This window comes from Medicago truncatula, chromosome 4 (genome assembly GCF_003473485.1).
Source record: "Medicago truncatula cultivar Jemalong A17 chromosome 4, MtrunA17r5.0-ANR, whole genome shotgun sequence".
In the NCBI taxonomy this organism is placed as follows: Eukaryota; Viridiplantae; Streptophyta; class Magnoliopsida; order Fabales; family Fabaceae; genus Medicago; species Medicago truncatula.
Genome location: NC_053045.1, coordinates 3,150,845 through 3,222,933, shown reverse-complemented (window position 1 = coordinate 3,222,933; position 72,089 = coordinate 3,150,845). Strand labels below are relative to the sequence as shown.

Below are 72,089 nucleotides of genomic sequence, written 5' to 3'. Positions count from 1 at the left end.
CATCTTGACTTGCCGGGTATTTTTTTATTTTATTTTTTAATACCCCTCTACTTGGAGTAGAGTGGTATGGTAAGGACAATTTTTTTTTGAAGGATTGGGATACGTATGCATGCATAACTAATAATAATAATAATAATAATAATCAATTACAATTATTATAAATGCCCTGCTGTCCCACACCCTCGTCTTCGACGATGTCTTCCGCGATTTACTTGAGGGTCATGTTGGTCTTCGTCATTGTTATCTGTAGTCGATTGTATTTGACTACCATAACCCAACGACAACGACACATCGTGTTCCCTTGTTGGCCATCCCATATCCAGAAATTGTTCATTGGAGTCCAACGAAGCCGGAGAGTAGTGAGATAGTAGGTTTTTTCGTGTTGGTGGGTGGTTGTAGTTTTGGTTGGTGTACATTGGATATTGTGGGTTGTTGTAGGGGGATAATTGGTGTTGGACGGTCCAGCTTGGTTTGGGTCATTATAGGAGAAGTAGTTGTTGTTGGATGTGCTAACTTGGTTTGGGTCATTGTAACCATAGCTTGGCATTGAATTTTGTTGGTAAGTTGACTGATAATGGGGCTCATATGCATTTCTCGGGGTGGTATATGGTGGTGGTTGGATGATATTTTGTTGGGGGGTGTCGAGAAATTCATACATTACAGAACCATGTATGTTTTGTGTTGTATGTGGTTGGGATTCATGATCTTGTAGTTGAGAAAAAATGTCTTGATCCCAAAAATCATCATGAATTGGTGTTTGGTTGGTGTGAATTTCAGGTTCATGTTCCGGTTCTTCTTCTTCGTCTGGATCTGAATCTGTTTGGTTGGTTGCCAATTTCATATTTATTGTATTTCGTAAGTTTTTTATTTTATAAATATTATGATTATTATTATAATTACTTTTTTATTAATGCCTAAATTAATATTATTAATATAAGTTGAAATGGTGTGATAAATTGAAAAATGAAATGAAGTATTTATAGTAGATGAAATAATACATGTTTCATAATAATTGTTGATTTTATTGTATTTTATTTGTTGTATAATTTTAATTAGTTTTTTTAAATTAAATTATTATTATTTATGCATGCATACGTATCCCAATCCTTCAAAAAAAAAATTCCTTATAATACCACTCTACTCCAAGTAGAGGGGTATTTAAAAATAACAAAAAAAAAAAAAAAAATACCCCGCAAGTCAAGATGGAGGGGTATTTAAAAAAAAATTAAAAAAAATGGGAAAATACCCCCCAACTCCAAGTGGAGGGGTATAATAAGGACAAAATTTTCACCAACTTTTAGGGTACCCCACAACTCCAAGTGGAGTGGTACTAGAGACCCCTGAAAAAATAGGGCATTTCTGCAATTTTTCGAAAAAATAGGGTATTTTTGTGTTTTTTGGCAAAAACTAGGGCAGAAAAAAAATTCCTTAAAAGGTTTTTGTTTCCCCTTTATTTTAATCTATTTTTAACTTAATATAAAAAAAACAAATACTCCCTTCGTCTTAAATTGTATGTCGCTTTGGAAAAAAATATTTATCCCAAATTATATGTTGCTTTACAATACCAATGAAACATTAATGTTACTTTTCCCATTATATCCTTAACTATTTATTACTCTCTCTTATTTCAATTCTTTAATTTATCTTTCTCATATAATTTATTAAGGACAATTTTGTAAAACAACTCATAATATCTATTTCCCACACAAAATTAATTATATTTCTTAATACGTGTGAAATGCCTAAAACGTCATACAATTTGGGAAGGAGGGAGTAGTACCCATATTGTCTATAAACCATTTGTATTACTCCCTCCGGTCCTATTTACAAGAGACAATTTATTTTTTAGATACATTAAATAATTTATGTATTTGGTTTATGTTATTGACTAAATACATACATTATTCAATGTTCTAAAAAGTTATTTTTCTCTTGTAAATAGGACCCGAGGGATTATAATGCAGGTTGATTTAGTTAGGGTTTTTCTATCATGTGCAAATTTGCACATTTTAAGAAGTTTAAAATAGCTCTAAAAAAAAAAGTTTAAAATAGAAATTTTGTATTGGAACTTGTACATTTAATATTAAATACTACATCTGTCCCTAAATATAGGAGCCTTTTGTCAAAATTGCGGAGATTAAGAAAGTTTGTTGTAGTATTAAATTTGTATATAATTACTATTGTTTTTACAATTTTATCCTTGAGAGAGAGTAAATTTATGTTTTTAATATAATATTTATTGTTGATTGAAGAAAAAATGCAAAATAAATAAGGGTATGTTGGTAAAGAAATAATTAATGTACTTGGAAACACTAAAGAGTCTTATAAAAATGGACAAATTATTTTTTTCAAAAGGATCTTATAATTAGGGACGGAGGTAGTATAAAACTTTTGAATATATAATTGTTATTTTTCAAGAAAAAATTACTACTATTAATTGTTTTAACATGTGCAATGTTGCACATGTTAGACAAACCCATTTAGTTATTATGGAATTAACTCATATATGTCTCAAAAATGGTTCCTCTCAATAAGAACCTCAATTAATGATATCCGAATCTTAAAGTTTGTTCTAATTTTGATGAATCTTTTTTTTTTTTGTTACTTCTTTGATGAATCTCTAATGATTCAAATCACTTGAACTTTCTTATTCATATGATAAAATCAATATGCATGTATTAATAATTTTATTACATAAATACGTGTTTTAACTTTTTCTTAATCTAATTGATCAATTTTTCATTGTAATAAGTCTTGCGATTATTTTATTTTATTTATGGTAAAAGCCATAGTGCCATACTATTATTTTATTTGAATTAAATAAATAGTCAAAATTAGACTATATCAAGTACGAGCCAACGGTTAATCCATATATTTTAACTATTTATTACTATATTATATTATTACATATATAATAATAAAAGTAACTAATTTGATTGGCGGTCCAACTATTTAGAATATTAAAAAACTTGGTAGAATTTAGGAATTAGATGTGATTGAAAAGTTTCCATATTATTCAAAAAAAGCTAGCTTGTTCTTCAAAAGAATGATGTCTAATTATAAAGTCAATCCATGTTTCGTCCAAATTGTAAGGAAAAAACAAACTATACGTAGTTCATAAAAACTAATTAATTTTCAAGGTCTAAATTAGCACAAGGATGACTGGACCTAAAATTAGCACAAGGATGAGAGACCTTTATTTATTCAACAATAAACTATATATATGTTGCTTGCTCGTACAAGAATCTGTGTTTATGCTTACGACATAACAAAATTGTGGGGTACTCATCTTCTGTAGGATAATTTTTTTGACAATTCTCTTATTTTCTCTTCTTTTGGGATAAAAGAATAGAGAGGGAGAGAGAGGCACAATGAAAATATATGAAAGTGTTGTCTTAAAATTGTTATATAAATATCATTTTCCTATTAAGTAAGTATTAACATGGTGCAAGAAGATCCAGAAGTCCTAGCTCAACTGGCAAAATGCCGAAATTGTTAGGTCGGATGCCATGATCGGGGTTCGAATCCCGATACCTCCACTTGTGTGTGTGAGTTTATAATAACTTTGCTATTTTGTCTATCTCCCAAAACATGGTGCAAGAAGCTGGGGTGAGTGGTTAATTGTAGGCATGCTAATACTCGTGCAAGCACATGCTCATTTCAACTAGTGTCCTTTTTTTTTGCCTTTAATATTTTGTCAAAAAAAATAAATAAATAACATAACATAGCATGCATGTATTATTAGTATTAATTATATCATTATTCTAGAAGCTCAGCAATTTGTAATCTTAAAAAAATATAAAAAAGGACCACAATGTTCTTCCATAGGGTGACAACAGCAAGTGCTATGTAACATATGTTTGCACAGCTCGATGAGCATATAAATTATCAGTTGATACATCAATTTTTTGGTCATGTCTCTCTTTATTTGTGTAACAACCTGTTTTATACACTACATTTGGGAGATTCCTCCTCCAATCTAATCGGTGATTTGTCTCATAATATAATAATGATGAAGGAATTTGGAAATTTTGCCGTTAGAAACAAAAAAGTTGCTATATACACTATTTTTTTTAATTCACTTTTCTTATAAGATTCACATCGAAGAGTTCGCTTTAAATTACTTTTTATAATGATGGAGGTTCCCAGAGAGAGATGGTGGCACCTACTATATAATTAAAAATATAAGTGACAATTATATTATTCATCAACAAAAAGTGACTAAAGTTATCCATTATAAGTTGGACATTGATCAAAATTATTCATTTCTCTTCAATTATTTATATTCTATCTATTAGCAAAAAAATAAAGAGGCAATCACGTGCATATCTTTCCACCTTTTTATTACACTAATGTGTATAAATTATAAATGATATTTTATATGAAAATTTTAATTTTGATTAAAATATAAGTACAAATATTTGTGACTTTCAAATTATAACAATCTAAAAAACCGTGTTTATCTTTTTAATGACAATATTAATTTAACAAATATAATATAATTTTTTTATCTTTTTCATATCACAACAATATAACATTGATATATAAAATTTTGCTTAAGGGTATAATTGAAATTATAAAAAATTCTTTCCAAAATCTCTATCTCTTTCGTATATAATATTGTTGATATTGTAGTAGGATATTTTCAATATTAATGATATTTAATTGAATGGTAAAATAGTTTAAATAAATGGTAAAATAGATAATAAAAAGGTCAGTTCAAACTCGTGTATTTTAAGCCTATGTTTTTATATATATAATATAACAATAGAAGATAAATAAATAACATTGATTGATGTTTTTTGAAAGAAAATAATATTGATTGATGTTAACCAAAATGAAATAACTATGTCCATCTTTTATTTTTATTGATGAGTAAATAAAAAAATAACACTACATGTCATATCCTCCAACCTAAACTCCATGTGTCGATACGTTTGAGCTCCATCTCTCTCAAACATGTCCAATTCTCTCCATGACTCCATCCATCCATCTAGTATCTACAATTGCAAAATAGATACTAGATGCAGATTTAATTGTTTATGTTATACTTGCAAAATTGAAATTTTTCTTGTAGGGGTTTTTATTGCAAATTTGTAACATAAATTGAAATTAATTTATTTTTTGTGAAGGAAAATTGAAATATATTTATGATTTGTAACTTATAATATAGAATGAGATACATTTTTGTCCTGCAAATTTACAATTATTTTTAGTCCCAAAATTTTGTTTTTAGTACAAAGTTTTTTTTAGATAAAACCAATGATATAGTCCTTGAAAACTCAAGAGCCGGAGTTTAAAATTCAGTCGCGATGTTCAAACGTAACATTTTATATTTGACATTTTTATAAGTTAAAGTAAGATTTATGAACAATTTTTTTTTCATCATAGTAACTATACTTCTTTTTGTTTTTATTTCTTCTTTTAGTCCTTAAAAAGATCAAATTGGAGTTTATCTCTTAAATAAGTAGAATATTTAATTTTAATCTCGTCAACTAAGACCGTATAAGATCAAATTAGACTAATCTAACATGAATAAATTATACTGAGACTAAAACAAACAACAATGATCATCAACTATAAAAATGTATTGGTAAGGATTTTTTTTGTTTACAAGGCTAATAAAAAAATAAAACAAAAAAGAGAAAAACAGGCAAAATAAAGAGCAATTCTCTGATGAAGAAAGTTTTTGATGCGTCAATCTTGAGGATGTTTAGAAGATCATTCGGATGAGAAGTATGTATGAGGAGACTATATTCAATAAAACTTCAAGCTTGACCATAAAATCTGCACATTGATTCTTTTCTTTAAGAGTGTGGTAAATAATGATATTACTTTGCTTAATCAAATTTTTATTCTTGAAACAAAACAATGTAAACATGGAACTTCATTGATGTACCTTTTATGAGATTAATATAATGTAAGGAAATAGAGTAGCAAACGAGCTCACTCATGTCCGTCTCTTTGGTTGGCAATAGTCCCTGATAAATAGCAAGTTACTCAGCTTGAAGAATATCAAAAGAATTATTAATATAATCATAAAAACCTAATCAATAAAAACCAACATTATTTCTTAAGACAAGACCAAAGCAAGCTCTAATAGGGGCGCCTAGGTAACTTCCATCAACATTAAGGATAACGCTATAGTGATTGCTTTTATTCCAGTTTATGAGTCTATCAGGTGAAGCACCATTGGAGAGTGGGGGGAAGCAAGCTTTGAAAGTTTCAACCATTTTCTTAATGTTTAATGATAGATGATTTATCGACCAAATTTTATTATTGAAGCACATCTTGTTTCGGTGGCGACATGCCCACCAAATTGTAGCCGCGAAAAATAAAGGATTAGGAATGTTATCGAAAAACCTAAAGTCAGACAAAGTTAAACCAAAGTTAGTTAAATCATTTGCACATTGGTTATCTTTCCTATAAATATGTGTAACCATGAAGTTCATGTTCTTAGTAACAATTAGAGCATTACTCCATATGTTTCTCAGACTACAAGGACTCATATAATCTTTCTTGAAAGTTGACACCAATAATTGGGAATCTATTTCAATCCATAAGTTGTTTCAATGTCTTTCTTTTGCTATTTCTATGGCTCTTAATGCACCAACCACTTCAGCATGGAATGGGTTTCCATCAAGTAACTTCTCGGCAAAGCAACCAATGAAGTTTGCATTATAACCTCTAAACATTCCATGGGCTCCAATGGCTGAACCATCTGAATTGAACTTAATCCAACCAGGCATGGGAGGACTCAGAGGACTTCTCTGATTATTGAAGCCTTAGGAGGCCTAACTAAGCAATTAAAATTCTTTAGGATTGTAAAATCATGTATTGAGTTTTTTCAAGGTCTTGCTCCCAGAAAGATTGACTTTGGAGGAAATGTCTGTTGAAGAATCTAGCATGATTTCTAGCATGCCAAATGGCGGTGAAAGATGATAGCTACTTTGCGTTGGGGGATCATCATTTATGACACAAATTCCATATATCTTCCAAACTGCTAAATTGTTATTCAAGCTCAGTCTTTAGTTAGATATTTTTTTTTAAAGGGTTGACTTTTTTTTATCATTTTTCTGACCAAATGGTTTAAAGACATAAGCACATATCATTTGTGTCATATCATATTTAAATTTAATCTATATAAAAATGACACGAGCTTCGGTAAAGGAAGAATCATATAAAATCTGAGAGTTTGAATTTGGGAAATGAAACAATCTTTTGATCAAACTTTACTTATCTTGATCGAATGATAAATTGTCAAAGTCCATTTATTAATTTGTCTAAGAAGCATATGGTTTAAATGTTTGCTAAAAAAAAATGTATGTAAAAATGTAGGTTTTTTCCAACTTATCTTTGGCTTAAGATTTTTCTATCTTCAGCCGTGACACCATTTTTTAACTCTAAATTTTTGTCATCTAAAAAGATTTAGTTTAACATTCCTTCAATTCTTCTAATAGTTTTTGTAGGAATATCTAATATAAACCTAGCCTAGTATTTTTTTTTTTTTTTGAGGAAAAACCTAGCCTAGTATTGGATCTTACTCTTTCTTGTAAATTTAACAAAATACGACATCTATATCCTACTTTTTTATTATTATTATTATTTTTATAAATATAATCTGTATTAAAAATGGTAAATGTCATTATAAATAAAAGGTAAATGTCCACTTAGTTGAGTATTTTTTAAAATCTAAGAGAATTGGGTTAAATGGTATCATTGAAATGGAAGTTTTGCGACTTATTGCGATTATATTTAATTCGATAAGGCTAATCTTTGTAGATATGCAAAGAGTATATCTTATTAAAAAAAAATAAAAATTATAAGTTAATATTAAACAACTAATTTGGATTGGTTTGATGATGTTGGCTTGAGACCTTGAGAGTATAACCTTAGAGTGGATTCCTTTCAACCTTAGAGTGTGCTCCTCTCAAGATTTGAGGTTCAACTCCATTCGATATCAATTTCAATCGACTAGTTCATACATAACTTTTCTCCGACTTTAAATAAGATATACAAGTGGACGGTGGAAGTGAAACCCTTAGATTAGTCAATCCTTAAATTAGATGACAAGTTTTTATTAAAAAGTTTAATACTCCGTTCGGTCCTCTTTATAAGAGATTTTTTTGGTCAACAAAAATTGATGTACTTTATTCAAAATTTAGACAAAATACATCAATTTTTATTGATAAAAATATCTTTTATAAATAAGACCGGAGTGAATATAAAGTTACAAACCATTCCCGTTCTTTTATAAGATTTTAAAATTTTAGTTTCAATACTGTAGTATCATTTAACACTCTACACATTCCGCCTATGAACTTTATGAATATTGACAAATTCGATCATAAATCACTGTAGAAATTGAATTTTTTTTTTTTTTTTTTTTATCATACATATATAGAAGTGTCTCTTTGACTAATCTAAATTTATATCTTATCAAAAACCAACCAAGTCAAGGGAACGAGCAAATTATTTGATTCATACATCTATATCCGTATATATTTTGAGGATAATACGACTTTTTTTTATTATAATAGTAAACAATAACTAATTTGATTTGCGGTCCAATTAATTTGATATTAAACAAACTTGAAAACTTTTCCATATTCAAAAAGCTTGAACTTTTCTTTTTTTTTTCATCACATAAAAAGCCTGAACTTCTAAAGAATTTATTTATATATTATAATAAAGTCAATGCATGTTTATTCAATCATGACAAACTGTATAAAGAAGGAAGAAAAAAAAAAACTTATTTACTCTCATGGTCTAATCTAATTGCACAAGTATGACTGGGACCTAAAATTATTCAGAAGCTTCTATAGGATGAGAGACATTTTTTTTATGAGAAATGATATTTGTACAATCATTTTGTAACAACTTTTGTGACAACTTTCTCTCTCATACTCACATATGTTTTTACTCTATCTCTCTATTGCTTTGATTTTCGTGCCAAAACCTACTTTTCCTTTGTAAATTTATGGTTGTCAAATAAGTTGTCTATCAAATGATTGTTCAAATAAGACACCTCTTTCTTTATTCAACGTTTTTTGATACAAGAATTGTTTATCATGAACAGTAAACAATATGCTGCTTGCTTGTACAAGAACAAGAATCAAGGGATACATGTGTGTTTATGCTTACGACATAACAAAATTGTGGGGTACTCATCTTGTAATTATTTCTTAAAAACTATTATCAATTGTGTGCAATCCACGAATTAAGTTTATTTTATTTTTTTTGAAAGGAGAATGAAGTTTGTGTTGTGATAATGTGATGCAATATTAGATGTATATAAAAATAGGCAATAATATTTTACAATAGAATTGATGCTTCAAGATAAAAAAATTACAATAGAATTGAAAAATATGATAGAATAATTTTGTTATAATTGAAACCTTTTATTTCGAACCCAACAAAATTTGTCAACCAAATGAAGGAATACACTTTCACTTTCTGTTAGCCAGTATTTTTAAAGCTATCATTTAATACGGTCAAAGGAGGTTGACCTAGTAGAACTAGAGACTTGATCTTGTATCTCTATCGAAATTGTGTTCTTTGAAGATGATCGAAGGCGCACGCCTCCATTCGACGGGTGAAAGGATTTCGAAAAGTGGTTATCTTCTGGATAAGGTCAAGTGCCAACGGATATGTTTGATGTACGTTTGAAATTCAAATCATATGACTAAGATTAGTTAGTTTTCTACGGTTATAGTTTTTCAAATCTAGGCAGTTATTCCTATTTGTATAAATAGTAGTTTTTCTTAGAAAAAAAAGGTCACAATTCAATCATACAAAAACTTAAGCTCAAATTATCCGTATGGAAGCAAGAAACGAGCCACAAGTTGTAATGTATGAATCTGTGTACCAACTTACATTCAATCAATGCAATTTAAGTTCATTTCTTTAAATGTCTTTGCAATTTACTTGTTTCTTTTAAGTGATTCATTTACTTTTAATTGCATCATACTTCGATTGGATTCAACTGGGTTGAATTCGATTGCCTTTTATTTATTCTTATTTTTATCAAGTTCTTCAAGAACGAACATCACAATTTTCGGAAGATAAATAAGTACAATACGCTCTTAAGATTTACTGGTTGATCTTGCAAGTAAACATTTTGAAACGAGCGATTGTTTACCAAATTTCAGTGTAAACACTTTCACATGAAATCATGTTTTTGTCCGGCAAAATTGAATTAAAATAAATCAATGAGATAAGTGCAATGAGTACAAATCTAGTCTATCTATTTGCTTCATAAAGTCGGTATACATATGACCTAAAAATTATATTGATGATGACTCTCATCTAGTTGTGGCAGGAAAAGGTTTAACTCACCAAGAAAACTTATCTTGTAGTCTTTTGAAACAAACGATGTTCATAATTTTTTTAGAATGTTGTTGTACTTGTACATCAAATCATATGAGTTAACTTATTTGAGAAAACTTGGGTTTGATTTATAGGTATAATAATTATTGGTCATGTTATATTTATCTCACGATTGAACTCCCGATTACTAGAGGGTCTTCCTCTAAAAATCGGAAGGTTAACACTAAAAAAATACGAGTTAACTCACCCCATCAAAATGCAATTGCAAGGAGAAAAACATGCACCTTCTTGAGGTGGTTGTAACTTTATTTTACTATTTTTTACTCAAGTTCCAAAACTATTTTATGGTTTGAGGTTGTTTTAACTACTACAGCACATTCAATTAATCGTATGTCATCTCGTATTTTACAAATGTGTTTTTATTGGATACTTTCATCACTTAAAATGGATATAAGTTTGTTGAATCCAAAACAAAACATGTATTTGTAACATGAATGTAACTTTTTTTTAATATAAATAATTTTTTTGGAGACATTCATCTTTAAGGTTTGAGAACCTCAAAGGCCATCACATAACTATCCTTGTGAGAGAAACATTTAAGTGGTTTGAAGAAGGTGGACAAACTAGGAAAGAGTTGTTCTATGTGAGAAAGAACCATGTGCAAGGCGTAGAAGATTTAACTCTCAAGTACAACCATGAACTTTGATGTTTTCATATCTCTTGGGTAACATAATTTTCATTGGTTGGTTCCACTTAAGTACTTTCATAGCCAAATCAAAGAAAGAAATAGTAGCTTCTCAATGAAAGTACATTTTTTATTTTTCCTACTTCAGGAAATTGGAGCTGGTGGTTTGTTGGCATGTTGATACTCTCATGGCCCCAAACATTAAAGTCATGTAGGCACGTGCTCATTTCAACTAGTGTTAATCACCACCAATGGCTTGTTTGCAAAGTCCTTTTGCATTTAATATTTTGTAGCATGCATGCACTATTATATCATATTCTTCTAGAAGCTTTAGCAATTTGCGATCTTAATAAAATATCAAATGGACCACCATGTTCTTCCATGGGGTGACAATAACAAGTGCTATGTAAGATATACGTTACACAGCTGGATTAGCATATTAATTTTTCAATCATGTCTCTCTTTATTTGTGTAACAACCTGTTTTCTACACTACATTAGGGAGGTTCCCTCCAATCTAATCGGTGATTTGGAAAGTTTGCCGTTAAAAATAAAAAAGTTAGTATATTTTTTAATTCACTTTTCTTATAAGATTCACATTGAAGAGTTTACTTTAAATTAGTTTTTATATAACGGCGGAGCTTCCCATATACATAGCGTGGGAAACAGATTATACCTTCTCGACATTCATCACTTCTCACCGTAAGACTTTGTTTGCGAGTTTGGAGGAAAATTGAGGGAAGAGGTTAAAAAATAGAAGAGCATGTGAAAGAAATAAATGACATTGAGATGAGAAGACTTTGATGATTCATTTTTCTTCATAATACAAAACCCTATTCATATAGGCTTTGTTTGCGAGTTTAGAGGGAAAGTGAAGGAAAGACTTGGAAAAAAATGAAGGAGTAAGTGGAATAAATAGAGGACATTGGAATGAGAAGCTTTGGGGACTTATTTTTCTTCAAGATATAAAACCCTCTTCATTTGCGAAACTAAAAAATAATATTGGAGGAGGGTTTTGAGGGTTTAAGAAGGTTTATATGAATTCTTCAAATTTAATATGTTGTTATCATATTTTTAAAATTAAAAATATATATTAATCATAAGTGCTAATTTATCACTTTATAAAAAAATACGCTTTCAAAAAATGTGAAAGATTTCTGAAATTTTTCCTATAATAGAGGGGAGGGATTTTAATGAAGGGAGGGGATGGAAGAAATTTTAATTAAAAATGTGTTTGGTTCACAAGGGGAGGGGAGAGATTTTAAAATTAGTTTACTATTTTACCCTTAAACTTAATCAAATAAGGATAATAAAGTAACGAAATAATAATGATGTAATCGATAACCACACGATGTAGACGATGAAACAATGGATTAGTAACAAGGTTGTTACAAGTAGTAATAAAATTTGTTACAAGAAAAAGTTGTTAATAATATGGAATCAAAGTTGTTACCAGATAATATAACCTATAACCTAATAGTCATAGTAATAGTAATCAAAGTTGTTTCTTAAGAAAAAGGTAATAATAAAAGTTGTTACAATGATGATATAACCTAATAATAATAAATGTCATTATAAGGATAATATTGAGATTTTAAATTAATCTAAGGATAATTTTGATAATGCAATAAAATTTGTTCCCCTCATCTTCCCTTCCCTCTTAAAAATTAAACCAAACACATTAAATAAAAAATATTTCCTCTAATCCCCTCTAAAACTCTCAAACCAAAGAGACTCTCAGTAATATAGACTGCGCTCTATTCAACAATGACTTTAGGCTTCATATTTTGTCTTATTTCTCTTATATTCTACTCTTAAAATATTATAAAATGTCGTATTTCTCTTATATTCTAGTCTTAAGATATTGTCAAATGTAGTTCAAATATTTGTTGTTGAAAGTGTGTGTGTCTGTCTACTGAGAATCGTAGAATGTTTGAGAGAAATCTATACAACAAATTCACATAATATTAATATATGGTTATTAACGAGTGACAAGTCACGTTTAGCCAAAGAATCCAAGGAATAGAGCCTTCTTGTTTCACAAAACGTTGAATCTTCATAAATAAACACAACCAATCGTTCAAGAACCAAACAAGGAATTTGACTCAATTTCAAATTGATGATAACCAGTGGCGGAGCTAGGAATTTTATCGAGTCTGGGTAAAATTTTGACTGTAAATTCACATACGACATAATATATAAATAGTCATAAATCGAAATAAATGAGACTTGTCATTTTGTCGATAAAAGTACAATTTGAAATAAAAGAGATGAAACATAACTTGCCAATAGTGTGCTAAATAAAATTAGGAGATAAATGCCCTTCCTGAGACCTCTTTGCGATGAATGTTCAAATAATATCAACATCATCAAGTGACTTGATTATCTCCCGCTCGATGGAGTATATATATTGAGTATTTATGTGAGTATTTAGTATTGGTTTGGATAAATGGTATAATAGTTCATAGTTAGGGAGAATTATTATAGTTAAGTCACTTCAACAATTTATTTTAAAAATTGATTGTAATAATCGATTTTAAATTCCAATGATATTGATTAAATTAATTTTAGTTGTAATTTTATGAATTATTCATCTTTAGAATTTATAGTAGAATAGAAAATATAAAAAAAAAATGATAAGTTTTGTGACAATCGAACCGTAGGTAGAGGTCCATAATGTATTTTAAAATGGTCTCCTTAGATTTATCTACTTTTTTTCCATATGTGAATGTAGAAAACATGTAGTGACAATCATTTGACAATGAAGACAAATTTAGCTACGAAAATTTTGCCCTATAGTGATAGATTTTGGCTATCACTATAAATCAAATTTCTTGTAGCGATACAAAAAAAGTATTGGTTGAGCCCGGACATGTGCCTAGACCCGCTGTGCGGTAGAAACGCCCTCTGAAGATAACCTCTATGTCAAGCAATCGTGACACCATATAAATTTGTCGACTATTCTAAGATACTTATATCAAAGTAAATATTGTTATTTCTAGAAGGAAAAAAATTATGAAGAGAAAATAGATTAGGAGGACAATATATAATGGAATGGTGATGCTTCAAAATTTGCAATCATGAAATAAAATCTTTTATGGAATGTGAATCTTTTTTAAGATTTATCTTTTCGGGTAAAAGTAAAGCAGACAGTTAAACAAAACAGTTTTAAAAAGGGAGAAAAAGAAAAAGTTGAAATGACTTCACTCTCTAGTTTCTCCTTGGTGGAAACCATCAAGCCTATATTCAATCCTATATTAAAAAAAATGCGAGGAACTAAAAAGCAAAACTATGCATCCACTATTAATATTTTATTTTTATATGTTTTTTTTACTTGAGATAACATTATTTGAGATACTTTCAGACACTAAATATAAACATCTCTTAGTAGACGATATTCGAAATATAATTCACCATCTTATAAGAGTTTGATTCATTCCCTAAACTCAAACCTTGTTGTGTTGGTAACCACTTATACCTTATTATAAACCACAATTTTAGTTTAACTGTCTTTCACTTCAGCCAAAACAAATCTTAATTTGTAATGTCACTTTAATTTAGTACTTGAATAAGGGTGCACTTAATATGAAATTAATTTTTTTAGATAGACGAAATAATAAATCTTGAATAAGGGTGCACTTAATATGAATTAATTTTTTTAGATAGATGAAATGATAAATAATAGTTAAAATACACACACAAATCAAAAGGTCGGGATTTGAACTACAATCCCAACTTCTTACTTAACAAATTATGTATTTTTATCAGTTGAGATAGGACTTTTGAACAATAGAAATTTCAATTTGAGGAAACTTTTAAAAAGGTCTAAATAACCTTTATTATTTTTAATAAACTTTAAAGAAACATATACTACATTTTTTTTCCCTTCAAAAAAACAAAATATGTTACATTTTTTTGAGGGACATGTACAACATTTTTTTTCATTATTTTTATTATTATCAAGTTTATTCTTTTACTGTTGTAATCGTCCGTCTTTGAACTTCTTGTGGGTTCCGTATTAGTCAAACTCAAGATTAGTATTTGACAATTTTTTTTGAAGGAATTAGTATTTGACAATTGACACCACTCTATGAAGTTTTAGTAATTCAATCAATAAATTCTATTTTAAATCACAGCAGAAATTGTTGATTTTTCATGATCATACATAGAAGTGTATCGACTAATCTAAAAATTTTACTATTAAAAAAACATTTATTAAATAAATTTTATAAACATACGAGCAAATTATTTGAATCATACGAGCAAATTATTGTGATAATAATTTGAATCATACATCTAAACATATTTTAATCCTTCAAAAAAAAAATGTAAACATATTTTAAGCATATAATAATAAAAAAATGTAAACCAATTTGAGTTGCGGTCCAGGTATTTTTTTTTCCTTTTTTAGTCAAAAAAGGTTTTTTTTTTTTTTCCTTTTATGAAAGACGGTCCAATTATTTTAGTATTAAACAAACTTGATAGAAAAAATTGAGTACTTTTCCATATTCAACAAAAAGTATGAAGTTGTCTTGACCAAAAAAAAAAAGCATGAAGTTGTCTTATTTTTTTCTGGGGCTAAGCCCTTGTAGTTCATTCAAAAAACTCATTTCTATACATTATAATAAAGTCAATGCATGTATCGTCTAAACTATATAAGGAAAAAATAATAATTATACGTACGTCATGAAGAAAACTAATTAATTCTCATAATCTAATTGCACAGGGATGACTGGACCAAAACTAATTCAGAAGCTTCTATAGGATACTGAAGAGAGTTTTATCTTTTCAACGCTCTTGCTTGTAGTACAGAGTCAATTACATGTGCATGTTTATATGCTTACAAACCACATGAAAAATTGTGGGTACTCATCTTATCTTAAAAAAAATTATAATAGTTATTTTAGATTATAATCAATTGTGTTTTATTTTTTTTATAAAAAAATCAATTGTGATTTTAAAACAAGGAAAGGTGAGGTATAGGGCCGGCCTAAGGGGCTGCCACTAAAGCAAGGGTTTTAGGCCCCGAGTATTTTAGGCCTCATATTTTTGTACGTCAAATTTTTTAAGTATGTTTACTCATAGTTCATGTTACAAGTTCAATTTCAATGCTAGCTATTTTATTGGTTATTTGAACTTTTAATTCTTTTTGCCTTTAGATTCCTATCAATCTAATTTGATGTCGATTGCTCTAAATATATTAAGACAAGTAATGTGTAATCCAAGTTTGTAAAAGTTAAAAATTAATTTATATTTGTCTCGGTTTAATACTTTTTTTTTTGCACAAATCAAAATGCTATATATATAAGGAGTGCAAAGAACACCACCGATCAAAGTTTACAGACACAAAAAGCCAACAAAACCACAGCAAAACAGACAAAAATTAGTTGGCACCCATCAAGGTAGCGGAGGTCTCCACCAATCATGATAACAATAACAAAAGGATGTTTGTTTGACTTTCAACCAAAAAAAAGAGAGAAGCTTTACTTTCTCAAAAAGGACCAAAGGAGTAGAACCCGTATTTTTGAAAATACGATTATTACGTTCCTTCCAAATTACCCAGACACAAGCAAATTGGTATCAGTTTAATATTATTTAGTTATTTTAAGATCTTTAAAAATTGGTAAATATTGTCTATATTAAATATTTATTTTCAACACGCACGCGCGCGCGCACACATATGTATATATATTAGAAAGGTCACGCATTAAAGAAGTTGATTATAACAAAAGATTATATACTCTCACAATGTGACAAACCAAAGTTTGATTTCTAGCTGACAAAATACTCATATTTAATTAGTGTCTGAAGCATATCATAGATAATTACTTTTCATTGAGGGAACTTATGAATTTTTTTCTTAATTTTATTTTATTCTCTCTAAACGCACTTAAAATACCTATATTTAAATTTTCTTTTAGGCCTAAAAATACATTTGGTCGGCCCTGTGAGGAATTTCAAATTCACCATCACGTAGGTGAATAAGGAAGTTGGGAGGTTTTTAGAGAAGAACAATGCAAAACTTAGGCCTAAGGGGGGAATGATATCGATTTGGGCCATAACCCAAATCAAGCTAATAAATTTTGGGTCAAAAGAAGTGATGAGGTGGGGTTGATTCTACAAGAGGTGGGGTTCAGTACTTGATTTTCAATTTATTAATGCATGCTATTTTGCTTCCTTATTTTAATTTAGATTAAACATAAGTAGTTATAAAGATCATTGTTTTATGCTACCTTGGACTAGCAATGAGTAATAAATATGAACCATTGGTTCATAATTTCTAGGGCTTGTGTTGACACAAGAATTGTCTGAACCATTGGTTTATAAAATGTCGATTTCAGTATTTGTGTTGGCATCAGTGTCATCTACCTCGCTCTCACCGTCAGAATCATCACTCTCGCTGTCGGAATCCTCACTCTCGCTGCTGTCAGAATCCTCACTCTCGTTTATGTCAGAATCATTACCTTTAGGTTTGTCATCAGAGTTCTGAATATCGCGGTCCTAGAGCAGCGACCACATCATATCACTTGGCAACAAGATTCCAACACATGCATCGTGATCTATTCATGTATTATTAATTTTAAACTCATAGTTGATGTTTAACTTTATTATGAGTGTCCAGTTCTTTTAGATTAGGGGCTTGCTTGATAAACAACTTATTTACAACTTACAACACATACACTTGTCATGATAAACACTCATATATAAGCTTACATAAGTTATTTTTATAACAAATAATCAAATAAAGTTAACTTGTTTTGGTACATGCTACAAGCTGTTTTCATAAGTTATCTTGGAAAATTACAAAATTAAGTTGAAAAAAGCTTATGAAAAATGTCATAAGATGTTTTCAAAAAGTTCACCCAAACAGTCTCACAAAAGTCATGTCAGTAGATGATTTAAATAAACCAATCTAAATAGTCACGTGCACCTGAAATCCCATGCCCTGTAACTTCAGCCATATTCTTCCTCTCTCAGTTTTAGTTTCCTTTTTTCAATGTGTGATGTGAAGAATGATGCATTGCTTTCCATTTTGAAATCCAAGTTCCAATTGAAAGCTAAGTGCTAATTTCTTTTTGGTTATGACATTTGAACCGTGGAATTACATTTGTGAAGATATTTGAATACTGTTTTGACATTATACAATGGTATTAGGAAGTATGAAAACTTCTCTTATTCAATTATGTTATGTTTTGACGAAAACTTAATATAGTATCATTTTTGAATCATAGTGTACATATTTCTTCATAAGCAGAGAAAGTCTTTATGATTTCGGTATCTCACTGAGAGTATGTGCTCGCATTTGTATTTGAGCAATATAAAGAATGATATATCAGTTTTTGAATCTAGTAATATGACAACATCTTTTGAAAAACCGATTATTGTCTTCAGACCATATTTTGAATCAGATGTTAAGCTTAACAAGATATTTATATAAGTTTGCTCGAAAATTTATAATAGTGAGTACATTGATATTTGAATACCAATGGGAGTTGAATTTAGCATAAGTTTACAATGCCACAGAAGTTACAAGGCATGGGATTTCAAGGGCATAGAAGAAGAAGAATATGGCAAGAGAGAGAAAGAAGAAGACACAGAGAGGGAGAGGAAGAAGATAGAAACAAAAGAGTTTTTAATTTCAAATTTCGTCCCTCTGTAATTTTTCGGTTTTGGTTTTGGTCCCTGTAATCTTGTCTAGAATGACACATAAGTCTGTTTTGCCACGTCAGCCGCCGTTAGCCGCATCAGCATTTTTGTAACAGATGCTAACGGGAGGGACGAAAATCAAAACATTTGTAATTTACAGGGATTGTTTTAGAACAAAAAAAGATACAGAGACGAAAATAAAACACACACAAACCTACAGGGACATTGTACATATTTAAGTCTTTATTCAATTAAGACAGAATGTTTAGGAATCTATAAACTGATTTAGGCCTTAAATGATTATGACCATTTTTTTTTTTGGTTACATTATGACCATATATTTTGGGCCTTCACTTAATATTAATTGTCAAAAACAACAATAACTTTATAAATAATTTATTACCGCATTTATTATATTAAGTCTTAACGCACGATTAAATCTTCGATGATCACGAACTTACCTAAGAAATTAGGGTGTTGTGATCAGAGAGGAGAAATATGAGCCAAAAAATAGGTCATAACTATTTTTTTAAGCCATCATAATTCTAAGCATATAATTGTGGTAATTGACCCAATTATTCAAGTAACAAAAGAGAAGTCAACCGAGAATGACCTAATAACTCTTTCTATTGGTTTTTTCAAACCAATTTTATGCCCCGTTCATCCCTTCAATTTACACATCCTAAGTATAATTGATTTGTCAAATTAAAATTGAAACAATTACTCTCGAGACAAACTTATAAATTTTATTAGTTGACGACAATTTAATACACTTGCTAAATTATTCAACACACAACTTTCAAAGAAAATCCCTGTACAACCAATTTTGATCTTTCCACAAACCAAAGTTTGGGGAAGACAGAACTCGAATTAGAATCAAATCACCATATTACTTTGTTAGGTTTTTTTTTTCTTTCTGGTCCGGTGTTAGGTTAACACATATACACACACATATATAATTAATTGATATGTAAAATATTTTACACTATCTGTACATACTCCATCATTCTCAAGTTAGGTGTCCTTTTTACTAATTTTTTTTTTCTCTAATTATTTGTCCCTTATATAATACTAATACATCATTTATTATTCTTTTTCACTGATATACCCTTATTTATTGCATTTCAATAATCTATAACTACTCCCTCCGGTCCTTTATACAATAAACAAAAGACATAAAACATCAAGATCAAGGAAATACATTGAAAATAGTCATCTTCATTTAATACACTTCTACATTTAGAAAAATTCATGAATACCTCTAAATTAATTCTTCTTTATTCTACTAACTTATTTACTTTTAATTTTCTCTCTCATAATAAATAAGGGCACAAATGAAATTTAGCTTCAAACATACTTGAAACTTGGTCAATCTTCTTATAAAAAGGACAAAAAAAATTCTCACTTTTTTTCTAATAAAAAGGACCGGATGGAGTATTACACTAACTATAATTAAGAAACCAAAGATAGAAACATTTTGTTGGAAATTGTGCATTCAATATTTTAGAAATTTAAAATCTTATCTTTTCAAGAAATAATTTATGATTTAATTTCATTTTTAGATTCGGGCACAAGTTAACACTACCATTTGATAAATGATACACATTCTACTATTAATCATTTCTCTAAGGAAAATGCTAACCAATGTCCCAAACACTTTTTAAGGGTCTTAAATGATAAATTTTTATGAAAATATGTATAATCAATGCATTAGAAATCAAAACATACTAACTTTCTTAATGAATAATTTTTAATTTGGAATTGTTAAAAAGTGTCCAAGACACTTGTTAGCAAAACATTTTCCTTAATAATCGTGTAAAACTCAAATAAAACACTTAAAATTTGTTAATAGGACACGACTTTAAAACTGCAATTCCTCAATTATCATCACTTATTGCATGATTATTTTGTTTATTTTAAAACCAATTAAATCATTTTGGGAGAACATAGTTTTGATTTATATATGCAATGATTCTTTGTCATATTTAACTTACCTTATCGTCGAACTCCGGATTAACAAATTTTCTTTCTATGAGAATCAGATTGTTAACATACAAAAACAATTAATTTATTTCAGGCTTAAATGCAATTTCGATCCATTGATTCTCAAAATTGTTAACTTTTGATACCTTTATTTATTTTTCTTTCTAAAACATGTTTTTTGATCCCTCTATTTAAAAAATCAACAATTTTTTTGTTCCCCTCCCCCTCAAGATGATGTGACATGCTCATTAATGACATGGAGCTTGCATGCTCATTTTTTTTAAGGAAGCTTGCATGCTCATTAATGACATGGAGCTTCCATGATAATTGTAATATAATTTAGGCTTAATTGCACTTTTGGACCCATAACTTTCCAAAAGTTGCGGTTACAGACCCTTAACTAAAATAAATACAAAACAAACCCTTATGTTTCCATTTTGTGGCAGTTTTGAACCCCTAGTGGATTGTTGACCTGGTCGTTGCTGACGTGGCACTCACATCCCATTAGTGAGGTGCCACGTGTTTTTTTTTTTTTTTTTTTTTACTTTTTAAAATTCATCCTGTTATTTTTAAATTGGACAACATTAAAAAAATAAATAAAAAGGAAAATAGAAACAACCGTGAAAAAGGAAACCAACTTGGTGCCACAGCCGTGAAAAAATAAAAAGGAAAATAGTGAGGTGCCACAGCCGTGAAACCTCCTCCCTGGATTCTCATCAGTCCAAGAAGTCACCAATGGTGAATCAACACCACAATAACAAACCAACTTGGTTCTGTGATTCAATGTTGACCCACTAACCGATGAAGATGAATATTCAACTATTTTTTGTTTTCAGCAAAAACTAAGTGATTGGAGAAACAAGGACAGAACAAAAGAAACAGAACGATTTCGAAATCGAATTGAGAAGAAAGAAAGGACAACGATTTGAGAAGAAGGAGGATTTTGAGGAGGAAATCGAATGTGAAGGATGAACAAGGACGGCGATTGGAGAAGAAGGTGTTTTTAATCGATTTGCAGATTTGGGAAATTGGGGGTTTTTAAACCCTAATTTCTTTCCAACTAACAGCACGTGACTCTACTTTCTATTTTCCTTTTTATTTTTTTTTATTTTGTCCAATTTAAAATAACAGGATGAATTTTAAAAAGTAAAAAATATAAAAAAATACACATGGCACCTCACTAATGGGATGCTGCCACGTCAGCAACGACCAGGTCAACAATCCACTGGGGGTTCAAAACTGCCACAAAATGGAAACATAAGGGTTTGTTTTGTATTTATTTTAGTTAAGGGTCTGTAACCGCAACTTTTGGAAAGTTAGGGGTCCAAAAGTGCAATTAAGCCTATAATTTATAATTAAAATGACATGAAAATGAGGTGTTAAATGATAAACCATATAAACAATGTCACATAAGCTACATATCGTTAATGAACATGCCACATCATCGTGAGAGAAGGGGGACCAAAAAATTTGTTAACATTTTAAATAGGCGATTAAAAAACATATTTTAGAAAAAGGGTATAAAAAATCAATAATTTCGAAAATAAATGAATATTTTAAAGGACATTGGGCAAATATCTTATTTTGGTGATTAAGTTGTTTCCTAGTATATAATTTTAGTAATTTTTAGTAGAGTATATATTTAGTAATTTGGAGGTTTGAAGTAAGAAGCTTACCTTAAGTACCTACGCCGCGCTCGCATTGCATCTCTTTCTTCTTTGTAGGGTTCCATAAACCCTTCTTCTTCTTCTCTCACTCTCTCTCTGCAACAACAACAACAATGGGTGCTTCACTGCCTCCTAAAGAGGCCAATCTATTCAAGCTTATTGTTGTAAGCTCTCTCTCTCTCTCTCTCTCTCTCTGCTTATTGTTACTCGATCCAACTTTATTCACACTCAATTCCACTTCTTTAAACCCTAGATTCTCACGCTATTCTTGCTAAACTAACAATCTAACCTAATCTTAATTACACTTTAGTTTAGGATTATAGCTTCAATTTACTTGTTTTAACTATTCCGGAATTCATAATTTAAGTTATTGGATTGAGTGTTAGGTTTTTAGTGGTTTCGATTTTTTGTTATTGGGAGTTTGAACTGATATCAGAATCTGTTATAAATTGAGCTTATTTGATGCCTTAGCATTTGAGTTAAAAGGTATCGGAAATAATTTGGCACTTTAGAATTTTAGTTGAGAATAAGGGGAATACACTGTCTGTGTAAATTAGTTTTACACCGTCATCCAACCAGAGCCTTTTATTTCACCACATGATAGCAGTTATTTTAAGATTAAGTTACAAAAGTTGGATGACATGTTAGAATGATGGATTCTCATTGAACACCACTAATTTGAGAAAATCACACAATTCAGTGTAATTATACACGACACATGTCCGACTCTGAGACACGCCTAATCCGAGGAGTGTCCGTGCTTCATAGGTTTTGCCAATGTGTGTGGACTTCTAGCTGACCTAATAACTTGCCGGCTTTGTGCGGCTGTGAGTACTAAAAATAAATTCTGGGAATAGTTATTGCTGTATGGGATTAAAACTTAAAAGATGAAAATTGTTTGGCATTTGTTCTCTCCCTAAGGCAGTGGCTGATTTGTTGCAGTGGTTTCTTTTGAAATTTAGTTTTGTGTATGTTAAAATGTCTGCTTAACGCTCAAAAGTTTATGCAATTCGAATTTGATTAACTTATCTTTAGGATATTTATGTTTGTGAAATGATATTTGATTTTTGGGGTGATGGGTTAATTGTATGATGATGTCATTTGTCCTTGTTCTTATTGCCTGCAGAAATCATATGAAACAAAGCAATATAAAAAGGGCCTCAAGGCGGCTGATGCTATTTTGAAAAAATTTCCAGATCATGGAGGTATACATTTTTTTGGTCTATTCCTTTTTATGCTTTTCTATAGGGTCAGTAGACATTAAGGTCTGTTTAGTTTGCAATTTTTTTTCTATTTTCTTTTCATGCTTTTCTATACTAAATTGTCTCTTTGTTTTAACTTTTGTTCTTGTTCTTTACATAAATGACACTTCATTTGAGCTTTATTGAAATAACTCCTTGTCTTGTCTTGTCTTATATTAGAATCAGTAAAAACAAAACAGAGTTTTTCATTGTTTCTTATATATTAATTATTTCTTATTTTTGAAGTTTTGCATATGAAACAGTATGAGAAAACAAAAAAAGAAGGCTTTCATTGTTTCCTATACAAAACATCGAAAACTAGAAACAATGAAAATACGAACTGGGAATAGAAAATGTTTAATGCTTCCTTCCCAAATTGTTTGAATCATGCAAGAAATGCCATCCTTTTTACATGCAACCTCCCCTATTCTATCTCTCCGCTTTCAGGTGCAGCATATTTGACTCTATTGGTCATGTATATGTATTTTAATATTTATTTATTTGTCTGTTTGTGTAGAAACTTTATCAATGAAGGGTTTAACATTAAATTGCATGGATCGTAAGTCTGAAGCATATGAACTTGTTCGTCAAGGATTGAAGGTCCGTGTGTTGTCTTTTATTTTACTTGATTTATGAATCTTTCAACCATTGTTTGTCAAGTGATCCGGCTTTAATATTGTTCTGGTACAGAATGACCTTAAAAGTCATGTTTGCTGGCATGTTTTTGGTCTCCTTTATCGGTCAGACAGAGAATACAGGGAGGCAATCAAGTGCTACCGAAATGCACTGAGAATAGATCCTGAAAATATTGAAATTCTGCGTGACTTATCACTCTTACAGGTACCATCCTAAACACATTCCATATTTACTTGCTTTTTTATAGTGGTTATGAACTCAGAAAGTATTTGAACATAACACACACAGTGCAATGGATTTAACTTCACATCAGTCTTTTATGTTGGCATGTACTTGAGTCAGAAATCATACTGCCAAGAGTTTGTTTTATTTGTGGATACATCTTCATTTTGTCTTTGGCTTATCTCTTAAGTAGACTAGGTTTTGGTCGCAAGTCATACAAAACGTATTACTGAACAAAAAGTGACTAAGAGATAGGTTAGAGGTAGCAGTTTCTATGGACATATGTCTAAAGGTTTTGAACAAATAAATCTGATTAACAATGTGAGCTACCCATAGACGAATGAGAAAATGTAAAATAATAATGTAGTTTTCAAGGTTTGATGTTTAGAGATCACAGTTCACACACGATTCTCATGTGGTCATTTGAATCTTGATTATCTGCTAGAACTGAAGTTGCACAAAGATAGTTATAGGTGAGTGACTTAGTTTCATAAACCTGTTATATTGAAGAGTGAGCTCTACTGAAATAATTTAATGACAAGAATATTGTAAACTTGATGCTTGAGAGACAACCATCAACCTCTCAATTTAAATACACAAATACAAGAGTGTCATCTCTTAATTTGAGGCATTGAATAATCTAGATTTTGTTACTAGTTATTACTTGTAAAAAAGCCAATGCCTATTTTTTATATTTAAATACAATCAACCATAGTTTATACATCATATACAAGGAGGGAGATAAATTCGGGCTAGGTTGTCAATAGTAGGACCTCAGATTGAGTGAGTAAAAATATCTACTAGCAAATAGTAGAATTCACTTAATTGTAATGATTTTTATAGAGTGAGCATTCTTGCAAATAAACTGGCAATCAATCTCTATGTTTTAATTTGATAATGAAAGACTGGATTACATGAAATGTGCAAGGTTTGCTTGATTGCACTAATAAGACATCTTGGAACTCTGGTTGGGTCTAACACAATCCTAGAAACATAGATTGGCATGAGAATTACATTTGGATCGATAGGAGTATGTATTCATATATTCAAGGAAGGAGATAGGTGGAAAACATCTCAAACATTACAAGTAAAACCTACATTAGGCCTATGGAATATAGTTTACTCTCATTAGCAAATTGAGTTGCAAACACATGTATATTCTTGCACAAAACATTAATTAATGTTAAAGCTTATTGGATCTAGAACCTGTCATGTGTCAATTTATGCTTCTTTCCTTTGTACCAAAAGAGAAGAGTTTGATGTCATTATAGTCTTCAAAAGGGGTGAGTGCTGTCAATTATCTCAAGCAGGCTACAACAAATGTCCAACTCTTCAATAATGCAAAAATTTGAGAGCTTTTCCTAGGAATATCCTACATTATAATAAGATTTGTGTTGCTAATTTTCATACAGCTCACCATTAACTGTGGAGCAAATAAACGCTCTGTTGTTTGTTCTTTTGTACTATGTATCCATCACTTATGAAATAAATATGCACGAGTATAAATCATGATTCTTTTTTATAATGTAATTTGGTCTTACTTATGTGATAGTTCTTTCTACTCTTGACTGACAGGCTCAAATGAGAGATTTATCTGGCTTTGTTGAGACTAGACAACAACTTTTGACTCTTAAGCCAAACCATCGCATGAACTGGATTGGCTTTTCTGTTGCTCATCATTTAAACTCCAAGTATGATATGTATTTATGTTGATCCCCCCCCCCCCCCCCCCCCCCCATTGTTGACAGCTTAAACCGCCTCTATACAAATTTGTCGTAGCATGGTGGTCCTGGAATAATCTTCCCCCATTTTTTTTTTCTTTTCTGAATTTTTGGTGTCCTTGACTCAATATATATAAAGTTTGCCTCTGTTGTACTTATTTTTCCCGTCCATTTTTTTCCTTTTAATGAAAAATGTAAGTGGCAGTTGTATAGTAATTTGCTAGAGTATCCTTATTTTAAGTTAACATAGGAGGTCAGCTAGGTAGATGGTAAAGGGAGGGACATATCAAGATCATCCTGATCTTGAAAGAATACGAGAAGTGCTATGTGATCTATTAGCTAGTTGATAGATGCTATCTTTTATATTTATATCTTAACGTAGATACGGCATTGAGCTCTCAACTTGGCTATAACTTAATACACAAATATAAAGCTTTCATTTTCACAAATGATAATTATGGTATTCTCATTAGTCTCTATTTACTGTGATTTTTGTGCATTTAGTTTTTTTAATCTGGTATTAGAACATAGTGATCAGAGAATAATTTGAGGAGTTTTTAAGAGAATAATTTTATTGGAACCAAATAGCGAAATGGTATATATTTGCCTGTGCAGACTCCTTGATTTCTTTTATTTACCGAAGTTTATGTGGGTCATTTCGTTAGTCTAGTTTTTATATTTATTACAATTAGTTATTGAAATGCAATAAAGATCTTTTGAATGTGTAACAGTGCATCCAAGGCTGTGGAAATTTTGGAAGCATATGAAGGGACTTTAGAAAATGATCATCCTCCAGATAATGAACGGTTGGAGCATGGGGAAATGATTTTATATAAGGTTATACTTCGACAGAATGTTGCATCTGTTTCTTACTGAATTGAATGCTTAATGCTTATTCACATATTTGGTGTCTGATAATGTAAAATCTGGACTCGAAATTTGGTGATCCAGTTTCCCTGCTGATCTATTTAGAAATGTTGACCATTGTTGGATATTAGATAATATGTTACAATATCTTTAAATTATCTTAGTTTATCTCATAAGATCAATTTGTAATCTTAGAGTATCTTAGATTATCTTTTAGGATTAGTTTCTATATTTCTTAGGTATTTAGGATTAGGATTAGGAGTCTTGTATCCCCTATTTGCAAGGATTAGTGTTTAGTTTTTTTTTGCATCAAATTAGTATTAAGGGTTAATTAAGTTTTTAGTCCCTATAAATATTTACAGTTTTGTTTTTAGTCCCTAAAAAATAAAATCACACTTTTTAGTCCTTGTGACATTTTCCTTAAGCATTTTAGGGACTAAAAATGCTTATGGAAAAATTTTATAGGGACTAAAAATGTTGATGGAAAATTTTATAGGGACTAAAAATGTTGATGGAAAATTTTATAAGGACTAAAAAGTGTGATTTTATTTTGTAGGGACTAAAAACAAAACTGTGAATATTTATAGGGACTAAACTTAATTAACCCTAGTATTAAACATATAACACTATAATTATATTTATTCTTATTCTTCTCCTTTTGTCTAAACCCACAACGTCAACAAAAATATTTCTATCAAACCAAGTGATATGGTTGAATATTGGTAAAAAAAAATTGATTATAAAAATGGAAAGGGCACTGCAGTGCTTTACAGCTCCCATCATGGTGGGGTCTAGAGGAGGTTCGCACCCATGTAGGCAGTCTAACCTTGTATTCGAGATACTGATTCTTGAATAAAAGATAACGATAAAACATATGACTAAAGTTAAATTGCATTTGTTGAATGTGAATCTTGTTTTTGCTTTCAGTTCTACTTGTAGATATTTGAGTATGAAATTTTGTACGGTTTGAATGCTGATATTATTTTATATATTTTTATTTATAACTTTTTTTGTGCCAAATATTATTGCACAGATCTCTTTGTTAGAGCAATGTGGATTTCTTGAGAGAGCTCTTGGAGAGTTGCGCCAAAAAGAAACAAAAATTGTATGTGTGCTATTTACTTGGGCAATTTGATAATTTTACATATTATCCATTATACAATAAGTTGTTTGTGATTATGTCTTTTTAGGTTGATAAACTTGCTTTTAAAGAACAAGAGGTTTCACTTCTAGTGAAGCTTGGTCATTTAGAAGAAGCAGAAACGTTATACAGGACATTACTTTCCATGAACCCCGATAATTATAGGTAATAAATACCACTTGCATTTTAGGTCATATTGTCTCAATTGATTAGTCTTTTTAGATGTTTTTCCTTTGTATTTCCCCCCTGATTTTCTTGATTGTTTTTTTACGCTTGAATGGTGTTTGAATTGTCTATACTTTAGTGTCCAATATGACTATGACTACAATTTTTAAGTTTTCAAGAGGTCAAGGCTGACCAATTTAGACGGTTAAATTTGAAAAAGGTGACTAAATATTTTGTTTATACATCTTTCTTTTCGAACTGAGAACTTTATTTAGTATCTGTGATGTGTGTATTCCTTGTTTACCCGATGTTTTACAAGTGGAAGGGTGGGTCTTAAAGATAGATTAGGAGAGATCTCATCTTGTCTACTTTTTCAGAGAAATTAGTTTATTTATATTTTAGCAGCTGCCTTTGTTAAATTGGTGAAGGGATAATTTTGCTACAGTTGCCTTTTTTTGGCTCTCATTGATTTGATAAACTTTTTATTTTGTATTTGAATTGTCAATGATGTGCTTATTTTTATTTACTATACTTGTAGAAGCTAAACATTAGTTCTTGTTTCATGTTAACAATCAGTTACTATGAAGGTCTCCAAAAGTGTGTTGGATTGTATTTAGAAGATGGGAAGTACTCTGCTGATCAAATAGATCAGTTAGTTTTGTTGTATGAAACACTTGGGCAGCAATATAAGTGGTCTTCTGCAGTAAAGGTAACACATTCATTGTTGTTAATTTGTTATTGCTAGTCATTTATACTTTTTTGTTTAACACCTTTACTTAAAAGTTTATCAATCATCTTAATATTTTGCTGTATAATCCATGTAAGACATTTTAAGTACTTATTTTTTCTGTGGAAATAGTTTTCTAATATATATAAATATAACTATTAATGTGTTGCTGATAGTGTTTTTGGAGGCAGGGATTTCATTGTTTCATGCTTTATGTTAAATGTCGCCAAAACTTGAATCGAATATCCATAAATAAGCCTAAAGAGTGCGGTCATAATGTCTTAACTTTCGGTTTGGATGGAGAATTCAAACAACTTAGGAAATTTAAAATACAGGGATATTGAATTACAAAAATTTAATTACTTTCATCTGCAGAATCATTTGTTTGGATTTTCACGTATGCTATTGAATAACTAGAAGTTGCTAACTACTGTGAGTTGAAATTGGTCCTGGTCCTCATCACACATGAATCTCAATGTGAACGTCCGTTATAGAATGTATAGGCTTATTTTTAGGCAGTTGTTTGATGGCACTCAAACCACGTTTGAATGGGTAAAATCCAGTTTCGGTGCTAGGAAACAGCTCCCAAACACATGCCTAAGTCTGCAGGTCGATCTACATTTCGTTCCTGCATGTTTAGCCATAATTCCTACTCAGACCGTGCCATATCACCTTTTGTTTAGGAGATAATGTTTAAGGTGAAAGTGAGAGATATATATTGTAAGAGAGGTGCCATTTTGTGGGGAGTGCAAGGAAAATTTGAGAGACTGGGGAGATATGAAATCTTAGGAGAGAAATGCAATTTATCTGAACAGGAGAGTAGGGATATGCAACTCAAACCGAGAATTAGAGGAGGATTTCACAAGACTATTGTGTGGGTGTTTTGCAGTGTTAAACACTACATTGCAGCCTATGGTGCTGCCATGGCATCCCATCACAAGCCGGCTATGTCAGTTGTCAAAAAAATCTGCCAAGCCACTGCGGCCATTTAACAACACTGGTATTTTGAATACTTCAATTTTAGTAATTAAAACTTCAGAATTTTTGAAACTCTCGTACCAAATATCCAAACAAGGTATTTTATGACAGTATTTAAATCCTCTAAAAATTACATTTCCACATGACCACCCCCTTCCGACCTAACTAAAGATGGCCGATTATATGATATATACTACTTGCAAAACACTGGAAGAATACTCAAGAGAAGATGTGGCGGCGTAGGGACACTGGCAGGATCCAAGAGGGTGGCAGTACGTGTGGCTGGGAGAGGGGCTTCCTCGAAGATGTGGCTGTGGGTTGGAGGGAAAAGGGGGACAGAAGCTGAGAGAGCAGGAGGATAAGAGAAAGAGAGAGAGGTCTGTAAATAAAATATTTGAAAAAAATAAAATTCGCCTGTGGTAAGATACTGATCCACTGTTTTAAAATAGTATACTCTATACGTAGCTCCTAAAGAAGTATCCTATTTTTGCTGACATCTTCATAGATCAATGTATTTGCACTGTGCTTCTTCTAGAATCTTATATAGAACGGGCAAATGTTTGGTGTTCTACTGATGTATTTCCTAAGTTAAGTGGTACTATTGGATGTATTTGCACTGTGCTTCTTCTAGAATCTTATATAGAACGGGCAAATGTTTGGTGTTCTATTGATCTATTTCCTAAGTTAAGTGGTACTATTGGAGTTCACAATTGTTTTGGACTAAATTCATTCTTTAGTGGATCTTTTTGTTTGCCAGAGAATACCCCTGGATTTTTTACAAGGTGACAAATTTCGAGAAGCAGCAGAAAATTATATTAGGCCTCTCTTAACTAAGGTATACAAAGTTCCTTTTCATATTTTATGTGCCTTTTTTAGTTGTTTCAAAATTAATTGGAATTTCTCTGTTGTTTCTAGGGAGTCCCATCTCTGTTTTCGGATCTTTCTTCTTTGTACACTCATTCTGGGAAGGTCAGTTTTATCACTTGCATTTCTACTATTTAAATTGTTTGGGATTTCACGGTTGACTTTTTCGGCCATTATGTATGTATTATGATATGATGGCACAAACTACTGATTCCGCGGTTTCTAAGTTAATTTTCTTTATTTTATTTAAACTTTGTCTAGGCAGATATTTTGGAACAACTCATTCTTGAGTTAGAACAGTCAATTAAGACGTCAAGCCAATATCCTGGGAGGTAAAATACTTGTTAGGTTTTTTTTTTGGTAACATGTGAAATAAGTAAAATGTTCATATGATGCAAAGACCATCTTGGATCTCTCTTGGTTAACTCTTGAATAAAGGGAAGAAACCTGCAAAGGAAGCATACATGTCCACTATTTTTGTAGAATTTCCATGGAATAACCTTGAGCAGAGCACCCAAGAGAAACAATGATCGTAATTGTATTCCAATGTCAAATGAATGACAATGAACGTTCTAGTTGCTACTTTTGTATTATATAAATAACCATTGTCTCTCTTTTATACAGTACGGAGAAAGAGTCCTCTTCAACTCTTTTGTGGACTTTATTTTTCCTGGCTCAGGTTCGTGGCTATAGTTTGATATTTAGATTCATTTCAAGCTTCCTTTCACTAATAAATTTGTATTGGTGCAGCATTATGACAGACGTGGCCAATATGAGACTTCTCTTTCTAAAATCGAAGAGGCTATAGAACACACACCTACTGTTATTGATCTATATTCTTTCAAGGTCTGTTCAGAGTTATGAGCACCATTCTGCTTGTTATTTTTTCTGTCGTTTTTCTGTTATATTATAAAGCTTCATACTATTGTAGTTAAGCGAATACCGTTACAGATTAAATGACTCTTAACTATCGTTTGACTGATTAACTTTTAGAATTTCTGTGACACAATTTGTGCAGAATGTAAACCACTGCTCAGCGTGAGTTTTAGACATTTGGTCAGCATTGTCACATAAGTTATTGCCGTTATTCTGTGTGATGCCTTTGCGCTCAAAAGCCTTTTTTTGATTAATTTTGCATTGTTGCCTTGTAGTTTCTACTTTCTATCATGTTGCTTAACTCATTTCAGAATGCTTAAATGCCATATAATTTATCAATTTTATGTTAATAGAAAAACATAAGGTAATTCTGCTTAGTAAAGCTTTGTTTTTGAATATTAACTTTTGTTGAAATTGGGCGACTCATCCTTACAAAACCGACTTTTAAGGTGAGGAGTGCATCCTCTTTATAAACTCTCATCAAGAGTCCTATCTATCCAATGTGGGACTTGGGTTTTTCCCAATTCACCCCCCTCATGCCCAGCACTATTGAGCTTGGTGCGTGTATATAAACGGTGGGTGGCCCGATCGACAGACTCCAATAACTTTTAAATATGAACGACATAAGGAAGCACTTCAATCTTAAAATGAAACTTTGCTATGCTCGAGTGCAAGCACAATATTGTTGAAACTCAAAGCAAGTCAGATGACCAAGTCTCTTGTGTGTGAAGAGTATAAATGGATAAAATGAATTGAAACTGAGATTGGAATTCCTGGTGCTTTTCTCAACAGTTAATAACAACATTGAAAGAATTTTGATTGTCTTTGTATAACAGAGTCGGTTACTGAAGCATGCTGGTGATTTGAATGCTGCTGCTGCATTTGCAGATGAAGCAAGGCTTATGGATCTTGCTGACCGTTATGTTAATAGTGAATGTGTTAAGCGCATGCTGCAGGCTGATCAGGTTTTTGTTTTTAATTGCATTATATTTATATATCAGCTAATAGGCATATTCATTTGAGCGATTGTCTTGTTTCACTTTTCTGATTGATGTATTTATATTTCCTTTGCTATCAAGGTGGATTTGGCAGAAAAAATTGCTGTATTGTTCACAAAAGAGGGGGATCAACATAACAACCTTCATGATATGCAATGCATGTGGTTAGTATACCGCGATGTTTTAATGTTCTTCACATTCAGTTTGTGGCTTATTTTCTTAATGTATGTTGTAATATCTGTACTTGCAAGGTATGAGCTGGCCTCAGGTGAAAGCTTTTTCCGCCAGGGCAATCTTGGGCGGGCTCTCAAGAAATTTTTAGGAGTGGAGAAGCATTATGCTGATATTACTGAGGACCAATTTGATTTTCATTCATACTGCTTAAGGAAAATGACTTTGCGTTCTTATGTTGACATGCTTAAATTTCAAGACCAATTGCACTCACATCCCTATTTTCATAAAGCAGCAGCAGGAGCCATCAGGTGAATATCATGTCCATGTCTTTTTTGTTCGTACGCTGTTTTAATACATGGGTTGTTATGTTTGGTAGTGTTACTGTTGGCAATGCCTTGTGGTTAAATGGCTTCTGTACATGCATGAGAATTGAGATCCTGTCACAAATACACACGAGAAGCAATGTGCACATGGAAAGTAAATTTGTGATTGTTAGATCTTTCTTTTGTGATGTTTCTAACTTTCTGTGCTTCACAGTTCTTGTGAGGTTTAGTGTTCTCTGAAAAATGCTTCAAGTTTGGCGTGGGTTTATAGTTTATGACCTAAACAACACTCCTTAAGGATTGCTATGACTATTCTGCATACACATAATAATATAATAGTTAAGACAATTTACTTCTGATTCTGTATTTATGATATGATGATTGTGTTGTTTTGAGCTGCAGGTGTTATATTAAGTTGCATGATTTTCCCCCAAAGTCTACAACAGAGGAAGATGAGCACATGTCAAATTTGCTTCCTTCTCAGAAAAAGAAATTGCGACAAAAGCAAAGAAAGGCAGAAGCAAGAGCTAAGAAAGTATTGTAGTCATGCCCACAGCTTCAAGTAACTTAATGCAGTAAATCCTTTAACGTTGCTCATCCTTTTGTTCTATCTTGTTTTCAGGAGGCAGAAGAAAAGAACGAAGAGTTAAATTCTAGCGTGGTATCGAAGTCTGGGAAACGACCTGTAAAGCCTGTTGATCCTGATCCACATGGGGAGAAGTTATTACAGGTAAATTTTGATGTCTTTAATGACCATTGGTATTCCAATAAAGTTGTGTTTTGCTTTTTTATGCAGAAAATTAAAAAATTTCTCCTAGGATTCTTGCAGAAGATAGTTAACCATAAGTGACCACTATTGCAGTTGTCCCCTTGCATATTGGCTTTTTGCAACTGTAGATGGTTTGATATTATAGAGGGTTTGAATTCAGTTTGGAATATATGAAAAAGATCTTAATATCTAATCTAAATTGTACAGTACATTAGGATACTTTATATTATCATTATCCCTTAGGATTAGTTTCCTTCTTTGTTTCCTTAGTTAATGACGATTTGGAGTCTAGTATTAGGCAATTGGCATAAGTGAGTTCGTGCTTTGTATTCTGCAGCAACATTCAACATATTATTCGCATTTTGTCATTCTAATTTGATTTTTCTTAGTTTTTTATTTTCCCTCCCTCCAAACCTTAAGATTGAATCCTACAAGTTCAACAATGTAAATATGAATCACGACATTCTTAGTTTCTCTGCAAATAGTACTTTTCTTTCTTTCAATAAGTATTATATTGAATTTGGAAGTTAAAATGGTGTACTAAAAAATACCAATGCTTGACATATTTATCAAACTTGTTGGACTCTGCATAATGGATATAAAAGTCAGGTTTATAAAAGACTCTGCATAATAGATATAAAAGTCAGGTTTATAAAAGACTAATTTTAATGTTAGAATGTGTTTTACTGTAGTCATTATAATTGTTAGTACTGATATATATCTGTCTCTTGTGTGTTTTTCCATGCTTAGGTTGAAGATCCATTGTCCGAAGCTGTTAAATACTTGAAGTTGCTGCAGAAGAATTCACCCGATTCATTGGAAACACATTTGCTCTCTTTTGAATTATATACAAGGAAACGGAAAATTTTGCTTGCCTTTCAGGTACGTAGAGGCCAGTAACTTATTTTATTAGGCATCATTTTTGTTTAATGAACAGCTTATTTTGACTATTTGAATTATTTATTCTTACCCTTTCTTCTTTACCATTTTAGAATATGATGCCAATCTAATGTGTTTTCTTCTGTATCTTTGGAGTTGTAGGCTGTAAAGCAGTTACTGAGGTTGGATGCTGACCACCCTGATTCTCATCGTTGCTTGGTATGGTATCTCTTCTGAAAGAGCAAATTAGTTCCATTTGATTGGGAGAGTTATTTTGATGATATTTTTCACAACAAAGCTATAATTATTCAGATTTATTCCATCTTTGCATAGCAGTCATCTTTGTTAATTTGTTACACTTCAAAATTGTTTAAATATCGCAATTATTTGAAACACATGTGGTAGATTAGGCAATCTGAGAAAAATAATTTTGCATTTGCAGACTTTTCCTGGTCTGTTATTCAATTTCTATATTCTCATGCATAGGATACAATTTGTTTTCTTTATTCCTGTGATTTCTTCTTTCCTCCATCACACACATACACAAGTACAAATTCACTTTCTGCTCAAATTTGTTTGTCCATATGTTGCAGATTAAATTTTTCCATCAATTGGGTTCCATGAGCACTCCTGTAACTGAAAGCGAGAAACTGATATGGAGTGTCTTAGAAGCCGAGCGCTCAACTATTAGGTTCTTGATGCCTCAATTTTTTACTTATGTCTTCCTTTCATTCATTTTGGATTATGATTTAATTTTTACTTTATATGTTTGTTCCTTTCTTGCAGTCAGCTGCATGAGAAATCTCTTTTCGAAGCAAACAATGCTTTCCATGACAATCATAAAGGTTATCCTAGTAAACATTATCAGCTACGTAGTATCACATACATTTCAAGTTTCTTTAGGGAAAATTTATATTGTTTCTCTGTTGTTTGCAGATTCTTTGATGCATAGAGCAGCTTTTGCGGAAATCTTGTACATTTTGGATTCTAATAGAAAGTCTGAGGCTGTCAAATTGATTGAAGATTCAGTAAATAATACTGTGCCAAGGTAATGTTTTACAACATCTTGCCACATACTCAATAAACTTCTCATGTCAATGAAGTTTTGGATTGAGAAAGCACTATATACATCTGACATTGCTTGACTAACTGTGACTTGAGAAAATAATTCATCATCTCATTCCACTGGAGTGGTGGCTTACCAGCTAACCTCATTTATAGCATGGAGAGTGTCGAATATCCCACATTGATTAAGAATAAAGATATGATTCTGGCCGATTTATAAGGCTTGTGTAATCCTCACCTTGCAAGCTAATTTTGTGGTGTTCAGTTAGACCCTAAGTTCTAATTCTGAGAAGTCTCACATATTGACTAGAGATGTGGCCTAGATAATATTTGAGGCTTGGACAGTTCTCGACTTACAAGCCAGTTTTGTGGGAATTGCCTTAGGTTAGTTGTCTTGGAAGATTTATTTTTGGTCTAACTGTCTTAGGTCACTTGTTGACCAAAGGAAAAGAGGAGGAGGGGGGGCGGGGGGTTGAAATAATCATCCTCCTGTGTTCGCGGATGGAGATAAAATCAAATAATGCATAACATACTACTGACAAATTATTTTAAAAAAAAAAAAATCCTCCATGACGCCATATAATAAAATAGCAAGGTTCAAGGGGAGGGGCGTGTGTATTGGTGCCTATCTATGTGTAATTATATATATCCCATAAATTTTTGAACTTTGTCTTGTAAGGGTTTATGTTTGTATGACAGCAAGTGCTTCCCAAGCTTAAGCTCCTTGTTTTCCTTTTAGTTTCATTTTTTGCTTTTGAATCTGAGTAACAGACATTAAATGGTTCCTTAAATTCTTCGTCTAGAAATGGAGCAATTGGACCAATCGGGGAATGGAAACTTGAAGACTGTATTGCAGTTCACAAGCTTCTTGGAACAGTACTTGTTGACCAAGATGCGGCATTGAGTAAGTATATCTGCGACTTTTAGTTACTTGATGTTTGCCATAGATGGTCCTTTTCCTGTGCCAAAATTTTCTGTTTGTGGGACATTAAAAATGTTGTGGTTGCTCTGAAGTAAACACAATTATATTTTTTCAGGGAAAAGTGGATAAAGATAAAATAAATTGTTTGTAACTTTGGCACTATTTGCGGATGGGGCTGAGTTGCACTCAAATTTATAATTTTTTGAAGGTTTTTTACAAATAAGGAAATTTTGGTACTTAAATTTCTGATACTTTATCTTTATTATGTTCTCTATTTTTGCAGGGTGGAAAGTGCGTTGTGCAGAGTACTTCCCTTATTCAACTTACTTTGAGGGAAGGCACAGCTCTGCCTCTCCCAACTCGGCCTTTAGTCAGTTACGAAAGAACTCAGAAAATGATGGTCCTAACCATTCAGTTGATAATCAAAATGTGGGTTCTACCACATCGAATGGGAGAGCATTCGAAAATCTCACCATCTCATAAATACAATCATGAAGCTAACAGATATGTGCAAACGACTTGGTTTGGGTGCTTGGTAAACCAAACTGCAATTTACGCTCCCAGAAATGACCATGATGCTGTTTGCATCATGTCTCACAGTTTTGGTTCCTGCTATGGCAAATTCTACACGTTCTACCTCCCATATGTGAAATCTATTCAGTTTGCAAATGTGTATAATTTTACTTCAAATAATGTTTTATAATTGGTTCTCTTTTATTTGCTCACCCTTTTTCCTGGGAGGTGGTAGAGGGGCTCCATGGATTTGCTCTATTGTCTGAGGTTATCATTTTAGTTGCTGGGAGAGGCTACACAATTTTTAGGCTTCTGGTTTTGCATCCAACCAACATAAATCAGGGAGAGCATGTTGTATCTTTCCTATTTTATCATGTATAAGCATTAAATTATGTTGAAATTTTGCTACGAGATGCTGGAATGACAGCTTTAGTTACAAAAAGGATTTAGTTTAGTACTCTGTTGTATTATAGATGGTGTTTTAATGTCTGTGCAGAACGGAATGAACTAATTTGGTTCTGTTTTGATGAATGAAGTTTAAACTCCTTGTTTGGTCTGTTTTGAAAATGCTGTCTGTTTATATTTTAAGGTAAAATGCATATAACATTTGACACCACAATGTTTTGTAGTGCTTTTATATAGCTATAAACTTGTAAGGATTGATAAGGACCCGCGTCCTGGGAATATATAGTCATAATTTGTATCATTAATAGAATAACAATCACCAATAATAGATAATTACGTGTTTGAATTCAATCAATTATAGGGTGTTTGGATTTTATGGGTGATATATATGATATGATAGCACAAAGGAATTTCGATCAATTAAAGATAACCAATACACGTTCGGTGACTTTTCTATCCAGATCTACAACCAATTTCTTAAGATTTGATTCGATTATTGATTAAATTTCTTAATCTCATATTTAACTAATTAAGCGTATACTCGTTTCAACAATTTTCTACTGCAACAAGATTATCAGAGTATAAAAATAATCAAGGCTATACAGTTTACAAAATCGAAATATTTAGCCTAAGATTTAGCACCATGAATCCTATATTATCGAAATTCATTCTAGTGACTATATTTTTCTTAATAGAAGTTTCACATTGCTTAGTTTAGGCATATTATTTTTCAACATTATATTAAGGAGTGTTCATGTCTCTTTTCAAAGTACCCATGTATTGCGCAACTTCTCAGATCAATTTCTGTTCCCCCTCCTTTTGCTCGAAACATTTTTTAGTCAAGTTCTCTCTTGTTCTTTCTATCTCTTAGATAAATTTGTCACTTTGGAGAAATTATGTCTCTTCGGAGAAATATTGTTCGTACGGAAAAATTGTCTCTTCGAGAAAGTTGTCTTGTAGAAGAAATATTGTCCCTTCGATCTACACTGTGATCATAATAGCATTGCCCATTTATTACATAGATTGGTCATAGCGTCCTTGTCCCTTAAGTTTAATAGTGGTTCTAGTACCATATTAGAGTATATACTTGGCTGGATATTCTCATCCTTTAAACTAGTTTTTAGAAGTTAGATCCAAACTCATTTAACAAGACAACACTGCTTATGACTTGTTTGGTAGATCTTTATCATTCTCCACATTAGATTGCCATTTTAATCTTTAATGTAATTTGTAAAAAAACAAACAAACAATGTGATCCAGGTAATATAACAGGGAACAACTGACATCAAGTGGGACTCCATGTGGGGGCTTATATGGTGAAGTTGAAGCTCAGGGCAAAGTCGTAGTTGAAAAATATCTGCTCGGTTGGGAAGGAACATATTTGTTCTAATCAACAATGTTTGATCAATATCAGTTACCTCCCAACATTTTATTTTATACACACGTATATGTTCTAATGTTCACCTAGCAAGTTCCATAAACACCTGCTCCTGGCTACATATCTTGTATATATAGTACTCAACATATCAACCATGTGGCCCCTATATATATCCGTAAACATGACTTTCACACATTTAATGCAAAAGAAGAAAACTTCTCAATTCTCATTTTAAGACATTTCAATGCATTTGTGTGTGAAATTCATTTTATTTTTGTTGACAAAATGCATGTGATAAAATTATACAACAACCACTAAAACATTTTACATTAAGAAAATATAATAACTATATATGAAATATATTTATTTATAGAGTGTATGTTTTTCAAATCTTATGGTGGCAAATCTTGCAAGAAGCACTTCATCATCAGTATAACTTTCACAAAAAACCATGGCAAACAATTTATTCATAGTCATGCATATGTAGAATTTGTATATGATTTGTTGCAAATTCATATTTGGATGAGATAAGATAAAACAGTGTTTACCAAGTATAAACATTATGTGAAGTACAATTTAGTTAGTTCTAAGGGTTTGATCTAATAGTAAAAAGCAAGACCTTCAAGATAAGATAAAAAAAAAGTATATATGTATATATATTTGTGTGTATGTATTGTTTTTATGCATGTGTGCATGCATGCACATGTTATTTATAATGCATTCAAGATTTGCTGAACCAATTGTTATCAGCTCACTAACCCAAATTCTAAGAGAACCTAAACATGAGGTGAACTAGTTCATTGATGTTTTATAGACATACAGTGACCAGTAATAGCAACACAATTTTATGGTTTGAATCAATCTGAACCATTGGATTCATTTACTTCGTGAATGCGTCCAAATTAGATTATTAAGAATCCTAACACAAGAAGGACATACTCAACTCAAGCAATTATGCTTTGTCAAAACAAAAAAAAAACTCGAGCAATTATGGAAAATGCGTAAAAAAAAAATTTTGGTTAAAAACGGAAAAGTAATCATGTGAGCTTGCCGAAAGAGGAAGTATAGTTTCCAAATTCTTGTTTTTGGTCGTACAAATGATTGTTGTATAGCCATAATTCTTTTTCTAATTCCTTTTGTTAGATGTCACTCACACTCCATACTTTGATGTTTTAGCCTTTAATTTTGTTTCAAAGCTGTTGAATTTTTAAATTCCCAATGTCTAAATTATGTTAATTTTTCGAAAGTGAGAAAGAAAGAACTTGTTTGATAGATACCCTTGTTGAAATTTGGGATCTAACTTAACCTTACAAAACTGACTTATAAGGTGAAGATTGCATCTTTATATACTCTTCTCAGAAGTCTTATTTATCTGATGTAAGACTTGAGTTTTTCCCAATAACCCTGTCATAACGTGGTAAATGCAAATTTGAATCCAAGGTGGAAAATATCTATTTTTACCTACATAGTGATTTTGTCTTTGATCCTCGCTAATGTTTTTGTTACTTTTTGATATGTTGGTGATTGGTTTGTATTTTTTCGTTGTAATGACTTCTGATTTCCCGCCTTGCCTTCATTGTGTTGGTTAGAATTTTTTTTTTTTGTGGTCGGAGATTGAACCCTAGATCTTACATATATTATACGTTGTTCCTACCAACTGAGCTAAGCTCACGAGTACATTTTCTTTTTGGTTCAATACATTTCCTCTTGTTTTATATAAAAATAAAAATTGAGTGAACAAAAGTTGATGTATCTAATTTTTAAAAATTAAAATAAAATAGATTTATTTAGTTCAAAATTTGAACTAGATGCATCAACTTTTATCGATCTAATATTTAACATATGTCTACATTTAACATGTGTCGAATATAAACAAATGGAACAACCAAACATAAACAAAGAAAGGAAGATATTTACATGAAAACCAAAGCAATAGAAATAAAAATTAAAAATATAAAATAATTATTCAAATATCATTTCTCAATATATAAACAGAGACAGTACGAATCATTTGTTTTAATATCACGTAGAGTATATTAAACTGATCATGTTGTGGGGATGTGTATTTTTTTTCATTGAGTAGTGGATCTTCGTTACAGAGCTAAACTATCAAATACTTCAAATAAATTTCTACTCTTTTTGATTATTAGCGATTAGTTACATTTTACCTTTTCAGAAAATCATTAATCTCTATTCTTACTTCTTAAAAGGATGAGTCCTTTTGTTATAGTTTTTTTTTTTTTTTTTTTTTAAATAGATTTTTATAGTGTAATATCTTTTTGCTATAATTTTTTTAACAAATAATTTTTTAAAGGAAACTTCAAATGAAATATTTAGTATATCATTTGAATAGCTTATCTTAGATGAGAGGGAAAATTGGGTAAGTAATTTTACATTTTCATAACATTGTCTTTTTTTTTGGTACATAAAAGAGGGTTCATAACATTGTCTTTATCTCTTTTTTAACAAGGAAATACATATAGTTTAGTAAAATAGAAGATTTGACATTAAAAACGAGTATATGCAAAAAGTTCGAGATCCATTCAAACCATGACGAACAAATTAAAAATACTAATATTTGACATTAAAAATAAAAATCAAAAGATCAGTCAAAGAAATTAAAAAAGATAATGTATACCCGTAGGAAATCTTAATTTATTTAAGCTATAATAATTGTCGATGGTTTTGTTTCCATGAACTTATCTCAGTTGATATGAACATTACATAATAGAGTTAGCTAATAAATGCATTTAAGGCACTGGTTAAGAAGTTAAATATATACAAGAGTTAGGGTTCGAATCGTGCACACCCCACCTTAAAATATGAATTTCTAACCATTACACAATTACTTGACCTAAAATAAGTAAACGTTAGAAGATGAAATTGATTTTCTTCAAGAGTGGTTACATTATTGATGTTTCACTTATTAGTACAGACAATTAATAAATCGATCGAATACGAATTTCAATACTCCCACATGAAATAATATCTCAATGAGTGTAAGTGGATACGGATCTTCTTAATTAATTGTATTTCTTATATAACATATCCCTTAACTGAACATTACAACTATAAAATAGTCATGTTTGGGGAATTAAACCTTCAAAAATATATTCTCAGGTTTCTTCTTTTATACTTTTCTGTCTACCCCTTCTACTACATGGTATCCCAACTGACGTATAGTGTGTTCCTAAATGGTTGGCATGAATATTCCAAATTATACCAAGACATGATTTGAATAGCATTTGTTTTAAAAATAAAATCTATGGGAGGGATTATGATGAGACCTAAAAGAAGCTATAATAATAGAGAGGAAATGAAGGAATTTTTTTAATTTTATGTTTTTAATTTCAAGAGTGATAAAACGGTTTAATATGTTCTATTTTTACACCGAATAAAAATACCAACATCAACAATCAATAATCATGAGTTTTAACTGTAAAAAAACTGTAAAAATAGAACAAAACAAAATCATGAATTTTATAACAAAAAGAAAATGACACTAGCAACATAAACATGCATCTACACTAACGGCCGAATGACCAAATCAAACAAGATCTTGTCTATGCCTGAATCAATAAAAAAATATCAAGAAAATAATTAGTGCTCCAACAACTTCAAATTAGTATATGTTGAATTAAAGGTAACATAATCTCAAAATAATATATGTTTCTCCAACATATAAAACAATTTCACTAGCAAAATAAACTAAAAGATAACAAAGAAAGATTTATTTCAATATAACAAAGAGGGCAAACACACTCTGCCCCGTCACTATCACGTTTCTACAACGTATTAAACAAGAAAGGTCAACTTAAATTATCGAGCTCAAAACTATTCCGTTTAAACGAGCAGGTTAAACGGAACACAATTGACATATTTTGCCGCCTTTTATTTTAGATTGTGGCGCCTTCTTATCTTCTTCACCGACCTCATGTTTGTTTGATTTGTTTCATTGTTTCCAACATTTCTTTCCTTTATTTTTGTTTTGCTCAAAAGAACAGCACCAACAAAGCTTGATTTGAGGCTAGAATTTATGATCAGAAGTCCATTTGGTAAATTATTTGCTTCAATACTCAAATGGAAAATAATCCTAGAAAGGAGTAAAGCAAAATCATAGTATCACCTAAACCACTCTCTTCTAGAAATAAAATAAGTCTATTCTCTATGTCCCTAAAGTTTAGTCCAACAAACAATTTCTTTTAATTAAAGCGCATCAAATAGGTCTTTGACCGATATACTTACACTTGGATAATCTCCAACCATGTCTAGCCACCAAGTGCTCTCACAAAAATACAAATATATTTACCAAAAGTAGTAAACATAATTGCCAAGCAAACTCAAATTTGGAAAATGAAGATTCTCAACCCTTAAAGCGCACAACTTTTAGAGTGAAAACAACAAACCACTATCTTAATTAATTATAAATAATCACATGCCTCCATGTTACCAACTACAACCTCTCTTCATTATCATAAGCAAAAGTCAACATTTTAATCCATTTAATAAATAATGTATATGATCTATATTGTATATCATTTATCAATGAATTTAAAAAATATATTTTTATTTATAATAATAATTGGAAGGTGTACTTCGTATTTGCATCAATTGGGAGGCCCGTATAATATTTTATTTTATTTTTTCAAAAGGGAGGTCTAGATTTTTTTTTTTTAAAGAAGGAGGCCTATATATGTAAAAGTTATAGAACACAAATTTATCTTTAATTAAGAAAATATGCTGCCGTTGATAAGAAGAACCATAGAATCCTCATTGTTCACCAACATAAAAGACTATTTCGGAGTTTTACCATCAATTAATAAATTCTTTAAAAAAAAATATCAATTAATAAATTAATTCAAAATATCTTGAAATTAATATTTATTGTCCATTGATTACCCACATAATTCTTCCCTAATGACAAGGTTACTGCATACTCCCTCCGGTTCTATATATAAGAAACAATTTATTTTTTTGATTCATTGAATAGTTGATGTATTTGGTCTATTTTTAGACTAGGTACATCAATTATTGAATGAATCTAAAAAATTAACTTTTTCTTATAAATAGGACCGAAGGTAATATTTATTTGCATCCTCTTATTTTTCTACTTTTATGTATTTTCTTTGTATTTAAATACAAGACCTCTTAAAACATTTCTTTTACCTTTTCATAGGGTAATTTTCAAATTTTATATTGGACTAATTATTTTTAATTAAAATATCAATAATTATTTTACATAATTTTTTTTGTAACCAACTATAAATCTTTATTATTTTTTGGTCAAGTAGCCCAGCGACTAAAGAAATCCACATTAAATTGAATACGTTCGAATTCTAGACTCTGCATATATTTTGCATTATCGCTTACCAAGTGAGCCAAACTCACAGGGATTAAATCTTTATTATATATATATATATATATATATATATATATATATATATATATATATATATATATATACTCCCTCCGTCCTAAAATATAAGCAAAAAATTATCATATTCTTTGTCTCAAAATATAAGCGAAAAAGATCAACTTTTATGCTATTATTATGTTTTTTCAAACAAATCATCTTTTCCAATGTAAAATTAAATGCAAATTGCATTCAATGTGTTCTCCTTTTTATTTTCTCCATAATTTTTAACCAATGAGAATTATTTTTACATCTTTCCATGAAACTTATTTCAAGGAGTACACAAAAAATTATACCTCAACTCACTAAGTGTTAGTTTTCTTAATAAGTGTGAATTAGTGTTTTTTACTTATAAATTAGGACGGAGAGAGTATGTTTTTGGTAGAACGAGATTATCCTATATACATTTTTTTTTTGGAGCTTCTACGGTGCAGTCAAGAAATTGACTTTTTTGAAAAAGTTAATTTTGATTTTAATGTTTGATTCATTTTTAAATTGTTGATTACTGATTAATAATCAATACTAATTCATCTAGTAATGCTTGCAACATGTTGGACTTACATGTACTATTTTATCGTTGAAATCTTTAACAAGCAAACAAAGTTGATGATATTATGTGATAGTCTTAAGTGTTACACTTTGTGGGGTGTTACGCTTATAATAAGGTATGATAAAATTATATTAAGTGTAATCTTGTTAATATGATGAATTGATGATACATTGATACTCTAATGACTGAATTTTTGATGTCATTGTATAAACGGTGGGGTATTACTCATTACATTTTGTATGTTATAGTGTTAACTTCACCAAAAAAATCATTTTTATGATTTCACCATAGAATTTTCCTTTTTTTTATTATGGTGCCCTATATACTTAGTGGCGGATATAATGGTCACGCATGAAGCGGTAGTTCAGATTTTATAACTTTGGAACTTTGATAAGTCCCCAAGTGTTTCCTTGTTCTAAGGATTGTCTACTTTGACTCAAATGGTTTTGATGTGATCATTCACAGCTCACTAGGAATTTCTTTTGGGTCCTACTATCTACTAGTATTGTCCATTTTATTTCAATTGCTTGCATTATCATCAACAAGATGCATATAATTCAACAAAAAAATCAACAAGGTGCATATGCATGCCCACTTCTATGGTACATGCATTGTGATTGTGGCATGGCATGAATTTGTCCTCATCGATCGTCTGATTAACACAGTACACTCATAAAAAATAAAGGATTAATTCTTTTTACTGTTTTTTAAAAAAGAAACCGAATCAAACTAGCCGGTTTAGATCAGTTTGGTTGATCGTTTGTTTGAAAATACAATTAAAAAAAAAATCTATATTTTTACAAATTTGTATTTCTATATACAACATACTCAAATATTTCATGGAAATTTGTTTTTCATATTCTTCAAACAACTTTGTATAACAAACATGAGAAAACTAACCAAGAGATGAACGATCCCAACAACGGTGAGCTTGTATATTAATTTACACAATCAAGCACTTTCTTCATGTAACTAACCCTCTCCTTTGGTACTATAATTTATTGCAAAGAGACCCCTCAATCAAGCAAATCACATGGCATGTTCCACAAGTCATCTAATCAAACGGCCAAGATCAAATCTTAAAATATCACAAGGAAGCATAAATCGTTCGATATGTCCCATATCCAACTTATTATGGTGCTGGCTTCTGTTGGGGGTTTTGGGAGGAGACAACTTTTGTCCCCACAATTGTTTCTCATGTGACCGACCATTTCCTCTTACTTGACCTGTCTTTGCTCCCACTAAGTCTTTTTCCATTCACTTTGTGTGTATGTTTAATGTTTATATATATAACATAACCAAACCCTTATTTTCTTACATCTTAAGAAAAAAATATTCATTGATCCTTCATCAAATATTCCAACCCTAAGAAGAAGAGAAAAAAAAAACTATTGCCACAAAACAAGAGTTAAAATGGCAAGAGAAGGTTTTGGACTTGAAATAACCGAGCTAAGGTTGGGTTTGCCATGTGGTGAGCCACAAAAGAATGAGAAGAAGAGGATGTTCTCCGAGATTGACGGTGGCGAGGAAGAAAATGGAGGTTCCGGTGACCAGAAAATCGAGAAGAAGAATCAAGTTGTGGGATGGCCTCCGGTGTGTTCGTACCGGAAGAAGAATATGAATGAAGGTTCAAAAATGTACATGAAGGTTAGCATGGATGGAGCTCCTTACTTGCGTAAGATTGATCTTGGTTTGCATAAGGGATACTTGGAGTTAGCTTTGGCTTTGGAGAAGCTCTTTGGTTGTTGTGGAATTGGTGAGTTACATTTTTTTTCTTCTTCTTGTATTTCATTTTCAAGTCTTATTATTTGTGGCACGATTTTTGGATATGCATGCAAAATATTTAGGGCACAAGATATATTATTAAGCAAAATATATATAACATCAAATTGTATTTTTTCTTTTTGTTGTTGAAGAGATATATAGGCAAATGTTAGTGAATTTAGTGGTCCCAAAACCTCTTTCTTAAAACTCCTTCAAATTGTATACTATATATGTAGTGTGCGGTTCTTAGAGTCCTCTAAATTCTAGTATAGATGCAAGGTTTTAAATCGATGTCAAGTTGTATTTCTTGATATTGCGAAAAATTACAATTAAATTCAAACAACCATCATCATTATAGTTGCGATTATTGCGTGAATATATCAAAAAATTGATTGTGCTTGTGCGTTCAAATTCATGGTCGCATATTGTTTATTTTTTAAACTTTGCTAGTTTGTATTGTATTTGCATATATAATTTCAACTTTTCAACATAGATAACTTTTTGTTCATATAGAAGTTTATTTGTTGATCTTTAATGATGAATATTAGTTTCTATTTAATGAGTTTGTATGTAATTCTAGAAACTATCTCAAACAATGAGAATGTTCAAAACACATTTATACATATAACAATTTAGAGACCTAATCAACGAAATTGTTCACAAGACATTTATACATGAAAATGTTCAATATCCACCCTCAAAGTCCTTGGGTCCAATTACAGTATTGCAATCTTTAACTAACTCTATACCATGTTAAATGAGTTTGGATCTAGTCATAAAAACTAGCTCAAAAGCGAGTGTATTCAAACACCTCAAAAAATATACATCCAGAAGTCCAAGAACCTTAGCAATATATGTGACTCCAATATACCTTCAGTAACATTCAACCTTGACTTTCCAAAATAAACATTTGCACACATAGTGGCTAGCTAGTTACTCTCTCCGTCTCATACTACATCTTTTAAGGTTTTGCATAATTTTTTAGAGAAATTTGTTTAGCATACTAATTTTTATGATAAAATTAAATTTAGAGACTAAAACACCTCTAATACTAAAATAGTTAGTGAAATAGTTAAATGAATTGAGATCCAATAAATAAGATAATTGATGGAAAAAGGTAAAATACTAAAGTGCATCCAATATGAATTTTTAAAAACGGTTCTAATGGAGCCCCTTGCCATTTTTAATAAGTTTTAATAAAATATTACATATATTCCTTTTTTTAATTATTATAAAATTCATTTTTTTTATTAAAAGCAGTAAGAATTTGAACTTTTTAGCAAGTCCATTTCTTTTATATTCTAAACAAACAAATAAAATGAAACACATGAATTAATTAATTTCTTATATAAACTCGACAAACCATAAAAACATGATATGATGCTTTATATATGTTAGTTAAGGTATTGATCCCAGGTAGATATTATAGTGCAACATAAGGATCATGAAGAATCTTTAATTTTTTATAAAGGTCCTAGAAAAAGGGTAAAGTGGGAGACCAAGTAGAATGTATAACAATAATTAGACATTCTCCTCATTATGTGATGGTGGCGTGCTGCTAGTGTACGTATAAAGTTCATCACTGCCTCTTAATGACATATAATTAAGCACAAGATTTATGCTACATAAAATTTAATTAATCATAACACTTGATTATACCCTTTAAAAAAAACTTGATTATAATCGGTTGAATGAAAAGAAGTAACTTTATTCAAAAGAAAAAAGGAAGATGGAACCAAACCCCACAAAAGGGCAAATAATAATAATAATAATAGGACTACTAGTATTTGAAATTAAAACAAGAAAAAATGTTAAAATGTGCTCTTAGGGCACATCTTAGTATACTAAAAGTAGAAACTATGAGTGTTTGTGAGTTTAACTCAGTCGGTAGAGACAATGCATAGTATATGCAGAGGTCAGGGTTTGAATCCCAAACAGCTCACTTCTTCATATTTAAAATGTGTGAGCTTCAACCACTAAACTACTTGACAAAAAAAAGTAGAGTTTCAGCCATTAAACTACTTGACAAAAAGTAGAAACTATGTACCGTAAATTCAAGTCAATATATTTCTTGATTTTTATTTTCTTTTTCAATAAATATTTGTTCTTTGTGAAACCCTAATATGTGTCTTTAGCATATGGCCCTAAAATTAATACTTTTGTTGACTAATTAAAATTTGTTGACAGAGGAAGCGTTGAAGGATGCAGACAATTGTGAACACGTTCCCATTTATGAGGACAAAGATGGTGACTGGATGCTGGTTGGAGATGTCCCTTGGGAGTAAGTCCTTCTGGCCCATTTCTTAACTCATTCTATTTTACAATTATTATTAAATTTATATAATGCTTTCTATTATTACATATGGAGAAAAATATATCTGTCTGTCATTTCTATAAAAAAAAAAGGTTAAATTATAGACAAAATTAGAGACAATTTATTTGTTGGGATCCTTTCTTGTAGACAAGATTAATCGAGTAATCGTGTAAAATACGAGTCAAGTAAACGATAAATACTTGTGAGCTAAGTCACCTATTACTACTAAATTTGATTTGATTTGATGCATAAGTGTTATGGAAATTTCGTTTACTTGACTAGTTACATCGATATAAATAAATTGTACTAACAAAAAAAGAGAGTTACTTCTATAAAAATTTATGTAGGAAAGTGAAAATCAAATTCTTTTTTGGAATACAAAATTTTATGTACACACACATTGGACCCCAAGTAACCGACATGCGTGAACCCCTCTTTATAATATGTTGAACCCATCAATTAGGAAGGAGAAATAATCAAAAGTCATGGCCTACCATGGAAAAGGCAAAGCCATTATTGTGTTAGATGGAAACATCGAAATAAAGTGGGGAAAAAGCTTGCAATTCCTATAATGACATGTCCATGAAATATAGGAACTTTTTCTAAAAAAAGATTAATTAAAAAGATAAGTAAATTTTGGTAAATAAATAAGTCTCCATACGTTCTAAAATTTTGGTGTTTAAGGTTTTTATATATAGATGGAAAATTTTATATAAGTTATATATGCTTGTACTAAATACCTTAATTTTTATTGTTAATTAATCATTTTACAAATTCACGTTTTTTTTATTGTATATAGTAATATATTTCACTATCAACTAGTATCTCATAAAAAATAAATTATATTTAGTATATCTAAGAATATCGTCGAAAAAACGTTAATTATATTTTGGAGTCCTAAAATTTATAGATTTAAATTAAAAAAACTACTTTAAAGTGGAGGGAGTAAATCGAAACTATATTGTAGTGATTAATTTTAACTAATTAAATTTGTGATGTAAAAAAAACAGGATGTTTATTGAATCATGCAAGAGGCTGAGGATTATGAAGAGATCAGATGCAAAGGGTTTTGGTTTGCAACCAAAAGGATCTTTAAAGAGATTCATATAGAAGGCTTTGGCAAAGTGTATGTTATGCTTCTAAACAATTATTGTCGTGATGCATGTTTGAAGATCAACAATTTGAATTTATGTTGTCTTTTTAATATATTTTTAGGAATTAAGCATTCCTTTATACTATAGTTTGATATATGAAATATGAATCTAGGCTTTGATCATTCTGTTTTAATTTTTTATTTATGAAAGATATATAGGACTCATTTTTATTAAGTATTTAAATTACATGCATTGTAAGAGACGTCCATGAGTGAATTCCTTTGATTGAAGAGAAGTAGTTTTTGTTGGAAAAGTACATGTATAGAAATAGCTCAAAACTTTTCACCAATAGTTTTTTATTTTTTATTTTTATTTTATAGACGAAATGACAAAACCATTATAAACTCACACACATAAGTGGAGGTGCCGGAGTTCGAACCCCGGTCATGACATCCAGCCTAATAATTTCGGCATTTTGACAGTTGAGCTAGGATTTCTGGATTTTCACCAATAGTTTAATATCTCAAAATTATGTTTATACCTCATCCGTTCAAAATACATGTCGCAGTCAACCACATCACACATGCCAATGCACAATATTTGGTATTTTGAATATATATATATATCGAGACAAATCAAATAATATTTTACATGCTAATATTTGTATTTATATATTAGTTAAAAAGTATGGTCAAAGTAAGTCATGTGAATAGTACACATTGTATAATTACGACATGTATTTTGAAACAGAGGGGATAATTAATAATGATATTCTGATTCAGTAAATGATATTGTCAAATCAAAATGTCCATAAAAAGTATAGGTAAGGGTTGAATGTGATACAATATTGGAACTATGTGATATAAACATAATTTTGGAGGTTATACCGACAGGGTGTTGCTAACTTGTATCATAACAACACATGTTAGAAAATTCAAAAATGGAAATTCAATATTGAAAAAAGCATTTTTTATTTTATTTTGTAGAATTTGAATACATGATTTTTGAGACATAATTACTACTTCCTTTGTCCTTAATTTTAAGATAAAAGATTATTTACAAATTTTTCGATGCATTTATTACTCTTTTTTAAATATTACCTCCGTTCCTTTTTAATTGTCATATTTTTACATTTTACATAAATCATAACAATCAATAAATGTTATTACTTTTGATACAATGATTTATCTCTTTCCAATAATAGTTTCATTCATTTAATATCTTATTTCATATATTTCTCTCTATAATAAATTACTAAGGGTAATATCGGTAAAATAACATTTAATATTACATTAAACTTTGAAAGTGACAATTAAATATAAACATTTTAAAAAAAAAAAACAGAGACCCTTAAAAAAAAAACAGAGGAGGGAGTACCCCTTATTAATACTATTAATGTATCTTGTAATATGAAAAGTCAACATTAAATATGTATATACACAAAGGGTAATTTGCTAATAGTCACATACATTTGTGGCAAATTTATTGCTTCAACAATTTTTCTTAATACCTATTATTTTTGTAAAATTAATCATATAAAACGGGAAGGAGGGAGTATATGTAGTTCCTTAACATATGTTAACATTCCCCATGGTTAAAACAAGGTGAGATCCCCGTGAGCTTAACTCAGTTGGTAGGGATATTGCATATTATATGCAGGGGCCGAGGTTCGAACCCCGGACACCCCACTTCTCCACAATTAAATTGTGTGAGCTCTAGCCACTAGGCTACTTGACCAAAAAAAAAAAAAACAAGGTGAGGTCTACGTTACCCTCTCATAATATAAACCAATCAAAATGTAATATACATAGGTAACATTAAATGTCAAATAAATGAGTAAATTTTTTCTAAAAATAAAAGAGTTAATCTTAATCATAAGGTAACTTTTAATACTTTTTTTTTTTTTGAAACAACAAATGATTTAATTTTTTTTTTTTTTATATTAAGGTGTTCAATCTTAATTAATTTACACTAAAAGACTTATAACAAATAAAATTTTACATCAAATTTCTTTCATCTGGATGTCCTTAAATTCATCATTTACATTCATAAAATTTCTTCCATTTCAGAACCCCGAACGTGAGAACAAAAACATCTCCTTCTTTCAAATTTCTTCTTCTTTATTCTTCCATATTGATCAATTTTTGTTTCTTTTTCATTCTTCTTCCCATTTTGATTGTTCAATTTTGTCGTTCCAAATTGCCGCAATTTCCAATTATCGTGAGAATTGTCGTTGTTTCTAGAACCGCGTCAGGTATCGTGACTTATTTTTTTTTATTTAAGCAGTCAACTTAATAAAATCTGTTAACACGCATAGACCTGTCTCACTATCAGCAAAAGCCTTTAAGTCCAAATAAAAGAACAAAAGCCTCATCACATAACCATTTCAGCAGCAACCAAAAAATGCTAGCAAACTCCCACAACATCACAGCGGCAACACCTGCTAGTAGCCCTCAAAGTACAACGGATGATTTACTCAATTGTTATAATTAACTACCTCACAACCAATAAAAATCAAATCAAAAAGAAAAATCAAGTCATCATACCTGATGTTGTACTGGAAACAACGACAATTCTCATGATATTTGAAATCATGACGATTCTCACGAAAATTGAAAAATGTGGCAGTTGGGAACGACAAAATTGAACAATCAAAATGGGAGGAATAAATTTTATGAATATAACTGATAAATTTAAGGACATTCAGGTGAAAGAAATTTGATGTGAAATTTTAATTGTTCTGTCAGTCCTGTCGTATAAATTAATTAAGATTGAACACCTAAATATAAGTAAGGCAATATTACATTATGGGTCCTTTATCTTGTTTATTTGTAACACTTTGGTCCTTTGTCTTTATTTTTTCCCGTTTAGGTCCTTTATCTCTCTTAAAAGCACATGCACATCTTTTTTCGTATTTTTTTTAATTAAAAAATACATAATTTTATTTTTAAAAATATATTTTTATTAAAACTGAAAAAAAATCTAAAAATATGATGATGTTCATCATCTTCTTTAAATAAAAAAAAAATTCTACTAAAATATACCTCCAAATATCGTGAATTAATGTTATATTCACCTCAAATCTTATTTTAAACACAAAAATCAAAACTTTAATTTCACAAATGTTGCAAGGCGGACGCTGGAGGCTTAGTCACTGGCGGAAGGGTTAGGCTTTACGAAAGTTAAGATTGTTCTGGAAACAACAAAATTGATGTGCAAAACTGCTATCAATTTTGGGGTTATTTTTATGTCAGGCTTGAATATTGAGTTAGAAAATAATAATAATAATATACAACGTGACAATTTATATAACTAAATTTTTTTTGTGATGAAACTAAATCTCTTTCTCTATAGGGGTTTGATTTTTGTGTTTAAAAGAAGATTTGAGGTGAATATAACATTAATTCATGATATTTGGAGATATATTTGTGTAGAAATTTTTTTGATTCAATGAAGATGAAGATTCAAAGGAAGAAGATAAAGATGATGAACATCTTCATCATATTTCTGGATTTGTTTCATTTTTAATAAAAAGATATTTTAAAAATAAAATTATGTATTTTTTTAATATAAAAAAAAGAGAAAAAGGATGTATATGTGCTTTTATAAGAGATAAAGGACCTAAGCGGAAAAAAATAAAGATAAAGGACCCAAGTGTAACAAATAAATAAGATAAAAGATCTCTAATGTAATCATGTCTATAATTAAATAAAAATTAAAAGTATTAAAAGTTTCCTTATGATTATAATTGATTCTTTTTTTAGAAAAAAATTGACTCATTTATGACATTTAATGTTGGCAATGTATATTATATTTTGATTGGTTGATATCATGAGAGGGTAAAATATCATATAAATAAGAGAGGGTAAGCTAGAAAAAACCTTAAAACAATTATGTTATTTGTACGCAATATTTTAGAGAAAAATACAACACCATCGTATTTATACATTTTTTTCTTTTTCTTTTTCTTTTCATCTCTCTCTCTCTCTCGCCCCCCCCCCCCCCCCCCCATCGCCCACTATCCTCGTCTCTCTTCTCTAACACACTTTCTCTTTCATGATCATCACCCTTCCCCCTCTCTTGCCTTCGTCTCTCTACCCATTGTACCCTCCATTCACGTTTGTCACCGCCTCAATCACCGACCACCACCACTATCGTCTTCATCTTTTCTCTACCATACATTTTGTCTGTCGACACCTTCATTCAACGTTAGCCACTACCATAGTCATTTGTTCATATATGAGAAGTGGATGAAGAAAATGCTTTCAATGTAAAGTATTTATTCAAAAAATTATGTTCAAATAACATTTTTGTAGTTAAAAACCAAAATTACATTACAATATGCATATGGGTTGTGGCCCAACATGACACTAGTTTAGCTTGCAAAAATACATCTGTATAAACTTTAGAGTCTTAAACATGTTATTTGATTTTCATAATCTGGACGAACTGGGTACCTAGAAAATTCAACAACACCATAATTCATCAACAACAACATAAACTACAAACATAAATGAAACATAAACAATATCATGGATCAATCAAACTAGTTTATTTATCGGGTTCAACCATGCACGTCGTAATTTCTTTAAGTGTCATATATCACCAAGGTAGCATCACATTCGATACGTCCCTTAAAACTATACTGACCAACTATAGAGAACATGATTTGCATATCATCATCATTTTAAAGTTGCATGTTGGTGAGTCAAACATACCCGTTTGAGCCAATAGATGGGCAGAACGAGAAAATCCATAATACATGAAGTTCCAGTAGATACCAGACCATGTATGATATGTATTTGATCCATCAAGAGTAAATGCATCTGTATACCCTCGTCATCCATTCGTGAAATGACATTTTTACCCCTGTCTTCATCTTCTTCTCATAATAAAGACGAGTGTATTTTTGTCCATTCCTATGCCATTTTGCTAATTTGATAACTTGGCGGTGATTAAGTTGGTCAAATGACGAAATTTTAAATGATTAAACAATGCAAGGGTAAATTGCCAGGATTAGCGATTACAAGGACTAATTTTTAAATGACGCCTAATTGCAAGGACGAAACACATCATTAAGCCTTCTTTATTTGATTCTTTTTACATATATCTTCTATAATAGATGGATGGACCTTGCCCAACTACCTTAATTCACATAATCATGTCTTTCATTTGGTTTTGTACTACAAATCTTTTCTATCAGAAGAACCTTATATACCCATTACTGATGGTAGAATTGTATTTCACATGTTTTTGTCACCGTCATAATCTTGGTTCATGATGTTGCAGCTACTGTAGATTCAGATTCAAGTAAAGAAATGGATGACGAAGTTCAAAGCGCACTGGCACCGCCTGCTTATCCAACCTTTTCAGAAGAACCCAAGTTATGCAAAGTTGGTGTAGGACTTCCAGATGGATGCCTTACTCAGCGATACTTCTTATCCTCTCAACCAATTCAGGTAACAAATGTCGTCATTTTGATATCATAGGAGTATCCGATACGTATCCAACACCAGAGACACTTATTTCATCCTGGAGTACTATCAGATCTTCTTCATATGATATCAATGTTAAAGATAATGTTTTAAGATAAATTAAGAATCTAAATTATGAAAAACTAGTGTTCACGTTTTTTCGCCTTCTTTTTTTCTTCTTCGATCATCTTCAGGTAAATGTTGTGCATTTGAAGCTGAAATTGCAGAGTTTGATGAGATTTCTAGTAGCCTTCCATCGCTTTGCAATGAGTTAAAGCTCTGGTGGCAGCAAGCTCAACCACATTCTTATTTCTTTTTGCTTGTTCTTTTATGATTGATTTGAGCTGGTTGAGTTTGAGCCTCACCTCCCAAGCTCAGATTCAACATTTTTTCCAAGAAACAAACAAATAAGATAGTTTGTTACAAAAAATGTGAGAACTGATTGGAGATTCTAGTGGTTACTTACGAGGCTGATAACGTGAGATTCTTTTTTGTCTTGATTTATTTAAAAGTTTATTCAGAAGCAAGTAAAAGATGATCAAGAGTTGTTGAAATTGAACTTAGATACATGACAAACAATTCAAACTCAGACTCGACATTTTTTAAGAAACAAACCAGTTACGGAGAAAAATGTAAGAAGTGATTAGAGACTAGTTTTTTATTTTTTTTATTTTTTATAAAGTAGTTCTAGTCTATGGGCAACTGAATGAACCACCTTGAGTTCGAATGTGAGTTGGTTTAACTGCCCTAACTATATGGCAAGATATTTCGAGATATCAATGAACAAGACGTCCTTCTATTTATCGACAATATCTTCCGTTTTATTCAAACCGAATTCAAAGTATATTCTCTATTGGGCCGAATGCCTTTGAGAGAATAGGGATTACTTATTTGTACAACTTGATATTGTTTGTCTTAACATGCAAGCTGATTTTGACTTATCAAAAGTAAATAAAATTTGATTAATGATTGTTGAAGTCGAACTCAGATACCACAATAACAATTCAACCACTACAAGAGAAAACACTTTTTAAAGTCAATTAAAAATGAGTTCTCAATTATTCGTTTATTTGCATCGTGCAGATTCTCATGATGGATTTGTAATAATATACCAACATGATTTGCTATGGAGTTTCATAATAGGTGCTTTATTTTGCTGGTAATATCATTTTTTTTAAGAAGTCAAAATGATAGTACTATATCCAACGCACTTGTTTCTCTAAGTATAAGGTGTGCCAAGAAAACCTAGGCAAAAGTATAAACAATTACAACTATAATAAAAAAATTCAAAAGAACAAAAAGAAATATGAAAACATTCTAAACAACTGCTTTTATGCACATAAGTGGATTAAGCCTCCAAATAAGATAGTAAAAAAAGAACGTAGCATATTTCGATTTCAATAACAAAACTAAAGCCTCCCTAAAAACAATAACAAAACTTAAAGCTTAATGTTGTTAAGTAAATGTTGCTTATTTTACTCCTTTTGTTGAAAAAGTCGATTGTTTCTTTCTTTCCAAATGATCCAAACACAAGAGAGGCATAAAAGACACAAAAGTAATTTATAATTCTTTAATTTTTTGGTAATATCATTTGACAAACGTGTAAGTGGATAAATCTGTCCGATAGCTACATCTCTTCATCACTTGAGGGATATGTATATAGTGGTTTTAAGTGAATGAGTTTGGGAATACAGATGTTCACGGATATATTAGTATTTAACTCTTTTTATTTGATAAAAATCATATTCATGTCTTTCTCACACTCATATGAATATTCGCTAGACAGGTATTAATGAATATTAAGGTCTTTAAGATATTTGCAAATATCAATGTGTAAACTGTTTTTTTAGACAATAAAAATGCATTATTATAAAAAAATTGAAATTATGTAGAATTTATTACTTAAATTTTATTATTAATAATCGTGGTGCTAATGATCATTTAGCAATTCATGTGAGATCTGGACAATATCTCTTGAAGTTACAAAACCAAGCTCTTACCTCTGAACACCTCTTAAACTTTTTTTTCTTTTACAAAGACACATCTTAGACTTGTTCTTTCTATTTTGATAAGACAACAATATTATACAGCTCACTTTCAACAAATTGCTAACCAAACGAAAAATCATTAATTAAGAAATTCAATTATATTTTACTTCATGACGAGAAATTTTTATTTAAGTAATACAACAATTGTATAATTTTACTAATTTAATAACGGGTTTGGATTTCTACGAGTCCGAGTACTTATTTTATTTTGTTCTATTTGTGTTAATAATTTTGCTAAATCAAGTTAATTTCATCTGTATGTGCTTTTATTAATTTATGAGTGATTAAAATGTGGTTTATTTTTTCTATTTGTGTGCACGCATTAAGATGTTCGTCCCGTACCTGGCTGTGTGAATTTTATTTTGAAATATCATGCATGCATACAAAATTTTGGTCATGCTAAACTATATTTCTATCCCGGGCAATACCGGATAAATACACATACACCGGTAGTTATAAAAGCTTGAATGAATCTATTTTGGGATCGTGATTTGATAAATTTTTGTTATAAAAGCTTGTGAATACAAAACCCTGTAACGAATCGATTAGTAGGTTTACTCATTTATTCATTGAGAGTGTTCGCATAAAATCAATCATCGTGGTGGAAACAAACCCTAATTCCTCAATCGGGAATGATGTTATCTTCTTCAGAAAAAACATCGGTCTCTATCTTCCTCGAAATTGCTAGAGGCGCCACCGCTGCCACCGCTAAACACTTCCTTGAGTCTACAAGTTGGAATGTTGAGGAAGCTCTTGAGTGGTACTTGTCTGGAGATTATGATGATTCAATCATGTGTGGAGATGATGATGCACCCGAAACCGTAGCCGAACAAGAAGAACCAATTAAATTTAAAAAGGAAACAACAACAACGAGGAGGAGGAGTGTTTGTGAATCAGACCTAGGTGCCGCGGCCGCCTCTACAACAGTCGCTGAGACGGAGGACAATCTTGCTTCTCTCTATCGCCCTCCTACTCATCTAATGTTCAATGCTTCTTTTAAAAAGGTATAATCGTATTAGTTGCATATCATTATATCTTTATATCTTTCATCTAAGTTTAGGGTTTGTTTGTTTGGGTGCATGCATGCAGGCAAAATGTGCTGCTTCTATGCAGAACAAGTGGTTATTGGTCAATATACAATCTACTAAGGAATTCAACTCACTTATGCTTAATCGGGATACATGGACAAATGATGCTGTTTCTCAGATCATTACTACAAACTTCATATTCTTGCAAGTATATGATGATACAACTAAAGGCAAAAAACTATGCACTTATTACAAACTCAATTCAATTCCTGTTGTGCTTATTATTCATCCCATCACTGGCCAAAACATGCACTCTTGGGAAGGACTAGTTCAACCTCAAACTTTATTAGAAGTATGTATCAATCAAACATTCACTATTCACACATAAATCTTGGTTGGCCTCTCTTGTTTTTTAATAATATTTCTTACTGCTAAACTTTGTTTTAGGGTCTGCTGACATTCCTTGATGCTACTCCTAAGGATCACCACAATACCTTGTCTCACAAGTCTCCTCCTGGAACTTCTACCCCACCAGATACTGAAGGTTTGTTAACGTTTCTTTATCATCCCGTTCACTTATTTGCTTCGTTTTATGTATATCTTCTATTTAATCTGCATATAATTATCATGTCTTTCATTTGGTTTTGTACTGCAAATGTTTTCTATCTAAGAGAACCTTAACCCCATTACTGATGGTAGAATTGTATTTCTTATGTTTTTGTCACCATCATAATCTTGGTTCATGATGTTACAGCTACTTTAGATTCAGATTCAAGTGAAGAGGAGGATGACCAAGTTCAAAGAGCGCTGGCACCGCCTGCTTATCCAAACTTTTTCGAGGAACACAAGTAATTATGCAAAGTTGGTGTTCGACTTCCGGATGGACGCCTTGCTCAGCGATACTTCTTATCCTCTCATCCTATTCAGGTAACAAATGTTGTTCCATAGGATTTCAAGGAGAGAATTAAAAAATATCTCGTAGCATATGTTTGAAAACTTAAATTATTTTGGATACTTGTTGGATATACATCCGAGTGTATCATAGGAGTATCCGATACGTATCCAACATAGACACTTATCTCATCTAGGAGTATCTGTATTTTTATTACCAGTTTATTTGTCTGTTTTGAAGCTGCTATGGTCATTCATTGCTGTTCAGCTGAAGGAAGATGAGACAAAGCCATTTAAATTAACTCATGAAATTCATGGAGCATCTAAAAACCTGGACTATAGAAGTAATGCAACATTTGAGGAATCAGGCCTTGCAGGCTCTATGATTTCAGTGACATGGGACTGAATTCATAGAATTTGGGATTGGTAATATATGGACCATGGGAAAGAGGCTGGTTTATGCTGAAAGAAAAAGAGAAATTTTATTCAAACTGTGTATAAACTATGAATCTAGATTATGAAAAACTAGCGTTCAGACAAATTGCCCGTTTCACGTCTTTTTGAAGGAACCTTCACGTTTTTTTACTGCACTTTTGAATCTAAATTATTAAGGAAACCTTCATCCATTTTATACAGTCAGCTACCTCGAGGGTTAAAAACCAAATCTACTTTCAAAGGGGAATCTCTAATTTTTTTTTTAGGGAGGTAAACCAAATTTCACCCAACAAATGACGGTGGATGAAACCCTATTAACACTCGATTGATTTTATGATAATGATATAAATATTAGATTTTTTCTATTCACACCCTATATATTTCTAGTTACACCCAGTTTTTTTTAAAAGTTTTTGATAATACCAAAATTGTCTTTTTATATAAATTTTTTTAAAATCTTGATTTCATTCATTGTCACTCTAAAATTCCACTCTCTTTCACCCACCAACGATCAAACAATCCTGATGTTCAATTAATCTCTATGGAAGATTAAAGAGTGTGAATCAAAACATCTTTCATTCATACTTGATTGCATATAAATAAGTGAATTTTTTCTTCTTTTTCAATAACGCTGGTTTCAATTTTCTTCTTTTTGTTCAACTGCGTTGTACGACAGTTTCAGTTTTACATTGTTGAGGTTAACTTAAATTCAGTTTAAGTAGGTTCATGTAAACTTAGTTTACATAATCTATTTAAACTTAGTTTACATAAACTACTTAAACTGAGTTTACATAATCTATTTAAACTTAGTTTACATAAACTACTTAAACTGAGTTTAAGTATATACATTTAAACTCAGTTTACATGACCTACTTAAACTAAGTTTACATGTACATACTTAAACTGATATTACGTATAATCATTGAATAAGGTTGAACTTTTAGATGTACACTTAAACTGAGTTTACATGACCTACTTAAACTGAGTTTAAGTATGTATACTTAAACTGAGTTTACATTAGCTACTTAAACTAAATTTACATGATCTACTTAAACTGAGTTTAAGTATGTACACTTAAACAACTTAGTTTACATGACCTTAAAATAAGTTTACATGTACATACTTAAACTGAGATTACGTAGAATCATTGAACAAGGTTGAACTTTTAAATGTACACTTAAACTCGGTTTACATGACCTACTTAAACTGAGTTTAAGTATGTACACTTAAACTCAGTTTACATGACCTATTGAAACTAAGTTTACATGACCTACTTAAACTGAAGAGGGATTTTAGGGTGTAACCAAGAAAAAAGGAAGATGCTTTTTGAAAATTAAATTTTATGGAAGGGTAATTTTGTCATTTTAGGATGCAATCAGGATTTAACAGGGTTTAATTAGAAAAACTCAAATATTAATGATGTTTTTACTTATTCACTCATTTTAGTGGTAGAAAATTCAATATATATCCAAGGGAGTTAATTTTCAAGTCTGATGCAGATATTATCATCCTGGAAACTCATGATATCATTAAAAAATTTAACCATATAATATAAAAGAACATAAATTAATTTATTTTTTGGTGGCTTAAATTAATTAATTTATTATACCTCACGGTCAAACTCCAAATTATCGGAGCCTTTCTCATAAAAATAGGGTTTACATGACCTACATAAACTGAGTTTAAGTAGGTCATGTAAACTTAGTTTCAGTAGCTCATGTAAACTGAGTTTAAGTGTAAATACTTAAACTCAGTTTAAGTAGATCATATAAACTTAGTTTAAGTAGCTCATGTAAACTGAGTTTAAGTATACACACTCAGGTCATGTAAACTCAGTTTAAGTAGATCATGTAAACTGAGTTTAAGTGTAATACTTAAACTCAGTTTAAGTAGGTTATGTAAACTAAGTTTAAGTAGATTATGTAAACTAAGTTTACATGAACCTACTTAAACTGAATTTAAGTTAACCTCAACAATGTAAAACTGAAACTGTCGTACAGTGCAGTTGAATAAGAAGAAGAAAATTGAAACTAGCATTATTGAAAAAGAAGAAAAAATTCACTTATTTATATGCAATCGAGTATGAATGAAAGATGTTTTGATTCACTCTTTAATCTTTCATAGAGATTAATTGAACATTAGGATTGTTTGATCGTTGGTGGGTGAAAGAGAGTGAAATTTTAGAGTGACAATGAATGAAATCAAGATTTTAAGAAAATTTATATAAAAGGACAATTTTGGTATTATCAAAAACTTTTTAAAAAAACTGGGTATAACCAGAAATATATAGGATCTGAATAGAAAAACTCTGTAGAGTAAAGACGCTCTCAACCATGCTAAAGTTAGTTGGAGCAATCTTTGTTATGTTGAATGTTGCTTCTGTTTCTGGTAGTTGCATAGAGAAGGAGAGACAAGCACTCCTTGAGTTGAAGTCAGGTCTTGTGTTGGATAACACTTACCTTTTACCTTCTTGGGACAGTAAGAGTGATGATTGTTGTGCATGGGAAGGAATTGGTTGTAGCAATGAAACTGGCCATGTTGAAATACTTGATCTAAATGGTGATCAGTTTGGTCCTTTTGTAGGCGACATCAATGAGACATTGATCGAGTTGCGGCATTTAAAGTATTTGAACCTCAGTTGGAATCTGTTTTCAAACAGTTATTTCCCAGAATTATTTGGTTCTCTAAGAAACTTGAGATTTCTTGATCTCCAAGGTTCATTTGATGGGGGAAGAATTCCAAAGGATCTTGCTCGTCTTTCGCACTTGCAATATCTTGATCTTTCAGACAATGGCCTTGAGGGTACAATCCCTCATCAACTTGGAAATCTCTCTCATTTGCAGTACCTTGATCTTAGTTCAAATGATCTTGCGGGAACCGTTCTTCGTCCACTTGGAAGTCTTTCAAAATTGCAGGAACTTCATCTAGGATACAATCAAGGACTTAAAGTTTATTTCGGAGGTGAGTGGCTTTCTAATCTCACTCTTTTAACGCATCTTGACTTGAGTCGCTTGCCAAATCTCAATTCTTCTCATGTCTGGCTGCAAATGATTGGAAAGCTTCCAAAAATACAAGAATTGAAGCTATCTGGTTGTGTTCTTTCAGATCTTTACCTTCTTTCTCTGTCTCGTTCGCTATTGAATTTTTCTACTTCTCTTGCAATTCTCGATCTTTCACAGAATGCCTTCTCATCATCCAAAATATTTGAGTGGGTGTTTAATGCCACCACCAACTTAATTGAGCTTGATCTTAGCTATAACATCTTCAAAGGCACCATTCCATATGATTTTGGCAACAGGAGAAACAATCTTGAACGACTTGACTTGTCTGGTAACGTACTGCATGGTGGAAGCAGTATGGAATCCTTTAGTGACATATGTAGCTTAAACTCATTGAAACTTGATTCTAACAATTTGAATGAAGACATTTCAACAATTCTTCTCAAATTGGCTGGTTGTGCTAGATACTCACTGCAAGATTTAAGCTTACATCACAACCAAATTACTGGCACATTGCCTAACCTTACAATATTCCCATCTCTAATAACAATCGACATTTCAAATAATATATTAAGTGGGAAGGTACCAGATGGAATTCCAAAATCATTGGAGTCGTTGATAATTAAATCAAATTCTTTAGAAGGTGGAATTCCCAAATCATTTGGTAGCCTATGTTCATTAAGGTCACTAGACCTGTCAAGTAACAAGTTGAGTGAAGATCTTTCAGTAATGCTTCATAATTTGTCTGTTGGGTGTGCAAAGAACTCGCTGAAAGAATTATACTTGGCTAGCAACCAAATTGTTGGCACGGTACCTGACATGTCAGGGTTCTCATCTTTAGAAAATCTGTTCCTTTATGAAAATCTATTAAATGGGACGATCCTAAAAAATTCTACATTCCCCTATCGATTAGTGAACCTCTACTTGGATTCCAATGATTTGCATGGTGTGATCACTGACTCTCATTTTGGAAACATGTCCATGTTAAAATATTTAAGCTTGAGTTCCAATTCATTGGCTTTGAAATTCAGTGAAAATTGGGTGCCACCTTTTCAACTATCTACCATATATTTAAGGTCTTGTACTTTAGGGCCAAGTTTTCCGAAATGGCTACGGAGTCAAAAATATCTTCAAAGGGTGGAAATTTCTAATGCTGGAATCTCAGATGTTGTTCCAGTGTGGTTCTGGACTCAAGCAACAAATATAAGGTTCACTAATATTTCGTACAATAATCTCACTGGCACAATTCCAAATATGCTCATAAGATTTTCTACAGGTTGTCAAGTAATTATGGATTCAAATCAATTTGAAGGTTCAATCCCTCTGTTTTTTCGAAGTGCAACATTGCTACAGTTGTCTAATAACAAATTTTCTGAAACTCACTTGTTTTTATGTGCCAACACTGCGGTTGATAGGTTGCTCATATTGGATCTATCAAAGAATCAATTATCAAGGAAGCTCCCTGATTGTTGGAATCATTTGAAAGCATTGGAATTTCTAGATTTAAGCGACAATACTTTGTCTGGTGTAGTTCCATCCTCAATGGGATCATTACTTAAAATTAAGGTATTGATATTGCGCAACAATAGCTTGACAGGGAAGTTACCTTTCTCATTGAAAAATTGCACAGAACTGATCATGCTAGATCTTGGAGATAATAGATTCTCGGGACCAATACCGTATTGGCTAGGACAACAATTACAAATGTTAAGCTTACGAAAGAACCATTTCAATGGAAGCCTTCCGCAGAGTCTTTGTGACATAACAAACATTCAGCTGTTGGATCTCTCTGAGAACAATCTATCAGGACGAATTTTCAAGTGCTTGAAGAATTTTTCCGCAATGTCTCAAAATGTTTCCCCAAATAAAACCATAGTTTCTGTATTTGTTTATTACAAAGGCACCCTTGTATATGAAGGCTATGATTTGATTGCATTGTTGATGTGGAAAGGTGCAGAACGACAATTCAAGAATAATAAGCTCATTTTGAGAAGTATTGATCTATCAAGCAATCAATTGATAGGAAATATTCCAGAAGAAATAGGAAACTTGATGGAGTTGGTGTCGTTGAATTTATCAAACAACAATTTGAATGGAAAAATTACTTCAAAGATTGGAAGGTTAACATCACTTGAATTTCTTGACTTGTCAAGAAACCATTTCTCTGGTTTGATTCCACCTTCTCTAGCTCAAATAGATCGCTTGTCCTTGTTGAATCTGTCGGATAATTATCTCTCTGGAAGAATTCCAATTGGCACGCAGCTGCAGAGTTTCAATGCCTCAAATTATGAAGGGAATGTTGATCTTTGTGGGAAACCACTTGACAAAATATGTCCAGGAGATGATGAAGTTGTGCCCGAGAAACCAGAAAGTAGTCCAGAAGATAAAAAACCAATTTATTTGAGTGTGGCATTGGGATTTATCACAGGATTTTGGGGACTATGGGGATCATTTCTGCTGTGGAAGACTTGGAGACATGCATATGTCTTGTTCTTGGACAACATAATTGACACAATGTATGTGTTTATGGTGCTGAATGCAACTAAGTTTCGAAGATGGCTTAGAGGCTTGTTGGTAAACTTTTCTTTTCCTTCTTTCACTCTTGCCTTTATATATTGTAGTCAGAAGTTTAAACCATGAAATATAAATATATAGCTGGATTTGCTAATTACTTGATAAGTTAATTAGACCTACAAGCCAATATCATGATCCCAATTACTTGATCTTACAATAGAATTTGATCACTTTGTACATTCCACAGGAAAAGTTTGTCTAAGCATCTCCAGTAGAACTATTTGCAACTTTGTTGAAGAAGGGTAAGAGAACATGTAGCTATTCTGATAAGAGAAATATAAACAAGTTCAAATTTCTATGTATCAATAATTTAAATAATGAATTTGTGAAACATTATATTGTGAGACACTATTAATACTGTTATTTATGTTTTATAAACAAATTATTGGGATACAACAAGTATACCATCCTTAGTATTGCTTCATTTTTCCAGTAGTTACTTGAAAGTTCTTTGAAGATTAAGTAGCCAAGAAAATTGAAGGAAATGGTTGAGAAAAAATACGATTGTTGTTAATAACTTTTTGTCTGTGTTTCTTGTCATGTACTAAAATGATGTCACAGAACTTTTTGTTGACATCGATATTCAGTGTGACCTAATAAGCATTGTAACGTCATATATGAATAGGTCTTAGCATAAAAAATGACTAACAAAATGAGAAGAATGACCAAAATTCAGAAAAAGTTAAATTGAGGGACCAAAAAATCAATTTTTAAAATGAAAGATCAAAAGTTCATTTAAGCCAAACAAAAATAATTGCAAACTTGACATTCCACGGTTGTTATTATTCTAGTAAATTTTTATAGTGATTATCAAGACATAAAGAAGGTAATTAAAAAGCTATTATAAATTTTAAAAAAACCTTTGGTTCGGCCTAAAGAAAAAGATTAGACTCTACAACATGAAAAGATGGTTCTCTTCAAATGCCAACAAAAAACAATCAAAGAAATCCATTACAGACTTTAACATTATCATGGAAAGCTCTGAACATAAAACTAATTATTCTTATTAATCAAGATTACTAGGATGAACCCTCTTTTTTCCACAAAGAGGAACACCAAATAGCTTTACAGAAGAGCTATTGCAATCTTTATCATTTGGTAATTGAGGTGATGATGAATCCAATTCAACAAGCTTCAAAATAGCAGCACTGTTGTTGCTTCTTTTTTCAAAGGGTGAAGCAGGACTCACATGGTTTTGAATGAAATATATAATATCATTGTAAAGATTCTTCATGTGACTGAGTTCTGATAACAGCATGAAATTCTTTCTCCTTAGTCTTTGATTATCCTCAGAGAGTGCTGTTAAGATATCATATCAGTGTTTGATTTAGGAGATGGTAATGGAGAATCAATCCAACAGATACTTTCATCTGGTTGAAAAATTTGTGGTGATTGTTCATAGTATTGTTGTTGATAGTGTTGAGGAGTTTTTCTTCTGTGGATTTCACATAATAGATGCTTAGCTCCTTTTTTGAAGTATTCATTTGCAAACTCCCACCTATCAGCAACAACCTTCTTGAAACCCTACAAGAAGAGGAGAAGTGTATGTTTGTGAAGTATATGTTTGTGAGCACACTCGTCGAAGACACGCATCAGACACCAACACGACATTGATACATGTGACTTTATTCCGCTGTTCCATTTTCTCAAATTATTATGAGTGCTTCATAGCTTGCGAAACTGTTTTGAAGAGCTTATATAAATAACTTATGACCTTTTCATAAGCCGCTTTCAGCATATTTTCACAAGTTCTCTAGGATAACTTTCGAAAACAGTTTAGAAATTATATGAAAATAGTTTGATTTTCTTTTATCCTTTGTTACGGAAATAGCTTATTCATGAGTATTTATATGATAAACACTTACGCTATAATCATTTACTTAAGTTGTTCATACAAATAGTTACTGAATATATGATGTTTTACTATCATAGTCGGTGACATCTTTCATCCATATTCGATTTCTTTTTTTTTGTTCAGTATGACGGTTTCAATTTACATGTTAAGATTAACTTAAATTCAGTTTAAGTAGGTTCATGTAAACTTAATTTACAAGAACCTACTTAAATTGAGTTTAAGTATGTACTCTTAAACTCAATTTACATGACCTACTTACACTCAGTTTACATGACCTACATAAACTAAGTTTACATGAGCCTACTTAAACTGAGTTTACTTGACCTACTTAAACTAAGTTTACATGTACAAACTTAAATTGAGATTACGTAGAATCATTGAACAAGGTTGAACTTTTAGATGTACACCTAAACTCAGTTTACATGACCTACTTAAACTAAGTAGACATAACCTACTTAAATTGAGTTTAAGTATGTACACTTAAACTCGATTTACATGACCAACTTAAACTAAGTTTACAATTACCTACTTAAGACTTACTTAAAATGAGTTTACATGAACCTACTTAAACTCAGTTTACATTACCTATTTAAACTGTCTTAGATTAAATTTGATAAAAGGGTAATTTTGTCACTTTATGGTGTAACTAGAATTACACAGGGTGTAATTAAAAAAACTCTAAATATTATTATAACTCCTGAAGGGATTCTAAAATTTGTTATATAAATATTTGAAATGGACAAATCTAGTTGATTATTATATACTATGATTTAATACATGTGAATAATTGATGAATTTTTTCTGAAAAAAAGAATAGTTATTTATACAAATCTTATTTTCTATATATTTCTTACACAAAAGACCTCATTTCAATTTTCCGACTTTAGATATGTTGCATCCTTCAAATCTGCAATTGTATAAGACATACTTCTCGTTTTTTCTCTTCTCCTTTTGTTGCTATTTTATGTATAAAAAAATAATAATAAAACCTAATTTAAATTGTTTTATTGTTTTTTCATGTTAATAAGCATTTATATAATAAATAGGATATATCTAGCTAATATAGCATTAGAATCTTTCTAAAACCACAACAGGTGAATACGTGGAAAATTCAATGATTGAAATAATCACGATCGCTACATGTATAATGTAATATGTCAAACATCTCTACAAACTAAGGGAGCTTATGGATTCTAGACTTGTTTGTATATTTCTCTTGTTTCAAATCATAGCAAAGAACAGATATACAACATTGATTCATACTACAACAATCAATATTTTTATAATAAATCGATGTTACAAGGTTAGTGGTAAGCACCGTCATTAAAAACTAAACAACCATTTTACAAGAGGGTCAAAGATGCCCCTAATTGTTACAATGACTTAGTCATGCATGATAATAATTGATTTGGAGAAGTGAAGATGTAAGTCAAATAGCAGATATTTTGTTGGATTAAAATTTGTGAGATTTTCAGTTTTAATCATCCAATCTTTTCATTTTGCGTGTCTTACAACAGTTCAGATTATATATCTCGAATATTATAAAAACAACCCACAAATACCCTATAACATTTCAAATTTCATTATCTGAATCAGTTAGGAAGGATGAGAAAATAAACACTTTTATTTATAGGAAACTTTGATTCCCCGAAAACGTCTATGTTTGAAATTAATGAACTATATCAATTATTAAAAAATCAAATATTATATATATATATATATAATTACACGTGAATAAACGAAAGTTTTGTTTGGTTGCAAGAATGAAAGGAAGGTGAACAATAAGCTCTATCGTTAATCCTTTTTAGACGATAAAACCAACTTTTTTTAAGACTGGGTACATATATATGGGCTTTGTTTGTATACTTCTCTTGTTCCAAATTCTGACAAAGAAGATTACATTAATTTTGTTTTTGTTGTTATATTAAGATGTATTTTTCCGGTGTTGATGGTTATGCACATAATATTAATAGGGTTAATATCTCTTTTCGTCCCTGTAATATTAACGAATTTCGGTTTTAGTCCCTGTAAAAAAAAGATTTAGATTTGTCCGTGTAATTTCAGATTCTACCACTTTTGGTCCCTTATTCCACCACGTCAGCATAATCTGCATACATGACACGTAAAATGAGGGACCAAAAGTGGAGGAATTTGAAATTATAGGGACCAAAAGTGGGAGGAATGTGAAATTACAAGGCCGTAATTTATGCAGATTCTGCTGACGTGATGAAAGGAGGGACCAAAAGTGGAAGAATATGAAATTACAGGGACAAAATCTAAATCTTTTTTTTTTACCGGGACTAAAACCGGAATTCGCTAATATTACAGGGACGAAAAGAGGTATTTATCCATATTAATATTTGTTTGTTTTGGCGGTCAAGCACACTCTCTTGCTTGGGCATTGACTGACATGTTTGTAATCTTGATAGGATTTTGACATTTTTATGATTGTTATGACACACCTTATGCTGCACCAATCACGTTGTTCGTGGTAATATAATTCATTTTAGCTTTGTTAAAAAAAAAATATTAATATTTGTGTTATATGTATAGTATCTTTCTAGGCAATTTATAGTATTTATTAAAAGTTCATATAGCTCAAAAGTAATAAAAGAAAAAAGATAACTCATATTATAAACTGTAATTTATTAAATAAACTGTTAGTATCTACTTTTCAATATAAAATTAATAAATCCTAGGTACCTAAGTTGAAAAAGTCTTTAGAATAAAAATAATCAGCAAAAATATTTCCTTATTCTTAAAAAAATTCCTTATAAATAAATATATAAAAATGATTATAATAGATAATTATCTAAATTTTTCTCTATCAATTTTGTTCTTTTAATGAAGGAGAAAACTGAGAAACAATTAAATAGTGAGAATCAAAGAAAAAACTTATGTGAATTTTCTTATGTGTTTTTTGTATGCTTCTTATTTAAAAATACATTTTTTGTGACAATAAAAAACTTTGTGAAAATTGTGAATTTGAAGAAATCATGAGTAAGTTTAGTTAGGAACCATAAAAAAAACACCTATGGAAATGCACCTAGGTTTTTTCCTATAATTAAAATAATGATAAAACTAAGCTGCTTTCTTAAATGCTTTTCATGTGGTTCTTGACATAAAACACTTATAACTACCTATTATTTCTCAAATCCACAATTTTCTTAAAGTTTGTTACAACCACAAAAAGTGATCTTTATATTATGAAGAACCATATGAAAAACATGCAATGAAATGCACATAAGTTTTATCTTTAAAATAAACGATTTTTGTAAGGACAAATGTTAACAATTTGTTGTTAAAAGAAAAATAAATATAAATTAAAGAAAATTAAATGAATATAAACGTAATTATACACTTACGAAGAAATTTATGGATATCTTATTCAATACATCCATTTATTTTAAGAGAAATGTTAACGAGTGTCCACATTCTTTAAGCATCTTAAATGTAAATTTTTATGATGCCAAATTAAATATTATATAAATAAACTGTGTTGAAATATTTCTTAATTATTTAGTATTTTTAAATACAAACATTCTTGAATATTACGGCACTCGTTAGCATTCCTCAAGAAAAATGTCTTGCTAACGAGTGCTCCAAGGGAGTTCTAGAATATCTGCCATAATAATTAGACAAGTATTTTAAACATAACAGTCACAAGTCCATCCCGGTTTTGACAACCAAAATGTTTGGCATGGAACACCAAATGATGCATATAACTCATCAACTACAAATGGAAAATTTGAAATCAAAGTCTGATTGTAATAATCCTCAATTTCTTCACAAGCTTCCATACATCCACACTCATATCACCCTCCTATATCAATAATTCAAGAGAAAGTCAAACAAAATCCATAAATAGTTAAATTATACACATTGCTACTCATACATTTATTATTAATGACTTACCTGGCATTATGGCTTACAAGAAGTTCATCATCAATCCCAAAATGCCTCCCAAACATTTTCTGTCGTTCCTCAGAATTGCTGCCAACAATCTGCAAACAAAGTTCAACAGAATACTATCACTTTTCTATCAATGTAAAAATGTTACTAGTTTATGATAACAGACATTAGTCATTTTTTTTTGTTTCTTTCTCAACATCACAATCATAGTTATAAAAATTCCATTTATTTGGGAATCAAAGAAGTTCAATATGTAAAATCCAATTTTAATTCAAGCACATACCTTAATGAATACTTGTTGCCCTTTCTCCGCTCTATAAACCGGTTTAAGGTTATTCTCAATGGAGGCGATGCGGCCAATATCAATGTTCATTTGTGAAGGAATACAAATTGGATTTCCAATCTGTCAAGTGGACAATATTAGTGCAAACAAATATTAGTACAAATTAGAAACCAAACAAATTTTGTGCATTGCACGCTCATTACGACGACCATTTTAAAAAAAAAAAAAAAAAACCATGGTAGATCTATGGTCAGAAACCGACATTCAAGAGCAGTCTGATA

At 30.9% G+C, this 72,089-nt stretch overlaps 3 protein-coding genes and 2 pseudogenes across 3 annotated transcripts; 4 read left to right on the top strand and 1 right to left on the bottom strand.

The window, feature by feature from the left end:
• The first annotated feature begins 22,308 nt into the window (after positions 1-22,308).
• LOC25491380 (N-terminal acetyltransferase A complex auxiliary subunit NAA15) lies at positions 22,309-37,958 on the top strand. Its single transcript, XM_013599280.3, has 26 exons — positions 22,309-22,474; positions 23,437-23,515; positions 24,069-24,151; positions 24,242-24,391; positions 25,985-26,100; positions 26,862-26,967; positions 28,031-28,102; positions 28,188-28,303; positions 28,880-29,012; positions 30,766-30,843; positions 30,924-30,977; positions 31,134-31,204; positions 31,497-31,551; positions 31,623-31,718; positions 32,585-32,713; positions 32,828-32,910; positions 32,998-33,228; positions 33,646-33,778; positions 33,866-33,973; positions 34,763-34,894; positions 35,054-35,110; positions 35,485-35,582; positions 35,678-35,736; positions 35,828-35,939; positions 36,760-36,860; positions 37,162-37,958. Exons 1-26 carry the CDS (start codon positions 22,424-22,426, stop codon positions 37,359-37,361), a joined length of 2,703 nt encoding a protein of 900 aa, XP_013454734.1. The 5' UTR covers positions 22,309-22,423; the 3' UTR covers positions 37,362-37,958.
• Positions 37,959-46,335: 8,377 nt separating this feature from the next.
• On the top strand, positions 46,336-50,625 carry LOC25491379 (auxin-induced protein IAA6). Its single transcript, XM_013599279.3, has 3 exons — positions 46,336-46,893; positions 49,089-49,182; positions 50,226-50,625. Exons 1-3 carry the CDS (start codon positions 46,551-46,553, stop codon positions 50,323-50,325), a joined length of 537 nt encoding a protein of 178 aa, XP_013454733.1. The 5' UTR covers positions 46,336-46,550; the 3' UTR covers positions 50,326-50,625.
• A 7,841-nt stretch (positions 50,626-58,466) lies between these two features.
• LOC25491378 (plant UBX domain-containing protein 7-like) lies at positions 58,467-60,156 on the top strand (annotated as a pseudogene).
• Positions 60,157-62,518: 2,362 nt separating this feature from the next.
• On the top strand, positions 62,519-65,824 carry LOC25491377 (receptor-like protein EIX1). The gene has a single exon (XM_039833764.1). The coding sequence runs from the start codon at positions 62,519-62,521 to the stop codon at positions 65,822-65,824; it is 3,306 nt and encodes a 1,101-aa protein (XP_039689698.1).
• A 916-nt stretch (positions 65,825-66,740) lies between these two features.
• Positions 66,741-67,496, bottom strand: LOC25491376 (heat stress transcription factor B-4-like; annotated as a pseudogene).
• Positions 67,497-72,089: the final 4,593 nt, after the last annotated feature.

Coding starts and splice junctions, on each gene's coding strand:
- LOC25491380 (XM_013599280.3), top strand. CDS start 22,424: ATGGGTGCTTCACTGCCTCCTAAAGAGGCCAATCTATTCAAGCTTATT. Junction 31,205..31,496: donor TCAAGCCAATATCCTGGGAG/GTAAAATACTTG, acceptor TCTTTTATACAG/TACGGAGAAAGAGTCCTCTT. Junction 35,737..35,827: donor TTTCCATGACAATCATAAAG/GTTATCCTAGTA, acceptor TGTTGTTTGCAG/ATTCTTTGATGCATAGAGCA.
- LOC25491379 (XM_013599279.3), top strand. CDS start 46,551: ATGGCAAGAGAAGGTTTTGGACTTGAAATAACCGAGCTAAGGTTGGGT. Junction 46,894..49,088: donor CTTTGGTTGTTGTGGAATTG/GTGAGTTACATT, acceptor ATTTGTTGACAG/AGGAAGCGTTGAAGGATGCA. Junction 49,183..50,225: donor GTTGGAGATGTCCCTTGGGA/GTAAGTCCTTCT, acceptor TAAAAAAAACAG/GATGTTTATTGAATCATGCA.
- LOC25491377 (XM_039833764.1), top strand. CDS start 62,519: ATGCTAAAGTTAGTTGGAGCAATCTTTGTTATGTTGAATGTTGCTTCT.